Source organism: Caloenas nicobarica, chromosome 29 (genome assembly GCF_036013445.1).
Source record: "Caloenas nicobarica isolate bCalNic1 chromosome 29, bCalNic1.hap1, whole genome shotgun sequence".
Taxonomy (NCBI): Eukaryota; Metazoa; Chordata; class Aves; order Columbiformes; family Columbidae; genus Caloenas; species Caloenas nicobarica.
Window position 1 is genome coordinate 3,029,923 of NC_088273.1, and position 70,283 is coordinate 3,100,205.

A 70,283-nucleotide genomic window follows, 5' to 3' on the forward strand; every position below is an offset into this window, starting at 1 on the left:
GTTTGCAGCGTTGGTCCTTGGCCCAGCAGTCGCTCCGTGGTGGTTCCACGCAAAGGATGGTTTCTATTTTGGGCAGCTGCAGCGGCTAAAGCAGCGCACCGAGACTGCCATGCATCTTTCCATAGCAAAAGCTCGGTAGGCCTTAATACAGACTGCGCTAATTGCAGCAGATCCCAAGGCAATAAGTGTTGGGCATGAATGGTGTCTAACAGAAGCTGCGAGTGGGAATGTTTGAGGCCATGTTCTTTAATAGCTTGTAGTAGCGCCTGCACTGGTTTAACCTCTAGAGGTGTCCATTGTGCAGGACCTCCTCCCTGTGATAATCGCACTGGCAGTACTTTGGGGGCTCTTTCAAAACGAATTCCTTCAAGGTCACAGCTATCTGCAATTAGCTTCCAGTCTGTTAGAGGTACTTGCTCTTGTTCGTATTTATCTGTGTCCTTTTGCTTATGCCAAATGCTTTCTAGGAGAGTTACAAGCTGGTTAACAGTGTCGCTTTGCTCTCCTGCTCCCTGTTGCTTTTTCTGTGCTGTCCCGCTATCCAGCGAACCCCACTTCCGCATTTCTTCTTCGTATCTATCTTCTTTGTCTCCGCCCTCAAAATTACGGCATTCACTTAGATCTACAACGTTGGCGTTTCCGCCCTGATCTCCTCCCCTCAGTCTTTTGCTCCCACCGTGCTTCCGCCTTGCCCCAGTTCTTACTGCAGCGGCTGCAGCGCTACTTTCTTCTTCACTTCCTTCATCAGAATCTACGCGCGGTATCGGCATACCTGGCAACCAGTCACGGTAGCCGTCTCGGAGCCACTCCGCTTTATCATTGTGCTGCGAGGCTTCTGCCTGATCTGACCGAGACACACACAGCGACCCTGCGGCGGTTAACTCTGCCCATGGGTACCCCGGGGGATCGCTCGGCGCGCCTGCCCGCTGGCTCGGGGGGGGCGGCGCCATGGGTTTGAGGGGATACAGCTTAGCGACTGTATCTTCCAGCACCTTTTCTGGCTGCGACAAGACCTCGAAGCTATCGGATAGCTCCGTATCCGAGCTGTCGTGGACTGCGTCGCCTTTTTGCCCGTCGGTTTGAGTGCCAACCTCATCCTGCCGCACAAGAGCGTCTTTGGCGGCTTTCCAGGTTTCTCTCTCTTCTCTAGCACGTTGCAACAAGCGCAACATGACCCCCCATGTCTTCAGCTCTTTAGCGGAGCCGGAAGACATAGCTCGCTCGGCGAGCCCTTTAGAACAGCGCTCCCAAGCCTCCGATTGCAAGCAATCAGCTGGCGATCGGATCGCGCCTTCTTTCATCAGGCGCTCTATACAGTGGGCAATATCTTTTGACTTCATAGAAGTTTCCCATTCCGCCCCCAAGGTTTTGAGTACCTTGATCAAGACTTGCATCGTTCCGGAACACAGTCACGGCTGCCTGCAGCCCGCCGCTATCACGTCGGGGTCACCACTTGTTGCCGTTCGCTGCGACGCAATCAGGTGTCTGCGCGATGCGGCCCGAAGCTACCTCGCTTCGGGGCCATAGAACACAGACACCAATATGAGGATGTTCGCAATGGCGTTTATTGAAGGTACAGCACATCTTTATATACTGGTAGTCGCTTATGCAATACTTCAATGCGGAAGCTTTTTCTGATTCGTTATTGCCTTAGTTTCTTCTGTATATGGTAAGCTTGGCAGTTCAACCGATACTCACACACCCCACCTTACTCTCACGTCACAATCCGATGTCTTCCGATCGCATGTCCCTATGCTTTGTTTGCCCAGGTTGTTTAAGTTTCGGCATAGCTGACTACACCAGGGATGGAAGATAAAATCCTGACCTGGCAGGACACCATTAAGTGCAGTTAGACATAAGATACTTGTCATGCCTGTGAGTTCAGACCTCATTGGCAGAACGTCTCAGAACCCCTCAGTGAGGAGGGCAGGGTGTTGGGGAGATGGGAGCACGTTTCAGTTTCCCAGATCCCAGGACAGAGCCTAAGCCATCCTTCCCTTCGACTCTGGCATCCAGTTTCTTGAGATGCAAATCTGCTGGGTCTTCTGTGGATAATCATGTTAAAAGGAATGAATAATCCTTCAAGTGTTTGTGTAATTTCTCTAAGAGTGTCAGTACCAAAAAAAATTAGAAGAAATATTAATCTGCCTCAATATAATTATCTCCCACATTTCACTCTGCATCAGTGGTAGCCCCACTGGCAGTGCAAATTAAATAGCTGTTTACAGTATAAAGCATGATACCCCATCTATAAGTACACATCTAAGTGGTTCAGATGAAGGGTGGTCTGGCAAAAGTCACCCTTTATGTCCCCAGGTGCACGGACACTGCTCATGTGCCTCTGCAGAGAGGGGCAGAAGCTGGATCCCCTTCTCGGGACAGACTCCTTCCAGGAGAGACACAGCAATGGGGGTAACTCATCAGGTCTTTACGGCATTTCACTCAGCATCAGTTTTGACGTATTGGGTGCTTTTCTGTGAGTACCCTTTCTGCACCAATGATCATTAGAAGACAACCGTTTACTACGCCATGGTCATAAAGGGGCTGTTAGGACAAGAAAGCTCACCATGAACTCTGGAGAGAGCGAGGAAGTTTATAATAAGCACCAGGAAGAACCAAAGAAGCTCAAGGTCTCTTCTGGAGAGCGGGAGCCCCTGAGCAGCAGAGATTGGCCACGTGTAGGTGTGGGAGAGGGTCAGGGCATGTCAGGGAGAAGCAAAGAGATGGCTGATGGTTTAGTGAACCCTTACAGCCATGTCTGAGCCCAGAAATGGAAAGCAGTTGATGTGTGCAGGTGGAGGAGGAATAGCAGGAAGATTTTCCTGGGAATATGGAAGGAAGAAAGGCTGCTCTTGGGCTAATCATATATGGCAGTGACATTGCCATCTTGTGGGAATGGCTGCTGCTGGGGTGGCTGTGCTCAGTCATGGCCCATGAGCTGACCCTGCTCTGCTCCTCTCTTACACTGCCCACACTTTCACGGACCTCAGGAAACATCCATGAACCTGGTGAATGCATGAACCTCCTGCAGTGATGGGATATGGATCCAAATAGAGGATCCAAGCAAGTTTGGGACTGGGACATTGAGGTGATTGGTGACCATTGCCAGGTGTATGAAAGAAGCTGGAGGAGTTGTGAGGAACTCCCAGGCATTTCCAACTCCACAGAAAACCAGAGCCTTGCAGTTAAAGCAACAGCACTTGACATAAAACCCAACCCCAAAAGACAAAACACCTACACTGACCACAGGCAAATCCCTGAAAAATATTTGAGAAATACTTACCAAGCCCCAGGGGTCAGGGCTCAGCCATTCTGGTGATAAACAAGCATCAAGGGCTGACATGGCGTCAGAGCCACCTCCACATTGCCCTCACCACCTGTAACCAGTGTCTCCAAGTCTTTCCTTCACCAGCCTCCAGGGACAGGGACCTCAACTGGTTGTTTCCTTCACCGCTGTGTCAGTGCTGGCCCTTCATGGGGTCCTAAACACCCTCAGAAACTTGAGTTCTACTTCTGCCTTTCACTTCATCAGAGGTTTGTTAATTCTTTCAGTAGCTGCAGTTCAGGATCATGGCAGCAGAGGGCTCATTAACATCCAAAATGCCCTTACAAGCCAAGGCTCTGTGCATCATTTTCCTAAAGGCTTCAAGCCTGGTGTTCATGATTGGGGAGATTTCAGGAATAGCCAAACAGAGAGCATTTCCATAATAAATAGCAATACATCAGTACTTCTTCTATTGCCTTCCCCTGTCTCCCTCCTCTCCATTTCCAGAAGAGGCGGTATCTTATTGATCTGGAGCATTTTCTGATGAAGACAAAACAATATGTGTAGGAAAGTGGGTGCCTGATGCACCACTTGAGTGAGGAGACAAGCCAGGGCAGCTCAAGAGGAATCACACTCCTCTGGAGCACAAGGCTGTCCTGTAAGGCTTCTCAGATTTCCTGAGCTCCTTCACCCATCAGACAGACTTCCATGTCACCACCTCTATCGGCTGCTGTCTCCTAGTATGTCAAAGTCTTCTTCTCTGGAGTCCACCAGCCTGTGCTCTGCTGCTGCCCTTCCTCCCTTCCCTCTGGTGCCTGGGACCCCACTGTTTCCTGGTCACCACAGCCAAGGTGGACACTGATGTTCGCAGCCCTCACCAGCTCTTCCTTGTTTCCCAGTGCCAGATCCGGGTGAGCATCACCCTTGTTGGCCCACCAGGTAGACATGTTAAGAAGTCAGCCCAAGATCCTTTGGACTGTTGGTATCCACAGGTTTGCCTGGCCAGTGAATGTCAGGGGGATTTCAGTTCCCCAGAGGAACCTGCTCATTGACTGGAGACTTCCTCGGGTTGCTGACAGAAGATCTTTTCCATTTCTTCTCCATGATCAAGTAGTTTGTAACACCCAACATGATGTCACCCTGTGCTGGATTTACATGGCGAAGTCTTGGAATTGGGGGTGAGGGTGGGTGTGCTACAGTTGTCACCTCTCTGAGAAGACAACAGCAGATTGACCCATGTCAGACAGAGCTGATTTCAGCTGGCTCCAAGATGGACCCACTCCTTGCCAAATCTGAGCCACTCAGTGATGTTGATAGAACCTCTGTGATATTGTATTTGAGAAAGGGTAAAAAATGCTACACAACAGCAGGTGGGAGAGAGAAGGGAGGAAATGTGAGAGGAAAAATGCTGTAGACACCAAGGTCATATCCCATAGGACCCAAGTAGGTCCCTCAGCAGGCCAAAGCCTGCTCTCCTGAAATCCTGCTCGTTGCCTTGTTATCATCTTCCAGGAGCCTCAGCTCTACTTTCTCATCCCTGACTGTTACATCCCTGACCAACTCTTCCTCGTTTGTAACTCTGAAGTCCCACAGGGCACCTCACCTCACTGACCCCTCAGTCAACTGTGTCAGGAAGATGTTGTCAATGAGCTCCATACCCCTTCTGGATGGCTGGTACCTTGCAGATATTGGGATATCTTAGGTCTGCCACAAGGACACTGCCCTGGAAACATGAGGGTTCTTCCATTTGTCTGAAGGAGGTCTCATCTAATTCCTCTTCCTGATCAGTGAGTCAGTAGTCCAGCCACCACAACACCGCCCCTGTTGTTCTGCCCTCTCATGCTGACTCCTCAACCTCCAGCTGACATTGTCTGTCCCCAGCTAGAATTCCAAGCATTCCTGCTGCTCTCCGACATGAAGGAAAACTTCCCCTCTGAGTTCAGACCTCTGGCATTATGAGTACCAGACCCCCGAGACTCCACAGTTTCTCCAGGAGGTGTTATTCATAGAGTCCTGTAACTCCTCATGCTCTTATGTTGGAAGAGACACCCTCACCATCTTAAAACATCTGCCTGCAAACAGTTGAGCAAATGGAGCTTCAGTCAAGGGAGAGTCCAGACTTTGAGAACATTTGAAATTCAGCCATCAGGAATCTCTTAAGTTTTACAAGAAGTGTCCACTTTTGTATCAGGGCAGGAGAAGAACACCATCCATCAGGACAGACCAGGACCTGACACGCTGAGCAGTGACCCTGAGGAGAAGGGCCTGGGCACTACAAGGGCCGCCACACAAGCCCGTGCTGCACGCTCACCGTGAACAAGGCAGCTGCACACGGGGCTGCATGAGGAGGAGCGTGGGGACCCAGACACCCGGAGTTCTCATCCCATTCGCTTCAACACTGGCGTGATCCCACACATATGGCTGTGTGCCAGTGTGCGGCTCCCAGTTTGGAGAAGCAGGGAGGAACTGGAGAGTGCAGGGCTCTGCCAAGGCAGGGTTCAGGACCTTGTGCACATGGTGTGGGATGCTGAGGGACCTCGGCTGCTTTCGCCCAGCAGCGCTGGGGAAGCTGCAGCAGTGTAGGAGGAGCCTGAGAGTGCTGGAAGGGTGGTTTCAGAGATGGTGGAGGTTTTCTTCATAGTGGGAAACAGAATAGGAAGGAAATAATGGCACAAAGTGCAGCTGGGGAGGTCCAGGCTGGACATGAGCAGAAAGGAATGTGAGTGGAAGGGCAGTGCTGTGGTGGAGCAGGTCACCCAGAGGGAGTCTGCATCAGCCCAAGGCTTTGTGCTTCAAGGAACAGCTGGGGAGGACGGAGAGATCTCAGCAAAGGAAGGAAGATGCTCAGACAAGAGCAAGGTGGGCAGCAGGGGGGATGTCTCCAGCCTGCAGGGCAAGAGGTGCAGGTGATGCCACAGCATAGGACAGGCTGTCGTGGAGATGACCAAGGGATATAAAAAGGCCGAAAGCCCCCAACAGACATGAGCTCCTTCTCCCCTTAGCGATGGCTGTTGTCTCCACCACTGATGCCTGTGAGGAGACACCTTGTCCTTATAGCACAGGGGCCTCATGGCCTCCTTGTCCCCAGCCAGGAACCTGGGAGGTGTGGGACCATAGTCCTGCCCTTGGCCTTGCACAGCCCCACATCACAGTGTCCCAGGAAGAGCCCTGGGCAACGTGGGAGGGATGGGATCTGATTTCCCAGGGCATGGGGGTCAGGGATTGGCCCTTTGGTTAATGAAACACATCCAGGTGTACTCAGCTTCAGAGCCACCTTTACTTTGCTTTTAGTGACTTGTCATCTCTGGCTCCAGTTTTCTGTCTTAACTGACCTTGGGGATGGTTTTTCAGTCATGTCCCTCAGTGGGACCCATTAACATTACAAGAAACTTTGGAGTTTGAATCTGACTTTGACTACTTGAGAAGTTTCTTCAATTCCTCTCAGGCTGTGAGGCTCATGGACTCAGCACAAAACCCACCAGAGGGGTCATTAAAGTGCCTGGGGCTGCTCCTGTGCTGCTGAGCTGGGCTGGGCTCCTGTGACAGAGGGAGCTCATGGCAAGCGGCAGCGCTGCAGAGAGACAGCTCTGCCCAGGAGCAGCTCCTCTGCAAAGCGCAGCAGGGCTGAGGGCTCTGCCTGGGGATCTCAGGGAGACGAGCAAGGCAGAGAGAGATTAAAGGTGGTCAGGATGGGGAGGATGACTGAGAGCTCACTGGGGGAGAAATCTTTGCAGCCCTTGACACGGTAAGTCTCTGGGTGCAGGGCAATGCAGCTGTAGCTCCTGGAGGCATCTCCTAAAACTAGAATAGCCACAGCTTTTCGTATCTGTAAGGAGGGGGCTCTTGTCAGGCAATGTTGGACAGACGTGAAGCTTGGGGAGCAGCCAGGGGTGCCCAGGGCTGTCCTGCAGAGCAGGGTCCCTGCACCCCAGGACTGTGCCGGGGCAGGGACTCTGCCGCCTGCCAGGGTCAGCGCTCAGCCTGCCCGGGGAGATCCCCACGGTGCTGTGGGGAGAAGCTGTGGGGGGAAGGAGCAACCTCTGGCTGGGCAGGGTCATGCTATAAAGTGGGTGCTGTGTGTCTCGGGGCTGCTTACAGCTCCAGATCACTTTATAACATGCTCAGGAGGCTTTTAAAGAAGCACAGCAAGAGAAGGGCTCTGTGAAAGGGAAGGATCCTATTCTATCATACTCTGGGTTATCTATGTGGCCAATGGCACATGGAAATTAACATCTCAGTTCAGGAGGAGGCACAGAAATTCCTAATCTGTTACTCTTAGCAGTGAATAAACCTGTGAGTATCAGAAATCAACACACCCTGGCATACAGACAGCATCAGGATGACTTTTCCATGCTCATTGTTGTTGGTCTGATGTTCCCACCAGAGCCGGCCCACACAGAGCTGCCCCTGGGCAGTGCCCGGCTGCTGGGAGGGGTCTGCAGGGCAGAGCTGAGCACACAGCGGCTGGGATGGGGTCTGTGACACTGACAGGAGGAGACCTGGGCACAGAGACACAGCTGCAGGCAGGGACAGCTCCAGGCAGCAGAGCAGGGGCTGTTCAGGAGCTCTTTTGCTCCTGCTCTGCAGGTGGCTGCTGGGGGTTGTCTGCTGGGCAATGATCGGACTGTCCCTTTAGCACATCCCATCTCCAGGAGCCCTGACTCTGCTCTGCCTGTCCTGCTGGGCTCACCAGCTGCCCCCAGAAAGGCCCAGCTCTGCTGTAGGATGCCAGGAGTGCTGAGCCTTTCCTTGGGGTCCGCACTCTCCTGCCAGAGTCCTTTGCTTCTCTGGGTGAGGGGTCGTGTCCTGCTCTCTCCAGCACATCTCCACCTCCGGGCTGAGGCAGAGAAGAGTTTGCAGATCTGCCCTTTCAAACAGGGCTCTCCTGCTGCTGTGTGAGTCCAGTTTTTTGTATTAATTAGATTAATTTTTGTCTGATGTCATTTTCAAGGTAGCACAAGCAAAAGCACAGGACAGATGAGTGAAAGACTGATGGACACTGCTGCTCTCCGGACTAAGCATTGAGCCACAGAAAACTGAGACATTTTGCCTGCCCTCTCTCAAGACTTTTCACATTTTCCCTCATAAAAATTAGGATTTCTCCCCCTTTCCAGATATGGTAGCGTAAAAATAAAGTATACAGATGAAATATTTATAAAGACATGCTATGTCTCTATTCTGCAGCCCACTCTCTACAGAATCATGAGTGCAGATATTGCACATTTCCATTAAAGCTGGACAGATGAGTAAAATCCTGATGGACACATCTGCTGTCTGACTGCACTGAGCCAGAGAAAGCTGAGCCTTTTTGCCTGTCCCGCCTCAAGACTCTTCACATTTTCAATCACAGAAATGAGGCTTTCTACCCCTAAAAAAACCCTACTCACCTGATGTGGTGGTGGAAAATTAAAAAACCCAGATCAAATATTTATAAAAACATGCTAATTGTCTCCTCTGCAGCCCAAGACTTTGAGAGTCATGAGCACAGATACTGAGGTTTTTCACTGAAGGTGGATTACATCTGCCATTCCTTGAGAACGTCAGAGGTGTCACAAACCAGCTCCCCCCATGTCCCCACTGCAGCAGAGCAAAGCTGGCTGCTTGGCAGTACACGGGCAAAGGTCCTGCTCCTCACCACATACTCAGCCGTAACACATCAGAGAAAGGAAATGCATTTAAATTGGGGTGATGCCTATGAAAAATCATGTGGCTTAGCTCAGAGGACTCTTTTCTAATTTTAAGTTGCTTTTTCTTGTTTTGAACAGAGCGCATATGCCTAATAGCAGCAAATGTCCAACAGCAGCTCCATCACCCAGTTCCTCCTCCTGCCCTTCACAGACACACGGGAGCTGCAGCTCTTGCACTTCTGGCTCTTCCTGGGCATCTACCTGGCTGCCCTCCTGGGCAACGGCCTCATCATCACCACCATAGCCTGTGACCAGCACCTCCACACCCCCATGTACTTCTTCCTCCTCAACCTCTCCCTCCTTGACGTGGGCTGCATCTCCACCACTCTCCCCAAATCCATGGCCAACTCTCTCTGGAACACCAGGGCCATCTCCTTTTTGGGATGTGCTGCACAGCTCTTTATGTTTCTCTTTTTCATTTCAGCAGAGTATTCTCTGCTCACCATCATGTCCTATGACCGCTTTGTTGCTATCTGCAAACCCCTGCACTACGGGACCCTCCTGGGCAGCAGAGCTTGTGTCCACATGGCAGCAGCTGCCTGGGCCACTGGATTTCTCTATGCTCTGCTGCACACGGCCAATACATTTTCACTGCCACTGTGCAAGGGCAATGCTGTGGGTCAGTTCTTCTGTGAAATTCCCCAGATCCTCAAGCTTTCCTGCTCAAACTCCTACCTCAGGGAACTTGGGTTTATGGTGGTCAGTGCCTGTTTAGCGGTTGGGTGTTCTATTTTCATTTTTTTCTCCTATGTGCAGATCTTGAGGGCTGTGCTGAGGATCCCCTCTGAGCAGGGACGGCACAAAGCCTTTTCCACCTGCCTCCCTCACCTGGCCGTGGTCTCCCTGTTTGTCAGCACTGCCATGTTTGCCTACCTGAAACCGCCCTCTATCTCTTCCCCATCCCTTGACCTGGTGGTGTCTGTTCTGTACTCAGTGGTGCCTCCAGCAGTGAACCCCCTCATCTACAGCATGAGGAACCAGGAGCTCAAGGATTCCCTGTGGAAACTCATATCTTAGTGTTTTCTGAAGCAGTAAACTGCCCATCTGCTTCTATATGAATTTTATCGTAGATAATCACACGTCCAGCCTGTGATCTGGATTTTCTGTTGTTATGAGTTGTTTTCTTATTGTGATAATGTCATCCCCTTTCTAATTCACTGTTGCCTTTTCTTTTATATGCATTGGCCGTGTAAATGAGGAGCAGTACTCTCCTCGTCTCTAAACAAAATAAAGGTTCCTGTAGTGTCTTGTTTTTCACTATATCCTTCCTGCAAGGCCTTTTTAGAGCTGCAGGGATGATTCCCGTGTGCATTGGTGGAGGGGAACAGAGTCCATCATGGCAGCACGGACAGGGAGCAGCAGCCCTTGGTCTTCCAGAGCTGTTCTCGTTCCACTCCCACACTCTCCTTCTCATCCCTTGTGTTGGTGCAAGGCCTGAGTGCTCTGGCAGCTTGGTCACCGCCCTGCTGTGTGTCAGTCCTGTGAGCGCAGGCAGGGACAGGCAATGGGCACTGCTGTGACAGAGTTGGCCTCCGTAACAGTGCTTCTATAAAGAAAAGTGATCTTCTGAAGGCAGTGCCTGGAGGCTTAGGTCTTCTTGCAAAGTTTACGTCAAGAAAATGTACAAGAAAGTGGCCCACAGATGAAACACCACTGTGCAGCTGCACAGTGTGTGTGTGCAGGGCTGGGCACACAGCAGTGTCCTCTCACAGCCAGGCCTCCTGCCAGAGACCTGCAGGACCAGCAGAGCAGGGGCTGGGCTGTGCCCGTGTGCACTGGACACCCCTTCGGAAGGAGCCTCAGGTCAATCATCATGCACTGGCCCCTCACAACCACCTTTTCCAGCACTGGCCTCTCACACACAGAGGTTGTTCTTCCCTCCATGGATGGACACTGAATGAGCAGTTCAGCAGTTCATGTTAGCTTTGTGCAGATGAATTGTGAGCACGCACATCATGTACTTGAGGTGACATGAAGCCGAGTGATCACAAACACCATCAACTATTCCTTAGGGTTCCATGAAGGCCTGTGGGACAGACAAGATCTTGAGGTCACTTTGTGTTGGAAGTAGCATCCCATTGTTAACTGCCTGAATGCAGCACTGGGATGTGCTTCCTTCAAGCGAGCTCCTTGTGTCCATTCTTCCTGCCATGGGACAAGTCAGATGAGTGCAGAGCAGGGTGACACACCACAGGGATGAGGTGTCTCCTGCCCTTTGGGAGTGGCAACAGGAGGTCAAGAGGGACTCTGTGACACCTGCCTCTTTGTGTAAAAGGGACAGACTCTGTCTCTGAGCATCCATGGGTACACAAGTAGTCCATGAGGCCAGCTCAGATGTTGACACCTGACAGAACCCTGACATTTCTGTGTTTCACTACAGGAACAAACCCCATTTGACCAGTGAGATTCATCTCAGCTGCCTTGGACAGGCTCATTGCACGTGTTCTTGTCTGCTACGTCACCCTTCCCATGATTCCGGATTGTGCTCTCAAAAGTGCCATAGAAACCAGAATGGTTCTGGGGTCCTTAGAAAACGCCGACCTCAAACCCACCTTCAAGAAGAGCAGGAATAGGAACTGGGAGAGTTACAGGCTGGACACCCTACCTCCCTCCCTGGGAAAGGGATGGGACATGTCCTCCTACACCCATTTCCTGGAATGTGAAGGCAAAGGAAGGGATTGCGGAACCCAAATGGACAGGGGAAAGAAAGGCATGTTGTGTACAGGGTGCTTGCAAGGCCTCAGCCATGGTGTCCTTCTGGCCAGAGTGGTGCTGATGGGGCTCGAGAAGTGGATGCTGGGTGGGAAGCTGGCTGAACCATCAACCCCAAATATCATCAGTGATACAAAGTCCTCCATGCAGCCAGTTACTAGTATCATCTCTCAGTGACCAGCACTTGGGCCAACACTGTTGAACATCTTTATTCTCCCCTTCTAGGATGTAACAGAGTGCACTTTCATTGCGTTTGAGGATGATGCAAACCTGGGTGGAGGCCTTGAGCAACCTCACCTGGTTGACCGTGCCCTGAGCTGGAGAGTGAGACAAGATGAGTGAGACAAGGGCTCTCTTCAAACCTGAGTTATTCTGTAATTTGAAAGAATTTTTGCCTTGGAGAGGTTTTTGGAGAGAGAACAGGTAGAAGAATAGTAAAAAAAAAGTCAAAAGAGGAGATATAGAAGGTGTTAACGGAAATACAGCAGTTCCAGAGAAGAGTGCTTTTCATGCACATTGTTGGTAGGAAATATATTTGATGAATTTGAACAAGGTGACGAAGCCAGATGGGTGTCTACAGCCGGCAGGGAAAGAGGGGCAGGTGTAGGACGGTGTAGAACATGCTTCAGTCTTGGTCAGGTCCTGGGGGCTAAGGAGGGGGATGGATGGGTGCTGGTATTATGAGGTCAGTTGTATCTCAGAATCTCATAATCCACTCAGAAGTGTGTGTCTGTGAAGGGGAATGTGGGGTCAGTTCTGTCTCTGGAGCTGACAGGCCAGCAGCAGGGACATGGCTGGGAAAGAATCTCTGCCAAGGTACCCACAGGTCTTATCCAGGAAGAAGCCTTGGAAATGCATTGTCATGTCCATCCCACCTGAGAACATGACGGGACAGCAGCAGGAACATGGTCGTGCCTGTCAGAGAAGCTGAAAGGCCAACAGCAGTCATGGGATTTAGAAGATCGTGGTGAAGTTACTTCTCTCTGGTCAGGTAAAAAACCACAAGAAGCCTAACAGGTTGGGTTCCCTGCATGAAGGGCAATTTCTTAGATGGTCGTGCTCTCCTTGGAAGTGGGAAGAAGCAGGGAAGAGTCAGAAAGTGCAACTTGGGAGGTGAGGACTGGATATCAGGAGGAAGAAATGTGACTGGAAGGGCAGGGCTGTGGTGCAAGAGGTCACGCAGAGGGAGCTGGATCAGCCCATGGCTTTGTGTTCCAAAGAACAGCCAGTGAGGGTGCAGACACGTCAGTGAAGGTCCAGAAATGCTGGGGTGAGAGCAGGTGGGGAAGCGAGATGGATGTCTACAGCCTGCAGGGAAAGAGGGGCAGGGATAAGACGGTGTAGAACAGCCTGTGATGGAGATGGCCAAGGGCGCTCGCAAGGCTGGAAGGGACCCACAGAACCCAGGTCTCTGTCCCCTTGGCCATGGCAGTTGTCTGTGCCACTGAGGCCTAGAAGAAGACATGTTGTCCTCATGGCACTGGGGCCTCGTTGCCTCCTTGCAGCCCCATGGGGAAGCTGCAACTTGTTGTACCAGTGTTGTCCTTCCCTCGGCCTTGCACATCCACATCCCACAGTCCCAGGAAGAGCCCTGAGCCGTGTGTGAGGGACAGGATCCCCCTTCCCATTGCCTGGAGGTCATGGCTTCTCCTTTCTGCTTCAGAAAGCAAACCAAGAGATTTCTCATCATCAGAGCTGAAGAGAAGACTAAAAAGAGACCTCATGGTGGCTACAGCTTCCTCACAAGGGGAGAAGGGTAGGTACTGATGTCTTCTCTTTAGTGACCAATGAGAGAACCCAAGGGAATGGAAGAGAGATGTGCCAGGGAAGGTTTAGGTTGGAGATGAGGAAAAGGTTCTTCATGTAGAGGGTGCTGGACACTGGAACAGGCTCCCCAGGGAGGTGTCACAGCCCCAAGCCTGACAGTGTTGAAGAAGAGACTGGACAACGTCCTCAGATACATGGTGTGAACTGTGGGGTTGTGCTGTGCAGGGACAGGAGTTGGATTCAATGATACTTGTGGGTCCCTTCCAACTCAGGACATTCTATGATTCTATGAAATACTGGGTCAAAATTCCATATTGTCATTGTACAGATGAGTTGTAAACATATATTTTATGTACATGTCCATTGTGTGCACGTGGTGAAATGAACCCAAGTGAGCACAAATGCTATCATCTTTTCCTTGGGGTGCCATATATATCATTGGGATAGAGATAGTGTTCAGGGGTCAATTCCAACCTGAGTTATTGTATGATTCCATGAATCTTGCCTTGGAGAGCTCTTTCAAGATGGAATAGACACAGGAAGACGGAAAAAAAAAGGCAGAAGCAGAGATATAAGTGTACCAGTGTAAACAGAGCACCTCCTCTGAGGAACATTTCTCCACTCAAACCCTTGATAGGAAATCTATTAGATAAATTTGATGAAAGCAGCTTAGTTTTATCTGCTCACACACTGGACCACAAGGAGGGTGATGGCTGGGTACGATGCCATGTGCTCAGCTGTGTCTCAGGAACTCATAGGCCAGTAGGAAGCCAATGGCTGTGGAGGGGACTGTGAGGTCACTTGTGCCTCTGCAGGGGATAGGCCAACAGCAGGAACATGGCTGGGAAAGGGACCGGGAGGTCACACATACGAGACAAGTAATTGGGCCCAATCAGCATGATTTATGAAAGGCAGGTCCTGCTTGACCAGCCTGATCTCCTTCTATGTCAAGGTGACCGGCTTAGCAGATGAGGGAAAGTCTGTTGTGGGGGAGTGAATCCGCCACACAGGCTGTGGATGTTGTGTACTTAGACTTGAGTAAAGCCTTTTACACCGTATCCCACAGCATCTCCTGGAGAAGCTGCAGCTCATGGCCTGGATGGTGTATCTGCGATGGATAAAGAACTGGCTGGAGGGCTGGGCCCAGAGAGTTGTGGTGAATGGAGCCAAATCCAGTTGCGATCGGTCATGAGTGGTGTTCCCCAGGGCTCAGTATTGGGGCCAGTTTAATCTCTTTATCAATGATCTGGATGAGGGCATCGAACGTACCCTCAGTATGTTTGCAAATGACACCAGGTTGGGTGGGAGTGTTGATCTGCTGGAGGGTAGGAAGGCTCTACAGACCGATATGGAGCTGCTGGTTCATTGGGCTGAGGTCAATTGTCTGAGGTGTAACAAGGCCAAGTGCCAGGGCCTGCCCTTGGGTCATAACAACCCCATGCAACACTACAGGCTTGAGGAAGTGTGGCTGGAAAGCTGCCTGGTGGAAAAAGACCTGGGGGTGTTGATCGACAGCGACTGAACACGACCCAGCATGTGCCCAGGTGGCCAAAAAGGCCAATAGCCTCCTGGAGTGCACCAAGAATAGAGTAATGGGCAGAACGGGGGCAGCGATCATCCCCTTGTACTCAGCGCTGGTGAGGCCAGAAGTTGAATCCTCGGTTCAGTTTTGGGCCCCTCACTTTAGGAAAGACCCTGAGGTGCTGGAGTGAGTGCAGAGGAGGGGACAAGGCTGTTGAGAGCCTGGAGCACAAGTCTTCTGAGGAGGAGCTGAGGGACCTGGGGGTGTTTAGCCTGGAGAACAGGAGGCTGAGGGGAGACCTTTCGCTCTCTACAACTATCTGAAAAGAGGTTGTAGCATGAAGAGTGTTGGTGTTCTTCTGAGTAGCAAGTGATAGCATGAGAGGAAATGGCCTCAGGTTGTGCCAGAGAAGGTTCAGAATTGGTATTAGGAAGCATTTTTTCATGGAAAAGGTTGTGAAGCAGTGGAACAGGCTGCCCAGGGAGTGATTGAGTCACCATTCTTTGTTCCATAGCAGAGCTTCTAGGAGGATCTGTTCCATGATCTTCCCAGGCACAGGTAAGAGGCTGACAGGTCAGTACTTTTCAGGGTCCTCCTTTCTACAGCAGAGAAGAGAAACACTGCCACCCTCAAAGGGTAGTGCTGTGGTACAAGAAATCATCCAGAAGGAGCATGAGATCAGTCCACCACCTTGTGTTTCAAGGAACAGAGCATGGGAGTGCAGACACATCAGTCAATGTACGGAAATACCTGGGTGAGAGCAAGGGGAGGAAGCGAGATGGGTGTCTACAGCCTGCAGGGAAAGAGAAGCAGCTGTGGGACAGTGTAGGACAACCTGTGGTGGAGATGGCAAAGGGCACTGGCAAGGCTGGATGTCACCAAGAGAACCCAAGTCTTTGTCCCCTTGGCTATGGCAATCATCTCTGCCACCAAGGCCTATGAGGAGACATGTTGTCCTCAGGCACTGGGGGCACCTCATGGCCTCCTTGCACACCCCCAGGAAGGCTGGGAACTGTCACACCATTGTCCTTCACTCAGCATCACACAGCCCACATCCCCCTGCCCCAGGAAGAGCCCTGAGCAATGGGTGAGGGACAGGATCTGCCTTCCCAGGGGCTGGGGGTCAGGCCTTGGCCTCTCTGCTTCATCCAACAAAACCAGGCTTTTCTCAGCACCTCAGCTGCCTGCACATGACCCTTTGTTTATCTGCCATCATGGCCTCCAATTCTCTGCTCTAACGAGTCCCTGGGGAGGCTTTGCTGGTACTTGCCCTCAGTGGAACTCATTAATACTTTAAGGTACTCAGTACTTTTTTCTTCTGACTTTGACTTCTGGCAAGGTTTGTGCAATCTCCTCTCAGCACCTCAGTGAGTTTCAAGGACTCAGCACCAAATGCACCATGGGGCTCATTACACTGAAGAAAGCTCTAAGAAACCATGTCTCTTCTTGTAATTGTCTTCTACTCTTGTACAGTGAATTAGAGAGTTTTCTTGGTGTAACTATGTAGAAAGATTTCAAAAAGCTTCTAATAAAAGCGTCTTTCTATTTTAAAGGGTGTGTTTCATTAATTTTTCCGTTTAAAGAAAATATTCTATCAGTATTATATCGATCCAGGGTCTCTCCTGTGGAGGTCTGGACTGGCTGGAGAAGGTCTGACACTTGAGGCCTGACACTGTGTGGACAACCTTGCTCCTCACCTCCCCAACCCCATCATTTCTCTCATTGGCCACCTAGGACTTGCATCCCTTTTCCTTACCCCAGACTTCTCCACTGCAGTCTGCAGCTGGATGTTCCACCTCCTTTGCACCAGCTCCCACCTGCTCTCCTTGGAGACCTGGCTGCACACGGGCAAAGAGGGACTTTTCTTTCCTTTTGAACAAACAAAATAAAACTGATAAGATTCATGATTAAAAGAAAACACACTCCTCAACTGTATGCCAAGGACAAACTGCCACCAATGAGATTCACCATTCACAAGGCATAACCATGAGAAAATATTTTAGGCAGAAATGAATGACAAAATAAACACAATAAAAGAGTTGGCTAAAGACAGAATTAGACAGACTACCAAAAGACAAGGAAGCTTTTACCTCCTTGAAGCTGAAAGCAGCAACTGGATTGTTGAGAGATGTCTGAGTGATCAAAGAGTAAGGGGAAGGGAAATCCAGAGAGCAATCGCAAGTGCTTGTGTGTAGATTAGTTGCTGGAAATGTGACTTCAGACATGGTCAGTTTAGTTAGGATGGGTGGAGATACATGAAAGATGAGGGAAATCAGATGCACAGCCTAACAGAGAGAGTGCTGGCAAGGCAAATCTAGTGGAAGATGAGAAGTTCTCCTCTTGCTCTTAATGCACATGCTGAAAAGCCTCATTTTGATCTCATGGGAAAACACTGATATTTTATTTAAGGTATTGAATTGTTTCAGCTGATGATTTCCCGCTCCTGCTTTAAAAGACGTGTGAAAATTTCTCGCATTTTCAGGGCGAGCTCCATTGCCTGACCACAAGTATCCAGGGCCACCTCCAGAGGAGCCTGTGTCTCTGCAGTCTATGTCTGGACTGGTCGTTGTCACAGAGGACCCGCTGGAGACCAGAGCCCCTCGGAAGCTGCAGCTGGAGCCTGGGCAGAGGGTCCCAGGGCACCTACACTGGCACCACCCACCCCTGTCCCTGTAACCGCATCCCAGCCCAACGTTATGATCACTTGCCTTTGCAAACAAAGGCAGAACATAAAATCCCCCAGAGATCAGTATAGTAAAACAAGGCAAAACAAAGGAAGGAGGTTAACAACACCAGATATATTTGAAGCCTAAATCTGCAATAAGACGTGTCTTTCACTCTACATCTTTCATTCTATTTTTTATTGCTTAAAACAAAAAAAATGTTCTCAACATTTCCATCATATGGAAACCTACAGCATTCGAAACACTTTATTTTTGTCTTACACAGACCAGGGCCCCAAAAGCTCCCTGCCAATAACTGTCCATGCCACTTCTTACTCTTGGCACAGAGTGAATCCCACTCTGAGGTTTTGGCGACACTTGCCTGATGGAGAAAAGCAGGGTAAAAAGCTTCAGTGTAATGTGCCCATTTGGGATGGCCAAATTTGCACTGATCTTATCAGATATCTGTCATCTGTCTTTTTATATGAGAAAATCTGTATTTGTGTGTAGGTACAAGCACAGAAGAATCATAAAATAATAGAATAATGGAATCATAGAATCATGTAGGTCAGAAAAGACCTTTAAGATGATAGAGTCCAGGCATAAACCCAACACTGCCAAGTCCACCACTAAAGCATGTCCCTAAGCCCCATTTCTACATGTCTTTTAAAACCCTCCAGAGATGGTGACTCAACTACTTCCCTGAGCAGCCAGTTCAAATGCCCAAAAATCCTTTTCATGAAGAAATTTTTTCTATTACCCAGTCATTCCCTGGCACAACTTGAGGCCATTTCCTCTTGTTCTATCACTTGTTACCTGGATAAAAGAGACTGACCCACACCTCACTACAACCTCCTTTCAGGTAGTTGCAGAGACCAATAAGGTCTCCCCTCAGCCTCCTTTTCTCCAGGCTAAACAGCTTCAGCTTCCTCAGCCACTCCCCATCTGACTTGTGCTCCAGACCCTTCATCAACTTTGTTGTCCTTCTCTTAACTGACTCCAACACCTCAAAGTCTTTCTTGCTGTGAGGTGCCCAAAACTGACCCCAGGATTTGAGCTGCAGCCTCACCAGTGGCCAGGACAGGGGAACAATCTCTTCTCTAGTCCTGCTGGTCACACTAGTGCTGATACCAGCCAGGATACCATTGGCCTTTTTTGGCCACCTGAGCACACTGCTGGCTCAGGTTCAGCCACTGTTGACCAACAGCTCCAGGTCCTTTTCCACCAGGCAGCTTTCCAGCTGCTCCTCTCCGAGCCTGTAGTGTTACCCGGTGGTGTTATGACTTTAGTGCAGGACCTGGCACTTGGCTTTGTTGAACCTCAGGCAACTGGCCTCAGCCCATCATTTCATCCAGTCCATATCCCTCTGTAGAGCCTTCCCAGCCTCCAGCAGATCAACACTCCCACCCAACTTGGTGTCATCTGCAAACTTACTAAGGGTGCACTTGATCCCATTGTCCAGATCATTGATAAAGAGATTAAACAGAACTGGCCCCAATACTGAGCCCTGAGGAACACCACTCATGACCAGCCACCAACTGGATCTGACTCTGTTCACAACTCTTCGGGCCCAGCCCTCCAGCCAGTTCTTTACCCAGCAAGGAGTGCAGCTGTCCAAGACATGAGCAGCCTGTATTTTTATTTTTTTATTCTATTTTATTTTGGTTTATTTTATTTTTGAAAAAATATGGTATTTAAAATGTATATATGCCTCTATACATGTGTATAAGAGTATACACATTATATATAGATATATACGTATGTATAAAACCAGAGAAATTAAATATACATAGCCATTATAACGTACATATAAAATGGATAATGCCTTCTTTAATAAGATCTAATGGAATGAAGAAGTAGATTTGAAATGAGAGTAGAAAGAAAAGTATAAGGATGGGTCGACATCTCCCACTTTACCTGATGCAGAAGCCGCCCACAGATGTCTGGGGAGGAACTTCAATCAGGTGGGGAGGACACAGACAAGCTGGATCATGCCCAAGGGCTATGTCCTCCCCCAGGAGGCCACCGAGGGGCTCTCAGCACAAATCCTTTAACATACAAAGAAAAGCCCAGTCCTGTGGGCTGGACTGGATGGCCCCCACATCCCAGCCCAGCCCAGCAGGACGTGCCGTGCGGGAATACTGGGTCAGACTCTGAGCTCTTCTGGGTGCTGTGAGACACAGGCAAACTGTCTGTGAACATGGAAACCCAGGACAAAATGCCAGCTTCAGAAGAACATATGCATGGGGACAATATGGAAAAGACCTGAAGAGGACCTCGAAATAGACAACGTGAAGCAGAAGAACTCACCAATGAACCCGTGAACCACAAATTGGATGTTGAGGTGCCAAACAGAGGCACCTCCCTGGTTGTGGGGGTCTCCCAGCTGCCTGTAAGGCCACTGTGGGGTGCAGGCTGGTGATAAATAGGTTTCCTTGTCCTTAGGTTCATAACATGATTGAATGTTCCAAACTGCTCTGAGTGAGGGGAGAAGTCAGGAGTGTGATGGGACTTGCCCAGGTCCACCTGAGCCGCACCAGCCAAACCCAGTGTGCTGCGTGTGTCATGTCAAGGGGTGGGGAAGGGGGTGGTGGTGGATGTCAATGTCTTGAACACTGTAGGACCTGAGCAGGGTGCATGTGGTGTGGAATAAGGGGTGGAAATTGTACTCCCTGGGATGGAGCTAATTTTCTTGTTCACAGTCCCTGCTGATGGCGCCCAGAACAGCTTTGACAACACTCATGTTGCAGCAGTTGCTGAGCAGCACTGGCACAGCCTCAAGGCCTTTGCTGTTTCTCCCTCTGCCCTAACAGTGTGGAGGCTGCAGGTGGCAAGAGGCTGGAGGGGACGAAGCCAGGAGAGCTGACCCCAACTGACCAGAGGGATATTCCACACCATATGACCTCATGGTCAGCAATAGAACTGAGGAGGCAGGTGTGTTCTTCAAAACATCCTTTGCTCAGAGACAGGCTGAGCATATATATCTCCTGCTCTGAGTGATTACTTTTCCACTTAAGTTGTCTTTATCTTGACCCATGAGATATTCTTTCTTGGTTTTGCCCTTCCAGTTCCCTCCCCCATCCCGCTGCTGGGGATTGAGCAAGTGATTGGGTGGGCGCTGCCAGATGGGGTCACCCCCAACATGTGCACAGAGCAAATAGGTTGTGCGGGTGAGGTCCCTGGTGTCTCAGTAGATCACAGGCCAGGAGCTGACTCAGCGATTGTGTAAGTGGTTGCAGGTCACTGACACCCGAGCAGCTGACAGGCCCAGCGCAGGCACACAGTTTGTGTCACAGCTTGTGAGGTCACTTGTGCCTTTGTGTCTCGCAGGCGAGCAGACAGCAAGTGGGTGGATGTGACGTGGTCAGGTCACTGGTGCCTGAGGAGCTGAAGGCAAGAGGGAGAAACGTGGCTTGGGATGTACTTGTGATGTCAGTCCTGGCTGAATGGCTGATGGGCCAGGACCAGGTGCACGTCCTTACAGGTGCTGGGGAGGTCACCAGGTGTCTGAGCCAGTCACCCCTGAGTAGCTCACAGGCCTGGAGTAGGCCCATGGCATGTGTAGGTGCTTGTAATGTCACTGCTGCCTGAGCAGTGATAGGCCAGGAGCAGGCCCACAGTTTGTGTAGGTGGTTTTGCAGTCATTAGTGTCTGAAGAGCCAATAGGCCAAGAGCAGGCCTATATCGGACATAGGTATTACGACATCACCAGTGGCTGAGTAGTAGATGGGCCAGGAACAGACACATGGCTCGTCTGGGTGCTCCTGATGTCACAAAACCATATTTATACCCCACCCAAATTCAGCTTTTTGGAGCCATTGTCAGCAGAAGTCCATAGATTGCACACACACGTGTGACAGTGTAACCAATGAGCACACAGTGGTGGCGGTAGAGGTGTGAGGTCACTGTCAGTGTAACCAATGAGCACACAGCGGTGGCAGTGGAGGTGTGAGGTCACTGTCAGTGTAACCAATGAGCACACAGCGGTGGCAGTAGGAGCTGTGAGGTCACTGTCAGTGTAACCAATGAGCACACAGCGGTGGCAGTACAGGTGTGAGGTCAGTGTCAGTATAACCAATGAGCCCACAGCGGTGGCAGTTGGAACTTTGTGGTCACCATCGGTATAGCCAATGAGCACACAGCGGTGGCAGTAGGACGTATGAGGTCACTGTCAGTGTAACCAATGAGCACACAGCGGTGGCAGCAGGAGCTGTGAGGTCACTGTCAGTGTAACCAATGAGCACACAGCGGTGGCAGTAGGAGGTGTGAGGTCACTGTCAGTGTAACCAATGAGCACACAGCGGTGGCAGTAGGAGCTGTGAGGTCACTGTCAGTATAACCAATGAGCACACAGCGGTGGCGGTAGAGGTGTGAGGTCACTGTCAGTATAACCAATGAGCACACAGCGGTGGCAGTAGGAGCTGTGAGGTCACTGTCAGTATAACCAATGAGCACACAGCGGTGGCAGCAGGAGCTGTGAGGTCACTGTCAGTATAACCCATGCACACCCAGCACTGGCAGTAGGAGGGTGCAGTGCTCACGTCACCGGTGACACCCCATGGCCATGGAGCTCGGTGCAGACTGTCCATGTGCTGTCACAGGGTCCCCACGAGGTACCGGAGCTGCCCGGCCCCGTGTCTGCGAGGCCGAAGGAGCAGCCCCTGCAGCCCTGGCTGCAGCCGTCGGGGTAGGGGTGGCTCGGGGGCACCGCAGGGATGTGCCCGGGCACGGCGCCCGGAGGAAACCACAGACTTCCTGCCCGGGCGCCGTGGGGGGAGCGCGGGGGCTGTGGTTTGTGCACCTGCAGGCTGCAGCTCTGATCCACCCGTGGGGAATAACGGCCCCTCGGTGACACACTGACAGGCAGGGACGCGTCTGAGCCCCTGGGCTGCACGTCTGCTGCCAGGACAGGGACGTGTCCCAGCTCCAGCTCCTGCGAGGGACCTTCCGTGGGCTCTCCAGGGAGCGGTGGGTGAGCCAGCGCTCCTGGGATGGGGCTCTGCCCTGGGCTAAGGCCCTTTCCCAGCTGCTGCTCCCAGCACAGTGGGGACTGTCACAGGGGCTGTTTCCTTCCCTTCCTGACACAGCCCCGGTGCAGTGGCAGCCCCATGGGTCTTATAGCACAGGAGTGTTTGGACGCTCTCTACCTCGAGCTCTTGGATAGTCTGTCACAGGACATGCTCGGTGCTCCTCGTCCCCACCACAGGGCTCAAGGAGTAAAAAATTGTTTGCCCCACTACAACCAGCCCTGTCCTGTGACGTTCCACCAGCACAGTGATGTGACACCTGCAGCGGAGCCGTCCCTCATATATGGTCATGAATGGCGCTGGAGAAGTTCATTGGAGGACTGGGCTGTGTCGGAGGGGAGATAGCTCCCGATAATGTCTAAAAAGGTGCTGCTGCTTCGATTGGCTCCTCCTGTAGCTGGGGGACATCTGCAGAGATATATTGCCCTCCCGTCATCATTATTCCCACGAGTCCCTGGAGCTGTGGCAGGGAGTGCGGCACAGAGGGATGCGCCATCAGGGCAGGAGGCTCAGGATGGGCACTGAGGGACTCCTGTCCCCTCAGACGCTGTGGCTGCTCCTCTGGGTCCAGCTGTGCAGGGGTAAGTGCTGACTCCCTTGTCCCACCGCCCAGGGCCAGCGGGTACCAGTGTGGTCATGGGGATCTGTCTGGGAATGGGGTTTCTTTGCAGGTGCTGCTGAGACAAGGGGCAGAAGGTGCTCAGATCCATGGAGCCTGTGCCCTTCCCTGTGCCTGTCTTGGTGGGAGAATCTCCTTTTCCATGGCTCCAGTGTTCAGGGCAGCCTGTGCCTGGCTGGATTCACAGATACCCTGTCCTGGGGTACCATTTTGGGCCCCCTTGTTCCCAGCACTCTGCCTCTGGAGCCAGTGGTGGCCTCACTGGTGATGGCAGCACCCAGAGATCCCCAGGCCACTGCCAACCTCTGGGGTGCCCCAGAGGGTTTGTGTGCTGCTCAGCACCCCTTGTTCCAGGGTAGCCCTGACCCCACGGGGGCAGTTTGTGCCCTGCAGAGAGAAGAGGATGGGGACATCTGCAGTAGGGAGACATCCTTCCTGGGGGGCCTGGCCCAGTGCAGGGGCTGGGCTGACACCAGGAGAGGAGGGGATGTGTGGTCCTGTGGATGGTCTCAGTGGGAACAGGGAAGGCCCTGGGGCTGGGCCGGGTTTGGATGGTGCTGGGGCAGGTGGTTTGCAGGGGAAGCTGCAGCCCTGGGTATACAGGGCTGTTCAGGGGGTGCTGGTCTGGGGACAGCTGCTGCCCAGTGCAGGGCTGGGCAGTGTGTGGGTGGGCATGGGTGGGGGGCAGGTGGCCTTTGGGGTGGGAAGAGGTGCCTTGTGTGGTGGGATGGAGCATGACCCAGCAGTGCTGGACGTGGGTACCCCCAGCCTTGTGCAGCTGAGGGGACAGAAGGGACCCTCACACTGCTCTGGGGACAGCCTGGAGGGGAGGGGGCTCCCACCCTGGTTCCTCTGACACAGCTCAGACAGGAGGTTCCCCCAGACCTGCAGCACTGGGGCTCGGTGCTCTCCTGACTCATCCCGTGTTGGTGTTTGAAGGTGCTGTGGAGGTGAGGCTGGCGGATGGCGGCAGGCGCTGTGCTGGGAGAGTGGAGGTGAAACACCAGGGACAGTGGGGAACTGTGTGTGATGACTACTGGAGCATGAACGATGCAGCAGTGGTTTGTAAGCAGCTGGGCTGTGGGTCTGCTGTTGGAGCTCCTCAGTACGGACACTTTGGGGCAGGATCTGGCCCCATTTGGATGGATAATGTCGGCTGTAACGGCACTGAATCTACCCTAGCTGATTGCAAACATGCAGGATGGGGTGAAGATAACTGTGATCATTCTGAGGATGCTGGAGTGATGTGTTCAGGTAAGGGGTCAGCGTGTTCCCACCTTTGGGGCTGGGATGCAGGAAGGGACCTGGCTGTGCCATAAGGAGCAACAAACATGCTGGACCTCGGCCGAGTGTGGCCAATCATGCTGTTGAACGGGGACTGTCATTGCTAGTGTAACTGGTCCCTGGGGAAAGCTGTGACAGACCTGTGGGGACAGGACCCCATGCAGGCAGCGCTGACAAGCTGCCCAACCCCTCCTGCCTGCCCACAGCTCCCCACACTGACCCATGAAACAGGGTCTTTGCCAGCACTTACTGACTCTCGTCTGTGCTGCTGTCATCCTCTGAAGCAGCGTGAGGCCAGGGGGACATGTGGGTCTCCTGTCCCCTGCCTGGCCATTGGCCTGGGACCTGTGCACCCCTGGGCAGAGCACGGTGTCCCTGGATGAGAACATCCCCCTGGAGCAGGCAGGGGAGGGCTCTGGACAGGCACCAGCCATGACAGCAGTTGCTCCATATCTGTGCTCTCGGACATTTCCCACCTAAAAGGAACCTCCCAACACTCAGGAACACCCCTGGGAGCAGAGTGTGATTCTGGTTGCATCCAGGTGATGATGGTCCTGCCTGGCCCAAGCTCTGCAGGGGCTGAGCAGCTGCAGCTTCATCATCATCTGGGCCAGTTCTCCTGGACCCCAACTGCTCACACGGCTGCGGTGCTGGGGGTACTGTGCTCGCAGCACAGAGAACCTTGTGTGGGAGCCCTTTGTGTGAGCAGCACCTGTGGCTGTGAGTGTGTGGCAGACACACACCTCGGGTGCTCTGGTGGTGTAGACAAGGGGAGGAGGAGTCTTGCATGTGTTTCTGGCACCAGCCCTTCCCCAACAGCTTCCTCTGGGATGTGCAATAGGCAGTTTGGCCACGGCTTGCTCAGAGGTGATATGGGACATGGGCATGTAACTGCCAGAGGGCTCTGGGAACTCCCATGTTGTTACTGGTTTTTTTCCAGGATTTTTCCGTCTGGTGGGAGGGAAGAGCCGCTGCTCAGGACGTGTGGAGATCTGTGATGGGGACCAGTGGAAAACTGTTTGTGATTCCCACTTTGGCCCCAAAGCTGCTGAGGTGGTCTGCAGGGAGCTGCAGTGCGGCGTGGCCCTGCCTGTGTCTGGAGGAGGTCACTTTGGAGAAGGGGTTGGTCCCATGTGGGATGGAGAGCTGCAGTGTGTGGGGAATGAGTCCTTCCTGTCCTCCTGCCCCACGGGGCCCTCTTGGGACCAGGCCTGCACCCAGATGAACAGTGCTGCTGTCAGCTGCACACGTAAGGACTTGGGGTGGGGTGTTGAACACTGGGGTGAGCTCCAGCCTGAGGAGGGGACAGTTGGTGCTTGTGGAGACAAGGGAACTGGGGCATCTGTTCCCACAGGCTGGCAGAGATGTGACGTTCCTGGGATCATAGAGAAGGGCAGGGCTGGGCTGACGCCCAAGGACAAAGAGGGGCCATGGGCTGGGAGGGCTCCCTGGGATCAACGTGTTGCTCCACAGCGGATACACAAAGGCCTGAGATGATGATGTGGGAGGTGCCCAGGGCGGACTGTGGTCCATTGGAGCTGGGGGCCCTGGGAGAAGCAGCAGCCTGTGCTTGGGGATCCTTGGAGACAGGTCTCTTGTCAGGGTGCTGGCTGGGGTGGAGTGGGTGCTCTTGGTGGGTGTGAGCCAGGGGCAGGTTGAAGGGTCTGTTAGGGTAGAAGGAAGTGCTGAAATCTCTGGGGTCACAAATGACCCAGCAGAGCTCTTCACTCCAGCCTTGCACAACCCATGGGGCTACAAGGGACGTCTGCACCATATTGGGGACAGTCTGGAGGGGAGGGGACTCCCACCCTGACACCCACAGTGCTGCGGCTTGACGCTGATCTGACTGGTCCTGTGTCAGTGTTTGAAGGTGCTGTGGAGGTGAGGCTGGCAGATGGCGGCAGGCGCTGTGCTGGGAGAGTGGAGGTGAAACCCCATGAACAGTGGGGGACTGTGTGTGGTCACTACTGGAGCATGAATGATGCAGCAGTGGTTTGTAAGCAGCTGGGCTGTGGGTCTGCTGTTGGAGCTCCTCAGTACGGACACTTTGGGGCAGGATCTGGCCCCATTTGGATGAGTTATGTTGGCTGTAATGGAACCGAATCTGCCCTGTCTGACTGCAAACATGCAGAATGGGGTGAACATGACTGTGATCACGATCTCGATTCTGGAGTGACGTGTTCAGGTAAGAAGTCAATCTGTTCCCACCTTTGGGGCTGGGATGGGGGAAGGGACCTGGCTGTGTCCTCAGGGAACAAAAAGCATAAGCCAGAGAACGTGCCAGTGATGCTGGTCCAACTGCTGAACTGGGACTGTCATTTCTCATGTTCCCAGTCCCTGGGAAAGCCCAGAAGGAACCTACCCCACGGTGAACTAACCCTGCCACAGTGCCTCTGCCCGACCTCAGTTGGTGTCTTGGGCTGCACATGAATCCTCCATCCTGCCCTGGGGTGTCTGCTGGTGTCTGTCGGTTCCCACTCATTCTGCCAGATCCCAGCCAACAAGGCTGAGGATCCCTGAGCTGGAAACACCAAGAGGGAACATGCTGGCACCCCACACCTTGGAGGAAGAGCATGAGATGGCTGGTCACGCTGGGATGTTCTCCCTCAGGGACATGCGAATCTTGATGAGGGCACACTTTTCAGGAATTTTCTTGATGGAGAGCACGAGCGCTGGGCCCTGGGCAGAGGAGCAGGCGGCACACGGCCCCTCGCTGCCCAACCCCAGGGCTCGGCTGTGTGGTCCCGATATGTGAGGCTTTAGGACCTTGAGAGCTGCTTGACTCTGGCTGCTTCTTCTGCATCACTGCATGCACGGGCTGGTCCTGAGACATTGCACAGGGCTGTAACAGCCCTGTGGGGACAGGATCCCATGCAGGCAGCACTGACCAGCTGCCCAACCCCTCCTGCCTGCCCACAGCTCCCCACACTGACCCATGAAACAGGGTCTCTGCCAGCACTTACTGACTATCGTCCGTGCTGCTGTCACCCTCTGAGGCAGCGTGAGGCCAGGGGGACATGCGGGTCTCCTGTCCCCTGCCTGGCCATTGGCCTGGGACCTGTGCACCCCTGGGCAGAGCACGGTGTCCCTGGATGAGAACATCCCCCTGGAGCAGGCAGGGGAGGGCTCTGGAGAGCGCCAGCCATGATAAGAGCTGCTCCATTTCTGTGCTCTGGGATATCTCCCACCTAAAAGGAACCTCCCAACACTCAGGAACACCCCTGGGAACAGAGTGCGTTTCTGGTTGCACCCAGATGATGATGGTCCTGCCTGGCCCAAGCTCTGCAGGGGCTGAGCAGCTGCAGCTTCATCATCATCTGGGCCAGTTCTCCTGGACCCCAACTGCTCACACGGCTGTGGTGCTGGGGGGACCGTGCCAGGCAGCACAGAGGAGCTTGTGTGGGAGCCCTTTGTGTGAGCAGCACCTGTGGCTGTGAGTGTGTGGCAGACACACACCTCAAGTGCTCTGGTGGTGTAGACAAGGGGAGGAGGAGTCTTGCATGTGTTTCTGGCACCAGCCCTTCCCCAACAGCTTCCTCTGGGATGTGCAATAGGCAGTTTGGCCATGGCTTGCCCGGAGGCGATATGGGACATGGGCATTTAACTGCCAGAGGGCTCTGGGAACTCCCAGGTGTTTTGGTGGTTTTTTTTCCAGGATTTGTCCGTCTGGTGGAAGGGAAGAGCCGCTGCTCAGGACGTGTGGAGATCCATGATGGGGACCAGTGGAAAACTGTTTGTGATTCCCACTTTGGCCCCAAAGCTGCTGAGGTGGTCTGCAGGGAGCTGCAGTGCGGCGTGGCCCTGCCTGTGTCTGGAGGAGGACACTTTGGAGAAGGGGTTGGTCCCATGTGGGATGGAGAGCTGCAGTGTGTGGGGAATGAGTCCCTCCTGTCCTCCTGCCCCATGGGGTCCTCCCGGGACCAGGCCTGCACCCAGATGAACAGCGCTGCTGTCAGCTGCACACGTAAGGACTCAGGGTGGGGTGGTGAACACCGGGGTGAGCTCCAGCCTGAGGAGGGGACAGTTTGTGATTGTGGAGACAAGGGAACTGGGGCATCTGTTCCCACAGGCTGGCAGAGATGTGACCTTCCTGGGATCATAGAGAAGGGCAGGGCTGGGCTGACGCCCAAGGACAAAGAGGAGCCATGGGCTGGGAGGGCTCCCTGGGATCAACATGTTGCTCCACAGCGGATACACAAAGGCCTGAGATGATGATGTTGGAGGTGCCCAGGGCGGACTATGGTCCATTGGAGCTGGGGGCCCTGGGAGAAGCAGCAGCCGGTGCTTGTGGATCCCTGGGGACAGATCTCTTCCCAGGGTGCTGGCTGGGGTGGAGTGGGTGCTCTCGGTGGGTGTGAGCCAGGGTCAGGTTGAAGGGTCTGTTAGGGTAGAAGGAAGTGCTGAAAAGTTTGGGGCCATAAATGACCCAACAGGACTGGAGGTGGGCACCCCAGTCTTGCCCAGCCCATGGGGCTACAAGGGACCTCTGCACCATATTGGGGACAGTCTGGAGGGGAGGGGGCTCCCACCCTGACACCCACAGTGCTGGGGCTTGATGCTGTTCTGACTGGTCCTGTGTCAGTGTTTGAAGGTTCTGCAGAGGTGAGGCTGGCGGACGGCGTCAGGCGCTGTGCTGGGAGAGTGGAGGTGAAACAGCATGAACAGTGGGGGACTGTGTGTGGTGACTACTGGGACATGAACGATGCAGCAGTGGTTTGTAAGCAGCTGGGCTGTGGGTCTGCTGTTGGAGCTCCTCAGTACGGACACTTTGGGGCAGGATCTGGCCCCATTTGGATGGATGATGTCGGCTGTAATGGAACCGAATCTGCCCTGTCTGACTGCAAACATGCAGGATGGGGTGAACATAACTGTGAGCACAGTCTCGATGCTGGAGTGACATGTTCAGGTAAGAGGTCAGCCCGTTCCCACCTTGGGGCTGGGATGGGGGAGGGGACCCGGCTGTGCCACAGGGTGCAACAAACATGTTGGATCTGGGCCCAATGTCGCCAATCATGCTCCTGAGCTGGGGCTGTCATTGCTGGTGTAACTGGTCCCTGGGGAAAGCTGTGACAGACCTGTGGGGACAGGACCCCACGCAGGAAGTGCTGACCAGCTGCCCAACCCCTCCTGCCTGCCCACAGCTCCCCACACTGACCCATGAAACAGGGTCTTTGCCAGCACTTACTGACTCTCGTCCGTGCTGCTGTCACCCTCTGAGGCAGCGTGAGGCCAGGGGGACATGCGGGTCTCCTGTCCCCTGCCTGGCCATTGGCCTGGGACCTGTGCACCCCTGGGCAGAGCACGGTGTCCCTGGATGAGAACATCCCCCTCGAGCAGGCAGGGGAGGGCTCTGGAGAGCGCCAGCCATGATAACAGCTGCTCCATTTCTGTGCTCTGGGACATCTCCCACCTAAAAGGAACCTCCCAACACCCCAGGAACACCCCTGGGATCAGAGTGAGCTTCTGTTTGTACCCAGGTGATGATGGTCCTGCCTGGCCCAAGCTCTGCAGGAGCTGAGCAGCTGTAGCTTATCATCATCTGGGCCAGTTCTCCTGGACCCCAACTGCTCACACGGCTGCGGTGCTGGGGAGACCATGCTGGGCAGCGCAGAGGACCTTGTGTGGGATCCCTTTGTGTGAGCAGCACCTGTGGCTGTGAGTGTGTGGCAGATACACACCTCAAGTGCTGTGGTGGTGTAGACAAGGGGAGGAAGAGTTTTGGATGGTTTTGTGTCACCAAGACTCCCCAAAAAGCTTCCTCTGGGATGTGGAATGGGCACTTTGGCCATGGCTTGCTTGGAGGTGATGTGGGACGTGGGCATGTAACTGCCAGAGGGCTCTGGGAACTCCCAGGTTGTTTGGTTGGTTTTTTTCCAGGATTTGTCCGTCTGGTAGGATGGAAGAGCCGCTGCTCAGGACGTGTGGAGATCCGTGATGGGGACCAGTGGAAAACTGTTTGGGATTCCCACTTTGGCCCCAAAGCTGCTGAGGTGGTCTGCAGGGAGCTGCAGTGCGGCGTGGCCCTGCCTGTGTCTGGAGGAGGTCACTTTGGAGAAGGGGTTGGTCCCATGTGGGATGGAGAGCTGCAGTGTGTGGGGAATGAGTCCTTCCTGTCCTCCTGCCCCACGGGGCCCTCTTGGGACCAGGCCTGCACTCAGATGAACAGCGCTGCTGTCAGCTGCACACGTAAGGACAAAGGGTGGGGTGTTGAACACTGGGGCTGTGCCAGGGCTTGCGAACAGAGCAAGAACCAGGCTGGGTGGGTGTAGGACAGGAGGGATCATTGCACCGTCACCAACACAAAAACCGTGCACAAGGAGAAGAAAGGCATCTGTCCCTTTGGACTCTCCGCTGACTACCAAGCCTACAAAAGCACCAACCCACCCTCTCTCCTCCTCTGTCCCCAGAGTACACAGCGTTCAGGCTGGTGAACGGCAGCACAGCGTGTGCAGGGAGGGTGGAGGTCCAGGTGCTGGGGACCTGGGGGACCCTCTGTGCCTCCCGCTGGGATCTCTCAGATGCCCATGTTCTCTGTCGTCAACTCAACTGTGGGTTTGCTGAGTCCATTCCTGGAGGAGAGTATTTTGGGAGAGAAACTGGCCCTGTCTGGAGAGACTCATTCCACTGTGACGGGACTGAAGCCCACCTGGGACAGTGCCCAGTGACCACCCTGGGGGCCTCCCCATGCTCCCACGGGAACAATGCTGCTGTCATTTGCTCAGGTGAGTGCTGGGAAAATGGTGCATTAGCTCCATTTCCTTTGTGGGAGACATGGCCACCCAAAGCTGGGTCCCATGGCAGCGCCAGGCTGAATTTCTCCCTGGAGGATCCCTGGGGGGCTTTCCCTGGTCAGACTGACCGCTCTGCTCTGGGAGAGCTGAGGTCTGAACAGAGGCAGACACCTGTCCCCAGGGCAGCGCCTCAGGCCCCAGCACCACTGCCAGGCCTGTGTTCCATAGGATGAGCCCAGGACAGGTCCGTGGGGCTCTGCTCCATCCCTGTGGCTGCAGACAGCCATATCCCATCCCCACAGAGAGCCCTGCAGAGCCTCATCCCACCACCCAGCAGCAGCAGACCTGGGTGTGAGCTGCAGACAGGGCCTGGGCTTTGCCCTGGCTTCTCGTCAGCACAGGGCTCAATCTTGTCCTGTCTGGTCAGACAATCCCCCCTTGCCCTCCTCCCTGGAGGCTGCCGTGCTGCCCGGTGCCGCTGATGGTTGTGGCTCCTCTGCTGTCCCCAGGCCCAGCTGACTCTGCGTCCCTGCAGCTGGTGGGCGGAGGGAGCCGGTGCGACGGGCGAGTGGAGATCTTCCAGCGCGGGACGTGGGGCAGAGTCCTGGACGACCAGTGGGACGTGCAGGAGGCCAGCGTGGTGTGCCGGCAGCTGCGGTGTGGAGAGGCAGAAAAAGCCTACAACCCCCCAAAGCCTGAGCGAGGGACGGGCCCCGTGGGGCTGCGAGGGGTCCGGTGCGCAGGGCACGAGGCCAGCCTGACCCTCTGCAACACCTCCCTGCCCGGGAGTTTGCTGTTGGGAGGGGTTGTGGAGGACGTGGGAGTCATTTGCTGGGGTGAGCGGTGCTGTACGAGCCCCCAGATGATGGAGTGGGGGGGCAGCCACCCCCTGACAGCACCTGGGGTTTCTCCCCACTGCAGGGAGCCGGCGGGTCCGGCTGGTGAATGGGTCCGGGCGCTGCGCAGGGAGAGTGGAGATCTACTACCAGGGCAGCTGGGGGACCGTCTGTGACGATGGCTGGGACCTGTCTGATGCCGCCGTCGTTTGCCACCAGCTGGGCTGTGGAGGGCCGGTGGAGGCGGCCGGCTCCGCTCGGTTCGGGGAAGGCTCTGGGAAGATCTGGCTGGATGGTGTGAACTGCTCTGGGTCCGAAGCTGCTCTCTGGGACTGCGCTGCCGGGCCCTGGGGGCAGCACGACTGCGGGCACAAAGAGGACGGGGGCGTCATCTGCTCAGGTCTGTGCTGAGAGATGTGCTGGGATCCTGGCTCTTGGAGAGGCTGGGATGCAGGGAAAGCCGGGCATGGCCAAGGCTGTCCCTGGCTGAGCCCCTGCCTGAGCCCGGCCTATGGACACCCATGCACGGGTGCCCTCAGTCCCACTGGGGTCCCTGGGGAGCTCAGCTGTCCCCCAGGGTGAGTGGGGAGAGCAGGGCTGTGTGTCCATCAGGGACTTCTCTCTGCCCTGGCTGCAAGGGGGACTTGCTGGCCCTGCCCTGCCTGCCTGGGGGCCTGGGGAGCGCAGAGGCGTCCTGGCTCCCACAGCCCCAGACCAGCCTGTTCCTCTTGCTGCCTTTCCTCCCAGAGTTCGTGGCCCTGAGGCTGGAGAACAGTGACGGCTGCTCCGGGCGCCTGCAGGTTTTCTACAACGGGACGTGGGGGAGTGTTTGCTCCAACTCGATGACTCCTGACACGGTGTCACTGGCATGCAAGGAGCTGGGCTGTGGGGATGGAGGATCCCTGGAAACAGGACTGCCCTATGGCAGGGTGTCTGGCCCTGCCTGGCTGGATTACGTGCAGTGTGGGGAGAAAAACAACTCTTTTTGGCAGTGTCCCTCTGCTCCCTGGGACCCACAGTCATGCGATGACCTGCGAGATGAGACCTACATCACCTGCAATGGTAATTCTGAGCCACTCGGGTCCGGTGTCACCCCAGCTTCTGCTCCCCTCTGGGCACAGCCAAATGAAGAGAAAGAGCTTGGAGGGGTTTTCATTTCCATGTCAGACTCTTCTGCTGCTGGTGGCACAAACGTGACCACAGCTCTCAGAGCCCCACACGTCCAGCAGCAGTTGCCACCCAGCAGTGCCTGGGGGAGGCAGTGACATCTGCAAGTGAGGTCTCAGCAGAGACCAGATGGGGTTCAGAGGAGCCTCCCCTCCATGGACACCCCCTGCTGCTCTGTGACCAAGATGGCACACACAGGCACGAGCAGAGCTCAGCCCCGCTCTCTTCTGCACAATCCCCGAGCCAGCCCCTTCACCACAGTGTTTCCTTCTTCAGGGAGACGCCCAGAAATGCCCCCAGAGCCATTGGCCCCGTGCCCCAACTCCACCAGCTGCACAGGTAGGGAGCTGCTCCTCTGTGTGCTCCGCTTGCCTGGCAGGGCTCTGCTGTCTGAGTGCCATGGGAGCTCTTTGCCTTCTCCAGACAGGGAGAAGATCCGTGCCGTGGGAGGCGAGGACGGTTGCTCGGGCAGAGTGGAGCTCTGGCATCACGGCTCCTGGGGGACAGTGTGCGATGACTCCTGGGACATGCGGGATGCCCAGGTGGCGTGCAGGCAGCTGGGCTGTGGCCCCGCGGTGTCTGCCCTGCGTGAGGCTGCTTTTGGGGTGGGGCAAGGCCCCATCTGGCTGGAGCGGGTGGAGTGCCGGGGGACGGAGTCGTCTCTGCAGGACTGCTGGGCCCGGCCTGGGGACGGACGTGCTTGCCGGCATAAGGAAGATGCTGCCGTGCGCTGCTCGGGTGAGCTGGGGCTGGGACCCCTTGCTCGGGTATTGGCAGGGAGCTGGGGAAGGCCTTTCACCCGCTTGGTCCTGGCACAGCCCCTGAGCTCCCGAGAGCAGGAATGTTCCTGTGGGGTGCAGCAGCCTGGTGCCACGCAGGGAGCAGCCTCGGTGGAACTGGATGTCCTTGGGCCACTGCCCATGGGGCCCTGCAGCTCCAGGGCCATCCCCTGGGCTGCCTGTGCCACCCTGCCTGCCACCCAGAGCAGAGGCCACGGGCCCTGTCCTGGGTCCCTTTCTAGCATTACAGGAGGGGCAATTTGGCTGGGATGTGTCAAGGACACCAACAGACACACATGGGTGTGTTGGAGGGGAGGCTCCCTGGTACGTGCACTCCCACCCTCTCAGCCCGGATCTCCTTTTCCTCCTCTGCAGCTGCACCCAGGACAGCAGCATCCCCACCCCAAGCAGGTAACTTGTCCTCCCACCAGGGCTGGGTATCCAGGGCCAGACTCTGACCTACAGTTGGGTGGAAGGGGCTCCTTGCTGGAGTGTGAAACTCCCAGCAGGAGGCGCTGGGGTGTTTGTGTGGGGGTTGAGGAGGGCTGTAATTCACTCAGCAGGGTGGAAGCTTCTCCATCACTCCCCTCCCAGTGCCCTCCACTCCCTGCTGCCTTGTGTGATGGGGGTCAGGACTGGTGCTGCCTCCACCTCTCCCAAGGCTGGTGCTGTTCTTCCATGTTCTTGCCCATGCAGATCCCACCCGGGGCCGTCCGACTCTCAATGGGAGGATCTCAGTGCCCGTCATCATCTGCATCATCCTGGGGGCCCTTCTCTGCCTGCTCCTGGCCCTGCTGGCCGGGCAAGTGCTCAGAGCCAGGGCTGGGCGCAGAGGTGGGTCCCTCCACAGAGGTCCCAGTGATGCCTCCTGGAAGGGCTGTGGGTGCTGCGGGGGGTCAGTAAGGGGCACAAGCAGAGCTGAGGGGATGAGACTGTGTGCTGCCACCTGTTCCACGCACCTCATTGACTGTCTGGCCATCGGGCACCAGCAGCAAGGGGTGGAGAGAGCCCAGAGGTGGTGGGAGCAAGAGATGGGGCAAGGAGAGAAATGGCAGAGCAGGACCAGGGAAGATGTTATCCTGGGGGAAATGTTATCCTTGGGGAGATGTGATCCTGTGGGAGATGTTGTCCTGGGGAGATGTTATCCTGGAGGAGATGTTATCCTGGTGGAGATGGCCAAGGCTGGCAGTGCTCTTGGTAGTGCTGGAGGGTGCCCTGGGGCAAACAACAAGACAGGAGGAACACAGAGCAGCAGGGCCCATCTCCACGGTGTCAGGCCCCAGGCTGACCCCCTGCTCAGCCCTGCCTGCCCTTGGTAAGGCTGGGGCCCTACTATGGACTCATGGGGCAGACAGGGGTCAGCTCCAGGTGGAGAGGAAACATGTGAGCTGCTCTGGGGTCAGACAAGGGGGGATGACCCAGGGGCCAGAGGGGCTTGGGCACTGTCTCCAAGAGTGTGATGCTGCCCCAGATCATCTCCATAGTGATGTGGCCCTCACTGGGGATGTGGCAGCTGTTCCTGGACAGCACAGTGGGGCTGTGCTGTTGGAGCAGTCCTGGGCTGGGCCAAGGAACAGGTCTGGGGGAGCACAGTGGCGTCCCATCGCCTCTCTGCCTGTCCCTGTGCCAGCCCTGCCTCTGTCCCCAGGCTCCAGGACAGCCCAGGAGCTCTTCCCCGAGGCCGTGTATGAGGAGATCGGTTACAGCCCAGTGCAGGAGAAGCAGGCGAGGTTTGGTCGCTCAGGTGGGTGTGGGCACATCTGCAGGACCCTTTCCCCTGGCCCCACCCCAGGGCTGATCCTCTGAAGCCCCCAGCCCATGGTGCCTGCAGTGCTGGGGCTGTGTGGTCTGTGGGGAGAGCACCCAGGTCCTGGGCCCAGGAGAGGAGCTGCCTCCCAACCAGCTTTGCTGATCGCAGCTGGACAGCCCCTCTCTTCCTGCCCCTGCACCCCACTTGACCAGTGAGGGATGAGCTGTCCTGGGGCAGCTCTGGGAGCACCTTTGAGACAGAGCTTGTCCCAGGGGAGCAGGGTGAATTCCCAGCCCTTCTCCCCATGCAGCCCCAGCTCTGTGGGTCCCCCTTCCCCAGCAGTGCTGGCCATGAGCCACGTCAGTGGGCTCGCTCCATAACACCCGCTGCGCATTTCTCCAGGCTCCTCTTCAGAGCAGTCCCTGACCCAGCTGCAGCCCTACCCTGGGTACCGTGAGGAGGAGGATGGTCTGGGATCAGCACCAGGTAATGAAGCAGGAAGGGGCTGATCTGCCTGCAGACAAGTGATGGACAGAGGTGTCACTGAGTGTCACTGTCAGATGGGGAGGACATGAGGGTCTCCTGTGCTGCTGCCAACACCAGTGCCTCCCATCCTCTGCTCTGCAGGATGTATCTTCTCACTGTCACCAGCTCCCCTCTCTTTTCAGATGTTCTTGTTCTGCATGGGGATGACCCAGCAGAGGGCTATGATGATGCCAGGGAGGTTTCTCACCCTGAGGAGGACGATGGCCCTGGACAGGGAGCCTGGGAAACGCCCAGGGTGCCAGAGGAGGGAGCAGGACCTAGGGATGCACCCAGAGGTGAGAGGGAAATTCAGCGCTGCTGGTTCCTGGGGTGCCATCCCTGCTCACACCCTAGTTGCTGCTGTACTGAGACCTAAACCTCTTGGGAAGGGGAATCCTGCCCCATGAGTTTCCCATGGAGGGACTGAAGGGTGGAAGAAGGAGCTGAATGTGGTGAGGAGCAGGGAGGAAGGTGGTGCACAGACCCCATGGGGTGAACTGCAATGTCCTGCATTGCTGCTTGCAGGGGGCAGCCTGTGCTCCCAGAGAAGTGCCGGGGTCCCTGGAGCTGAAGGAGACACCTCGTCCCTGTCCCCGGGGAGCATGGGCTATGATGATGCTGAAGAGATCTCTCTGGCACATCCTTGTGAGGACACAAAGGCTGTGACAGAGCTGGGTGCACAGCAATCCCTGAGCCCCCGGCCAGGAGAGCCCATCCCTGCTGTGCAGGTGGGTGCAGCCGGGAGGGAGGAGAGGTCTGTGCAGCTGGGAGAGCCGTGAGCACTGGGGAACTGTCTCCCTTTGCCCATGGGCAGCAGAAACAGCCCAGAGTTTCCTCCATTTTTCCCCGTTTTTACACTGTGCATCCTATTTGTTGTTATTAAAAGTCTCAGTGGACTTTGACCGGGAGCTGGTTTGTGTCTGCCCAGGCATCAGGAAATCTTCCTGAGTTTGTTCAGGGGCAGCAGAGAACAAAGACATGGCGGTGGGGAAGGGGTTTGTCTCAGGGACAGCAGGTTTGGGGTCAGGTTGTGGGGCTGCTAGAGCCCGTGGTCCCTGTGGAATAATCCTGCTGACAGAGACGTTCCCATCCCGCTTTGCCACAGGCAGTTTCTAGTCAAAATGTCTCTCTAATAGGTGCCATGATGCACCCCAGTGCCCATTTCTTCACCCCAAGATCTCCCAGCTGCTCTTTCCCCCAGGCCCTGCCTGGGCCAGGCTGGTCCCACAGCGCAGAGGCCATGACAGAGCTGCCAATCAGGGTAAGTCCTGGGCTGTGACCCCGCAGAAGTGAACCCTAAGGTGGTCAAGGTGCCCTTTAAACTCCAGATGGCCCCAGAGGTGATGATGGCCCACAGATCTCCTCCCGCAATGGTCAGGAGGCACATGGGTCCCCGAAGCCCGTCTTCATCAATGACTCTCCTGTTCTTGCTCAGCAAGAACCTAGAAGGACTCTTTTGGAGCAGTAACAGTCATGCAGGCACTACCTCTGCAGCCAAACATTTTCAAGCTCATTCTCAAAGCTGAAAAGACAGTAACTTTGCTTGGACATAAAGTCTGTCCCTCTCCTCTCAGTTGTTCTCAGTCACAACAAAACCCAACTTCCCTGGAATATTTGGGTATGGAAATGGGGGACAGTTGAGACACTTGTGCTGTGAGCCCTGGCTCTGGGCTGAGAGGATGGAGAGCACAGCAGCTTGTGCAATGCTCAGGAAATGCAAGTAAAAGTAAAAATGACATTCAGTGGTTGAGCTGGGGCTGTTTGGGAGTCCCAGTGTGACAGCTGGTGACTTCCAAGCTAGACCCCAGGGGAGCCACTGCTGGTATTTCTGTCCTGACCTGTGCCCTGGCAGCAGGGAGGAACTGATGCAGAGGGATGTTCATGTGGGGCCTCAGACAGATTCCCCTGTGCTTGTATCTCTCTGCTGATGCCCAGAGAGGATGTCTGTGATTCATCAAACATTGCAGCAGGAGGGCAAAGTGGGGAGGCACAAAACTCTGCTCAGGACAGCGTGTGACTGAACAACACCGGTGCCCACGCTCCCCAGGGGACGAAGCTCAGCACGGCTTTGCCAGCTGTCCTTGGCACATCAGAGGCCCAGCTGTGACAAACCTCCAGACAGAGGATGCTGCCACTCACACCTCAGCTCCAGAGAGTGCCCAGCCCTGGGACTGGGTGGGACGGTGTTCAGGATGCTCCAGTTTGGGAACTGAGGTCCAGGCAAGGAGGTGTATGAGGGGAGCAGTCTGTGCACCATCGAGAATGACAAAGAGGAGAGAGACAGGGTCTTTGCAGAGGCCTCACAAAACAGAGATCCTGATTGCTGATTAGAAGGAGGGACAGCTGGAGATCACCCCAAAAAAGCACTGAATAGAGATTCCTGCCCAGGGAGAAGCGGGAACTTGTGGTGCAAGAAGAAGGCTCCTTCTGACCCACAGATCTGCAGGTACAGGGCATGGGCAGTGCTGTGGCAAGAGCTGGAGGTGCAAGGAGGGCCAGGGTAGGATGGAAGAAGGCAGATGGGCTCCGCAAATGTCAGAGGGAGAAATTCATTGCAAAGCCCAGGGATGAACCAGGGGCCTTTAGATCTTCAGTCTGATGCTCTCCCAGCTGAGCTACTTCAGCTCTGCCCCGAACATCCAGCTGCAGACTGCAGTGGAGAAGTCTGGTGTAAGGAAAAGGGATGCAAGTCCCAGGTGGCCAATGAGAGAAATGATGGCGTTGGGGAGGTGAGGAGCAAGGTTGTCCACACAGTGTCAGACCTCAAGGGACAGCTTCTCCAACCAGTCCAGACCTCCTTAGGAGAGACCCTGGATCAATATCAGATAATGCTGCAATCACCTCTTCTCCACACTGAAAAAAAAGAAGCTATACCCTTTGACAAAAAAAAAAAAGTAATTTTTATTAGAAGGTTTTTGAAATCACTCTCCGAAACTACAATAGGCAACCCCTCCAATTAACTGTACAATACTAGAAGACAATTACAATAAGAGACATGGTTTCTTAGAGCTTTCTTCAATGTAATGAACCCCATGGTGCATTTGGTGCTGAGTCCTTGAACCTCAGGTGCTGAGAAAAGATTGCAGAAACCTTTCCAGAAGTCAAAGTCAGAAGAAATAAGTACTAAGTACCTTGAAGTATTAATGAGTTCCACCGAGGACAAGTACCAGCAAAGCCTCCCCAGGGACTCGTTAGAGCAGAGAATTGGAGGCCATGATGGCAGATAAACAAAGGGTCATGTGCAGGCAGCTGAGGTGCTGAGAAAAGCCTGGTTTTGTTGGATGAAGCAGAGAGGCCAAGGCCTGACCCCCAGCCCCTGGGAAGGCAGATCCTGTCCCTCACCCATTGCTCAGGGCTCTTCCTGGGGCAGGGGGATGTGGGCTGTGTGATGCTGAGTGAAGGACAATGGTGTGACAGTTCCCAGCCTTCCTGGGGGTGTGCAAGGAGGCCATGAGGTGCCCCCAGTGCCTGAGGACAACATGGCTCCTCATAGGCCTTGGTGGCAGAGATGATTGCCATAGCCAAGGGGACAAAGACTTGGGTTCTCTTGGTGACATCCAGCCTTGCCAGTGCCCTTTGCCATCTCCACCACAGGTTGTCCTACACTGTCCCACAGCTGCTTCTCTTTCCCTGCAGGCTGTAGACACCCATCTCGCTTCCTCCCCTTGCTCTCACCCTGGTATTTCCATACATTGATGTGTCTGCACTCCCATGCTCTGTTCCTCGAAACACAAGGTGGTGGACTGATCTCATGCTCCTTCTGGATGATTTCTTGTACCACAGCACTACCCTTTGAGGGTGGCAGTGTTTCTCTCCTCTGCTGTAGAAAGGAGGACCCTGAAAACTACTGACCTGTCAGCCTCTTACCTGTGCCTGGGAAGATCATGGAACAGATCCTCCTAGAAGCTCTGCTATGGAACAGAGAATGGTGACTCAACCACTGCCCTGGGCAGCCTGTTCCACTGCTTCACAACCTTTTCCATGAAAAAATGCTTCCTAATACCAATTCTGAACCTTCTCTGGCACAACCTGAGGCCATTTCCTCTCATCCTATCACTTGCTACTCAGAAGAACACCAACACTCTTCATGCTACAACCTCTTTTCAGATAGTTGTAGAGAGGGAAAGGTCTCCCCTCAGCCTCCTGTTCTCCAGGCTAAACACCCCCAGGTCCCTCAGCTCCTCCTCAGAAGACTTGTGCTCCAGGCTCTCAACAGCCTTGTCCCCTCCTCTGCACTCACTCCAGCACCTCAGGGTCTTTCCTAAAGTGAGGGGCCCAAAACTGAACCGAGGATTCGACTTCTGGCCTCACCAGCGCTGAGTACAAGGGGATGATCGCTGCCCCCGTTCTGCCCATTACTCTATTCTTGGTGCACTCCAGGAGGCTATTGGCCTTTTTGGCCACCTGGGCACATGCTGGGTCGTGTTCAGTCGCTGTCGATCAACACCCCCAGGTGTTTTTCCACCAGGCAGCTTTCCAGCCACACTTCCTCAAGCCTGTAGTGTTGCATGGGGTTGTTATGACCCAAGGGCAGGCCCTGGCACTTGGCCTTGTTACACCTCAGACAATTGACCTCAGCCCAATGAACCAGCAGCTCCATATCGGTCTGTAGAGCCTTCCTACCCTCCAGCAGATCAACACTCCCACCCAACCTGGTGTCATCTGCAAACATACTGAGGGTGCGCTCGATGCCCTCATCCAGATCATTGATAAAGAGATTAAACTGGCCCCAATACTGAGCCCTGGGGAACACCACTCATGACCGGCCACAACTGGATTTGGCTCCGTTCACCACAACTCTGTGGGCCCAGCCCTCCAGCCAGTTCTTTATCCATCGCAGATACACCATCCAGGCCATGAGCTGCAGCTTCTCCAGGAGATGCTATGGGATACAGTGTAAAAGGCTTTACTCAAGTCTAAGTACATAACATCCACAGCCTGTGTGGCGGATTCACTCCTCCACGACAGACTTTCCCTCATCTGCTAAGCCGGTCACCTTGACATAGAAGGAGATCAGGCTGGTCAAGTGGGACTTGCCTTTCATAAATCATGCTGATTGGGCCCGATTGCTCGTCTCACATGTGTAACCTCACAGTCCCTTTCCCAGCCATGTTCCTGCTGTTGGCCTATCCCCTGCAGAGGCACAAGTGACCTCACAGTCCCCTCCACAGCCATTGGCTTCCTAGTGGACTATGAGTTCCTGAGACACAGCTGAGCACATGACATCGTACCCGGCCATCACCCTCCTTGTGCTCCAGTGTGTGAGCAGATAAAACTAAGCTGCTTTCATCAAATTCATCTAATAGATTTCCTATCAAGGGTTTGAGTGGAGAAACGTTCCTCAGAGGAGCTGCTGTATTTACACTGTTGCATTTTATATCTCTGCTTCTGCCTCTTTTTTTTTTTCTTCTTCTTTCTCTGTCTATTCTGTCTTGAAAGAGCTCTCCAAGGAAAAGATTCATGGAATCCTACAATAATGCAGGTTGGAAGAGACACCTTGAACACTATCCCAAGGAAAAGATGATAGCATTTGTGCTCACTTGGGTTCATCTCACCACATGCACACAGTGGACATGGACATGATGTGTATGTTTACAACTCATCTGTACAATGAAAACATGGACTTTTGACCTAGTGTTTCATAGAATCCTAGAATGTCCGGAGTTGGAACAGACCCACCAGGATCATTGAGTCCAGTTCCTGTCCCTGCACAGCACAACCCCACAGTTCACACCATGTGTCTGAGGACGTTGTCCAGTCTCTTCTTGAACACTGTCAGGCTTGGGGCCATGACACCTCCCTGGGGAGCCTGTTCCAGTTCTCCAGAACACCCTGGGTGAAGAACCTTTTCCTCATGTCGAATCGAAATCTCCCCTGGCACATCTATCTTCCATTCCCTTGGGTTCTCTCATTGGTCACCAGATGCAACAGACCAGTACCTACCCGTCCTTCTCCCCTTGTGAGGAAGCTGTAGCCACCATGAGGTCTCCTTTTAGTCTTTTCTTCAGCTCTGATGCTGAGAAACCCCTTGGCTTGCTTTCTGAAGCAGAAAGGAGAAGCCATGACCTCCAGGCAATGGGAAGGGGGACCCTATCCCTCACACACGGCTCAGGGCTCTTCCTGGGACCGTGGGATGTGGGTGTGCAAGGTCGAGGGAAGGACAGCACTGGTACAACAACTTCCAGCTTCCCCATGGGGCTGCAAGGAGGGAACGAGGCCCCAGTGCCATGAGGACAACATGTCTTCTCCTAGGCCTCAGTGGCACAGACAACTGCCATGGCCAAGGGGACAGAGACCCGGGTTCTGTTGGTCCCTTCCAGCCTTGCCAGCTCCCTTTGCCATTTCCATCACAGGCTGTTCTACACCGTCCTATCCCTGCCCCTCTTTCCCTGCAGCCTGTAGACATCCATCTCGCTTCCCCACCTGCTCTCACCCCAGCATTTCTGTCCCTTCACTGACGTGTCTGCACCCTCACTGGCTGTTCTTTGGAACACAAAGCCATGGGCTGATCCAGCTCCCTCTGGGTGACTTCTTGCACCACAGCCCTGCCCTTCCAGTCACATTTCTTCCTCCTGATATCCAGTCCTCACCTCCCAAGTTGCACTTTCTGACTCTTCCCTGCTTCTTCCCACTTCCAAGGAGAGCACGACCATCTAAGAAACTGCCCTTCATGCAGGGAACCCAACCTGTTAGGCTTCTTGTGGTTTTTTACCTGACCAGAGAGAAGTAACTTCACCACGATCTTCTAAATCCCATGACTGCTGTTGGCCTTTCAGCTTCTCTGACAGGCACGACCATGTTCCTGCTGCTGTCCCGTCATGTTCTCAGGTGGGATGGACATGACAATGCATCTCCAAGGCTTCTTCCTGGATAAGACCTGTGGGTACCTTGGCAGAGATTCTTTCCCAGCCATGTCCCTGCTGCTGGCCTGTCACCTCCAGAGACAGAACTGACCCCACATTCCCCTTCACAGCCACACGCTTCTGAGTGGATTATGAGTTTCTGAGATACAACTGACCTCATAATACCAGCACCCATCCATCCCCCTCCTTAGCCAGGACCTGACCAAGACTGAAGCATGTTCTACGCAGTCCTACACCTGCCCCTCTTACCCTGCAGGCTGTAGACACCCATCTGGCTTCCTCACCTTGTTCAAATCCATCAAATAGATTTCCTACTAACAATGTGCATGAAAAGCACTCTTCTCTGGAACAGCTGTATTTCTGTTAACACCTTCTATATCTCCTCTTTTGACTTTTTTTTTACTATTCTTCTACCTATTGTCTCTCCAGAAACCTCTCCAAGGCAAAAATTCTTTCAAATTACAGAATAACTCAGGTTTGAAGAGAGCCCTTGTCTCACTCATCTTGTCTCACTCTCCTGCTCAGGGCAGGGTCAACCAGGTGAGGTTGCTCAAGGCCTCCATCCAGGTTTGCGTCATCCTCAAAGGCGCTGAAAGTGCACTCTGTTACATCTTAGAGGGGGAGAATAAAGACGTTCAACAGCGTTGCCCCAAGTGCTGGTCACTGAGAGATGACACTAGCAACTGGTTGCACGGAGGAATTTTTATCACTCATGATATTTGGGCTTAATGGTTCAGTCAACTTCCCTCCCAGCATGCACTTCTCGAGCCCCATCAGCACCACTCTGCCCAGAAGGACACCATGGCTGAGGCCTTGCAAGCACCCTGTACACAACATGCCTTTCTTTCCCCTGTCCATTTGGGTTCCGCAATCCCTTCTTTCGCCTTCACATTCCAGGAAATGGGTGTAGGAGGACATGTCCCATCCCTTTCCCAGGGAGGGAGGTAGGGTGTCCAGCCTGTAACTCTCCCAGTTCCTATTCCTGCTCTTCTTGAAGATGAGTTTGAGGTCGGCGTTTTCTAAGGACCCCAGAACCATTCTGGTTTCTATGGCACTTTTGAGAGCACAATCCGGAATCATGGGAAGGGTGACGTAGCAGACAAGAACACGTGCAATGAGCCTGTCCAAGGCAGCTGAGATGAATCTCACTGGTCAAATGGGGTTTGTTCTTGTAGTCAAACACAGAAATGTCCGGGTTCTGTCAGGTGTCAACATCTGAGCTGGCCTCATGGACTACTTGTGTACCCATGGATCCTCAGAGACAGAGTCTGTCCCTTTTACACAAAGAGGCAGGTGTCACAGAGTCCCTCTCGACCTCCTGTTGCCACTCCCAAAGGGCAGGAGACACCTGAGCCCTGTGGTGTGTCACCCTGCTCTGCACTCATCTGACTTGTGCCATGGCAGGAAGAATGGACACAAGGAGCTCGCTTGAAGGAAGCACATCCCAGTGCTGCATTCAGGCAGTTAACAATGGGATGCTACTTCCAACACCAAGTGACCTCAAGATCTTGTCTGTCCCACAGGCCTTCATGGAACCCTAAGGAATAGTTGATGGTGTTTGTGATCACTCGGCTTCATGTCACCTCAAGTACATGATGTGCGTGCTCACAATTCATCTGTACAAAGCTAACACGAACTGCTGAACTACTCATTCAGTGTCCCTCCATGGAGTGAAGAACATCCTCTGTGTGTGAGAGGCCAGTGCTGGAAAAGGTGGTTGTGAGGGGCCAGTGCATGATGATTGACCTGAGGCTCCTTCCGAAGGGGTGTCCAGTGCACAGGGGCACAGCCCAGCCCCTGCTCTGCTGGTCCTGCAGGTCTCTGGCAGGAGGCCTGGCTGTGAGAGGACACTGCTGTGTGCCCAGCCCTGCACACACACACTGTGCAGCTGCACAATGGTGTTTCATCTGTGGGCCACTTTCGTAGGCATATGCTTGAGAGAAACTTTGCAAGAAGATATAAACCATCATGCACTGCCCTGAGGAGATGACCGTTCTTTCTGGAAAGGCTGTTCTGAGGCCAGCTCTGTCACAGCAGTGCCCATTGCCTGTCCCTGCCTGCGCTCACAGGACTGACACACAGCAGGACGGTGACCCAGCTGCCAGAGCACTCAGGTCTTGCACCAACACAAGGGATGAGAAGGAGAGTGTGGGAGTGGAACGAGAACAGCTCTGGAAGACCAAGGGCTGCTGCTCCCTGGCAGCACTGCCAGGCTGGGACTCTGCTCCCCTCCACTACTGCAGACGGAAACTGTCCCTGCAGCTCCAAAAGGCCTTAAAAGAAGGTCTGAGGGGAAAAATAAAACAAAACAAAACACTGCAGGGCCTTTTATTCTTTTTTTTAAAAAAAAATAGAGAAAAGGGCTCCTCATTTCCATAGACACTTGGTCAGAAAAAAAAGCAGACAGTGAATTAGGAAAGGAATGACAACATTATGACAAAACACAACCAGAACAAAAACAAGAAACCCTGAGAATGTAATGAGTTACACTATAACTGCTATGCAGAGGGTGAGAGTTTGTTGCTGTTTCTTATTGTAAAAGTGCAGTTATCAATTTCCACACTGAATCCTGGAGCTCCTCGTTCCTCATGCTGTAGATGAGGGGGTTCACTGCTGGAGGCACCACCGAGTACATAACAGACACCACCAGGTCCAGGGAAGGGGATGAGATGGAGGGGTGTTTCAGGTAGGCAAAGGAACCAGTGCTGATGAACAGGGAGACCACAGCCAGGTGAGGGAGGCACGTGGAAAAGGCTTTGTGCCGTCCCTGCTCAGAGGGGATCCTCAGCACAGCCCTGAAGATCTGCACATAGGACAGCACAATGAAAATAAAACACATAAATCTAAACAGGCACTCTGCCCGTAACAGGACCTCTGCCCATGTGCTGCCAAGCAGCCAGCTTTGCTCTGCTGCAGTGGGGACATGGGACCTGGTTTGTGACAGCTCTGACGTTCACAAGGAATGGCAGATGTAATCCACCTGCAATGAAAAAGTTTAATATCTGTCCTCATGGCTGTCAAGGGCTTGGGCTGCAAAGGAGACAATTTCCATATTTTTATAAATATTTTATCTGGGTTTTTTTATTTTCCATCACCACATCAGGTGAGTGCTGTTTTTTCAGGGGTAGAAATAGTAATTTCTAAGATTGAAAATGTGATGAATCGAGAGACAGGAGAGGCAAAAAGGCTCAGCTTTCTCTGGTGCTTTATTGAATCAGACAGCAGAAGTCTCCATCAGGATTTTACTCATCTGTCTGTGCTTCAGTTTGTGCTGCCATTAAAATGACTTCAGACACAAATTAATCGAATTAATCCAAACAACTGGACTCACACAGCAGCAGGAGAGCCCTGTTTGAAAGGGCAGATCTGCAAACTCTTCCCTGCCCCAGCCCAGAGGTGGAGATGTGCTGGAGAGAGCAGGACACGACCCCTCACCCAGAGAAGCAAAGGACTCTGGCAGGAGAGTGCGGACCCCAAGGAAAGGCTCAGCACTCCTGGCATCCTACAGCAGAGCTGGACCTTTCTGGGGGCAGCTGGTGAGCCCAGCGGGACAGGCAGAGCAGAGTCAGGGCTCCTGGAGATGGGATGTGCTACAGGGACAGTCCAATCATTGCCCAGCAGACAACCCCCAGCAGCCACCTGCAGAGCAGGAGCAAAAGAGCTCCTGAACAGCCCCTGCTCTGCTGCCTGGAGCTGTCCCTGCCTGCAGCTGTGTCTCTGTGCCCAGGTCTCCTCCTGTCAGTGTCACAGACCCCATCCCAGCCGCTGTGTGCTCAGCTCTGCCCTGCAGACCCCTCCCAGCAGCCGGGCACTGCCCAGGGGCAGCTCTGTGTGGGCCGGCTCTGATGGGAACATCAGACCAGCCCTGATGAGGCTGGAAATGTCATCCTGATGCTGTCTGTAAGCCACAGCCTGTTGATTTCTGGTAGAAACAGGTTTATTCACTGCTGAGAGTAACAGATATGGAATTTCAGTGCATCCTCCTGAACTGAGAAAATAATTTCTGTGTCCTATTGCCCACCCAGACAACTCAGAGTAGGTGATTTTTTGATGGTACAAGATCCTTCTCTTTCAGGTAACCCTTGCCTTGCTGTGCTTCTTAAAAAGTAGCCTGGTAGATGTCCTTTCGCGATGTGGAGCTGTTAGCAGTCCTGACCTACACAGCGCTCTCTCAAGAACAGAAGGACCCTGCACTGACCTGTCAGAGATTGTTCCTTCCATGCAGAACTTCTCCCCACACAATCACGGGGATCTCCATGGGCAGGCTTAGTGCTGACCCTGACCAGCAGTGGAGTCTATGAGCCGACACACAGCCCACAGGGTGCAGGGAGCCTGCTCTGAAACACAGCTCTGAGCACCCGAATTTGAAATTTCTGAACAAGAGCCCGCTCTTTCAGATACCACAGGCTGCGTTTGTGCCAGATTTAGAGGATGCCTCCAGGAGCTACAGCTGCATTGCCCTGCACCCAGAGACTTACCATGTCAAGGGCTGCAAAGATTTCTCCTCCACTGAGCTCTCAGTCATCCTCCCCATCCTGACCACCTTTAATCTCTCTCTGCCTTGCTCATCTCCCTGATATCCCCAGGCAGAGCCCTCAGCCCTGCTGCGCTTTGCAGAGGAGCTGCTCCTGGGCAGAGCTGTCTCTCTGCAGCGCTGCCGCTTGCCATGAGCTCCCTCTGTCCCAGGAGCCCAGCCCAGCTCAGCAGCACAGGAGCAGCCCCAGGCACTTTAATGACCCCTCTGGTGGCTTTGGTGCTGAGTCCATGAACATCAGACCCTGAGAGGAAGTTGAAGATACCTCTCAAGAAGTCAAACTCAGATGCAAAGTCTAAATTTTCTTGCATTGTTAATGGGTCTCAATGAGGGACACAACTGAGAAACCATCCCCAGGGACAGTTAGAGCAGAAAACTGGAGTCAATGATGAAAGGTCAGGAAAAGCAGAGTAAAGGTCTCTCTGATGCTGAGTAAACTGGATGTGTTTCATTAACCAAAGGGCCAAGCCCTGACCCCCAGACCCTGGGAAATCAGATCCTGTCCCTCCCACGTTGCCCAGGGCTCTTCCTGGGACAGTGTGCTGTGGGGCTGTGCAAGGCCAAGGGCAGGACTATGGTCCCACACCTCCCAGCTTCCTGTCTGGGGACAAGCAGGCCATGAGACCCCTGTGCTGTAAGGACCAGGTGTCTCCTCACAGGCATCAGTGGTGGAGACAACAGCCATAGCTAAGGGGAGAAAGAGCTCATGTCTGTTGGGGGCTTTCAGCCTTTTTACATGCCTTGGTCATCTCCACGACAGCCTGTCCCGTGCTGTGGCATCACCTGCACCTCTTTCCCTGCAGGCTGGAGACATCCCCCCTGCTGCCCACCTTGCTCTTGTCTGAGCATCTTCCTTCCTTTGCTGATCTCTCTCCATCCTCCCCAGCTGTTCCTTGAAGCACAAAGCCTTGGGCTGATGCAGACTCCCTCTGGGTGACCTGCTCCACCACAGCACTGCCCTTCCACTCACATTCCTTTCTCCTCATGTCCAGCCTGGACCTCCCCAGCTGCACTTTGTGCCTTGATTTCATTCCTATTCTGTTTCCCACTATGAAGAAAACCTCCACCATCTCTGAAACCACCCTTCCAGCACAGATCTAAGATATCCCAAAATCTGCAAGGTACCAGCCATCCAGGAGGGTTTTGCAGCTCATTGACAACGTCTTCCTGACACGGGTGACTGAGGAGTCAGTGACGTGATGTGCCCCGTGGGACTTCACACTTACAAAGCAGAAAGAGTTGGTCAGGGATGTAACAGTCAGGGATGAGAAAGTGGAGCTGAGGCTCCTGGAAGATGATAACAAGGCAAAGAGCAGGATTTCAGGAGAGCAAGCTTTGGCCTGCTGAGGGACCTACTTGGGTCCTATGGGATATGACCTTGGTGTCTACAGCATTTTTCCTCTCACATTTCCTCCCTTCTCTCTCCCACCTGCTGTTGTGTAGCATTTTTTACCCTTTCTCAAATACAATATCACAGAGGTTCTATCAACATCACTGAGTGGCTCAGGTTTGTCAAGGAGTGGGTCCATCTTGGAACCAGCTGAAATCAGCTCTGTCTGACGTCGGTCAAACTCCTATTGTCTTCTCAGAGAGGTGACAACTGTAGCACACCCACCCTCACCCCCAGTTCCAAGACTTTGCCATGTAAACCAAATACGGGGTGACAATGTGTTGGGTGTTACAAACTACTTGATCATGGAGAAGAAATGGAAAAGATCTTCTGTCAGCAACGCGAGGAACTCATCAGTCAATGATCAGGTTCCTATGGGGAACTGTAATTGCTCTGATATTCACTGGCCGGGCAAAGCTGCAAGTGCCAATAGTCCAGAGGATCTTGGGACAACTGCTGAACACGGCTGCCTGATGGGCCAACAAGGGTGATGCTCGCATGGATCTGGTACCAACGAACAAGGAAGAGCTGGTGCGGGATGTGAACGTGAGTGTCCACCTTGGCTGTGGTGACCAGGAAACAGTGGGGTCCCCGACACCAGAGGGGAGGGAGGAAGGGCAGCAGCAGAGCACAGGCTGGTGGGCTCCAGAGAAGACTTTGACATACTGGAGGATGGCGGGCGAGGTGGTGACATGGAAGTAGGTCTGAAGGGTGAAGGAGCTCAGGAAATCTGAGAAGCCTTACAGGACAGCCTGCTCCAAGCACAAGAATGATCTCTCCAAGTATCCATGAAAAGAAGCATTTATCTTGTGAGGCTGCCTGTCTGAACTGATGGAGCTCCAGGGCAAAAAAGCAGCACACAGGAGGTGGAAGCAGGCGAAGCTGCAAAGGAGGAATTTAGAAGCCTTGCCCATGGATGTACAGATGATGCCAAAGCTGCCCTGGACGTGATACCTGCAGAGGAGGCTGAGGGCAGCAAGATGAGCTGACACAGCTTCCTTACAGGAAAAGAACAGACAGGGTGAATGTGGGCCTGCTGTTGAACTTCATAAGAGTAGAATCAGACAGGACTGAGGTACTTCATGGCTTCTTTGCCTCCATCTTCACCAGCAAGGTCTCCCGGGACTTTGTTCCCGAACGCAGGAGTCTGGAGAACACCCAGGAGTGGATGGGGCACAAGTCAGGGGTGACTTGCTCTGGCAGGGGGATTGGACTAGATGATCTTTCGAGGTCCCTTCCAATCCCTAACATTCTGTGATTCTGTGATTCTGTGACTTGAGGAAACTCAGACACCATTACAGAAAAGGAGATGGGTCATTTGACCAGCTCCCCGAACACAAGTGTGGCTGTGCTGTGGCACCTGACATTCCCAGGAACACCCACCCTTTGGTCCAGAGGAGTGCGACTCCTCTTGAGTTGTCCTGGACTATCTCCTCACTCACGTGGTGATTTAGGCACCCACTTTTCTGACATATTCAGTCTTTATCAGGAGACGCTCCACATCCATATGCACTGGAGGCTGCTGATACCACCTGTTCTGGAAAGGGAGGGAAGGGTGAGCAGGGAAGGAAATAGAAGAAATTTGGCTTTATTCCTATTTATTATGGAAATGCTCTCTGTTTGGCTGTTCCTGAAATCTCCCTAATCATCCACACCAGGCTTGAAGTCTTTAAGAAAATGCTGCACAAAGCCTTCGCTTGAAAGAGCATTTTAAATGGTAATGAGCCCTCTGCTGCCATGAGCCTGAACTGCAGATGCTGAAAGAATGAACAAACCTCTGATGAAGTGAAAGGCAGAAGCAAAACCCAAGTTTCTGAGGGTGTTTGCGACCTCATGAAGGGCCATCACTGACACGGCTGTGAAGGAAACAACCAGTTGAGGTCCATGTTCCTGGAGGTTGGTGAAGGAAAGACTTGGAGACACCGGTTACAGGTGGTGAAGGTGATGCGGAGGTGGCTCTGGTGCCATGCCAGCCCTTGATGTTTGTTTTTTTATCATCAGAATGGCTGAGCCCTGACCCCTGGGGCTTGGTAAATTTTTCTCAAATGTTTTTCAAGGCTTTTCCTTTGGACAGTGTGACTGCTTTGTGTTTTGGGGGTGGGTTTTATGTCAAGTGCTGTTGCTTTAACTGCAAGGCTCTGGTTTTCTGTGGAGTTGGAAATGCCTGGGAGTTCCTCACAACTCCTCCAGCTTCTTTCATACACCTGGCAATGGTCACCAGTCACCTCAATGTCCCAGTCCCAAACCTGCTTGGATCCTCTATTTGGATCCATATGCCATCACTCCAGGAAGTTCATGCATCCACCAGGTTCATGGATATTTCCTGAGGTCCGTGCAAGTGTGGGCAGTGTAAGAGAGGAGCAGAGCAGGGTCAGTTCATGGGCCATGACTGAGCACAGCCACCCCAGCAGCAGCCATTCCCCATCTCCCAGGCACAGCCATGCCCACAAGATGGCAATGTCACTACCATATACAATTAGCCCAAGAGAGGCCTTTCTTCCTTCCATATTCCCAGGAAAATCTTCCTCCTATTTCTCCTCCACCCACAGACATCAACTGCTTTCCGTTTCTGGGCTCAGACATGGCTGTAAGGGTTCACTAAACCATCAGCCATCTCATTGCTTCTCCCTGACGTCTCCTGACCCTCTCCCACACCTACACATGGCCAATCTCTGCCGCTCAGGGCCTCCCGCTCTCCAGAAGAGACCTTGAGCTTCTTGGTTCTTCCTGCTGCTTATTAGAATCTTCCTCGCTCTCTCCAGAGTTCATGGTGAGCTTTCTTGTCCATAACAGCCCCTTTATGACCATGGCTTAGTAAACGGTTGTCTTTTTATGATCATTGGTGCAGAAAGGGTACTCACAGAAAAGCACCCAATACGTCAAAACTGATGCTGAGTGAAATGCCGTAAAGACCTGATGAGTTACCCCTGTGGCTGTGTCTCTCCTGGAAGGAGTCTGTCCCGAGAAGGGGATCCAGCTTCTGCCCCTCTCTGCAGAGGCACATGAGCAGTGTCCGTGCACCTGGGGACATAAAGGGTGACTTTTGCCAGACCACCCTTCATCTGAACCACTTAGATGTGTACTTATAGATGGGGTATCATGCTTTATACTGCAAACAGTTATTTATTTTGCACTGCCAGTGGGGCTACCACTGATGCAGAGTGAAATGTGGGAGATAATTATATTGAGGCAGATTAATATTTCTTCTAATTTTTTTTGGTACTGACACTCTTAGAGAAATTACACAAACACTTGAAGGATTATTCATTCCTTTTAACATGATTATCCACAGAAGACCCAGCAGATTTGCATCTCAAGAAACTGGATGCCAGAGTCGAAGGGAAGGATGGCTTAGGCTCTGTCCTGGGATCTGGGAAACTGAAACGTGCTCCCATCTCCCCAACACCCTGCCCTCCTCACTGAGGGGTTCTGAGACATTCTGCCAATGAGATCTGAACTCACAGGCATGACAAGTATCTTATGTCTAACTGCACTTAATGGTGTCCTGCCAGGTCAGGATTTTATCTTCCATCCCTGGTGTAGTCAGCTATGCACAGAAAAAGCAACAGGGAGCAGGAAAGCAAAGCGACACTGTTAACCAGCTTGTAACTCTCCTAGAAAGCATTTGGCATAAGCAAAAGGACACAGATAAATACGAACAAGAGCAAGTACCTCTAACAGACTGGAAGCTAATTGCAGATAGGTGTGACCTTGAAGGAATTCGTTTTGAACGAGCCCCCAAAGTACTGCCAGTGCGATTATCACAGGGAGGAGGTCCTGCACAATGGACACCTCTAGAGGTTAAACCAGTGCAGGCGCTACTACAAGCTATTAAAGAACATGGCCTCAAACATTCCCACTCGCAGCTTCTGTTAGACACCATTCACGCCCAACACTTATTGCCTTGGGATCTGCTGCAATTAGCGCAGTCTGTATTAAGGCCTACCGAGCTTTTGCTATGGAAAGATGCATGGCAGTCTCGGTGCGCTGCTTTAGCCGCTGCAGCTGCCCAAAATAGAAACCATCCTTTGCGTGGAACCACCACGGAGCGACTGCTGGGCCAAGGACCAACGCTGCAAACTCCACAACAACAGGCAGCCCTGCTCCGAGCTAGAGAAATAACTGCCTCAACAGAGGCTTCTCGCCAGGCCTACGAAGAGCTGGCAAGAGTTATAAAAACTGAGCCACCATGGACAAAAATTACGCAAACCTTGTCGGAGTCTTTTACAGCTTTTTGTGATAGGTTACAGGCAGCTATCAAAGAATCTGAACTTCCAGAAGAAGCCAAGACGCCTGTCCTGTTAGATTGCATTAGACAACAGAGCAATGACGTAGTTAAGGATCTTTTAAAGGACGTCCCAAAAACTGCGCCACTGTCAATTGTCATTAAGCATGTGCTTGAAAGACAGAACGACGTTACGGCCCGAGCAGTCCAAGTAGCTCTACAAGTTGCAGCTGCATTCCCACAGGGTCGGCAAGCAGAAGGGCAAAGAGGGTGCCGTGATTGTGGAGGGAAGGGGCATATGAACATGCACTGCCCAACAAAGAGACCTAATTTTACAATATCTGGGCTGTGCTGGGCCTGCGGCCAAAGGGGTCACAGAGCTCGTGACTGCCGAAAAAGGCAAAACAAAACTCCCAACCAGAATTGGCAGGGAAACGGGGCACGGGGGGGCGCCAAAGGAGGGTGCTCCCCCCGCAAATGCATGCCCAGCGCCCAGTGTATGCGCTGGAACCTCCTTACAATCTGCCGCAACCATTCCCAGCGGCGGGGCTGCCCTTGTCAAGTACACCCGTAGCACCAGCGACTTACGATCAAGCCAGCGACGATGTCCAAGCTGGCCCCGCATCGCCTTGGCACTAGATTTTAATCAACGCCCGATGGTGCAAGTGTATGTAAGTATGAAGCACCATCCAGAGGCCGGGTATATCCATATACCCATGTTATTGGATTCAGGGGCAGATGTCACTTGTATCGCATATCGCCACTGGCCGCCTACATGGCCACTTACGGAAGCAGGATTTTTATCTGGAGTCGGGGGAACTGCTAGTGCCTATCAAAGCCAAACAACACTTGTACTGACTATCAAGGAGTTAGATGGAACAGTTTTAACATCAGACTGCTTGCCATATGTCACAGACATGTCAGACTCATTACTAGGAAGAGATTCTTTGGCTGCATTTGGATTAAAATTAACAAACACGGCAAATTTATCGTAGGGGCCACTGCCCCTGCAACCCCTGAGCAAGCCCCAATTAAGTTAAAGTGGGATCGCTCAGAGCCTGTATGGGTGGAGCAGTGGCCCTTAACTGAAGAAAAACTAGCCGCAGCTACTGATATCGTTAAAGCAGAACTAGAAAAAGGGCACTTAGAAGAATCTTTAAGCCCGTGGAATACGCCCATATTCGTAATAAGAAAAAAGTCATCAGGAAAATTTCGGTTGTTACATGACTTGCGAGCCGTTAATGCACAAATGCAAGATATGGGAGCCTTGCAACCTGGCTTACCACTCGCCTCTGCAATTCCAGAGAATTGGCAAATTGTAGTTATTGATATCACAGACTGTTTCTTCTCTGTTCCCTTACACCCAGAAGATAAAGAACGTTTTGCTTTTACCCTTCCTTCAATTAACCTAAATGCACCCTCAAAAAGATACCAATGGAAAGTTTTACCCCAAGGTATGAAGAACTCTCCAACTATTTGCCAGATGGTAGTAGCACGCGTGCTTGAGCCTGTTCGAAAAAATTTTCCTGAAACAATGATTATTCATTATATGGATGATATATTATTAGCAGCGCCTGAATTGTCCCTGATTACCGCATTAGAACAGCAAGTACGAAGTGCGCTTTGTAAATCTGGCCTGCATGTTGCTGAAGCTAAGACTCAAAGAGGCAACAACATAGAATACTTAGGCACATGTATCGCAGGAAATCGAATTGTCCCCTTACCAATTGATTTACAGCCAGAAATTAAAACTCTGCATGATATACAGAAACTAGTAGGTGCCTTGCAATGGCTCCGACCCCTCCTGGGTATCTCACCAGACTTAATGTCGCCTCTATATGAACTTCTGAAAGGATCTAATCCTTGGGAACCTAGATCATTATCACCCCAAGCAGAGCAAAGTCTAAAAACAATTGCCAAGCTCATGGCGCAAGCGGGGCTAGATCGATGGGACCCTCAATCACCTATTGTTGCAGTCGTTGCAATCACAAAAGGGGGAATGATAGGAGCACTCACTCAAAAAGGCGACAAAAAGCTACGTATTTTGTTATGGATGTTCTCAAATCAAATTAATACCGCCTTCTTGCCCATAACTTTAGCCGTAGCAAAAATGATCAAAAAGGTACGATCTACGTGCCTTCGACATTTTGGCTGTGAACCACACGCTATTGAGCTTCCCTTTTCTAAACAAACATGGCAAAGTTATTTTGTTGCAGATGGTGAACTTGTGTTAGCTACTCACTCTTATTATGGAGAGATCATACCTGGAAGTTCTTCTACCCTTCTGCAACATATCCAAGTCTGCAATCCGCATATTTGTCTCAGGGTCTTAGATTCCCCACAGAGTGGGACGACTTACTTCACAGACGCATCTTCGAAAACACATCGTGCAGCAGTTGTCTGGATGTCTCAAGGACAATGGGAAAAAATTACTTGGGAACAACATGACAGAAATGTTCAATGGCTAGAAGCAAAAGCAGTTAGCATTGCAATCCAGCGAGAACCAAATGATCACATCAACATCGTCACTGACTCTCTGTTTGTCTATAAGCTAGTGCGCAAAATGAAAATCCAAGGGTGGGCAGGTTCTGATATTTCTTTGCTTTTAGAAGACGCATTACAGCGTCGAACAGCTACTTGTACGATCATGCACGTCAATAGCCACACACCCTATTCTGGATATTTTGCAGAGGGAAATGAACAAGCAGATAAAGCAGCATTGGGTCTTTGGACTGTAACGAAAGCCCGAGAGCTTCACAACTTTCTTCACATCGGAGCTAAAGCGCTTGCAAAACACTGCTCCATCCCCTTAGCTCAAGCGAAAGAAATCGTTGCTGCTTGTCCTTACTGTCAAAAATCCCGTCTATGGGACCTAGGTGTCAACCCCAGAGGGCTCAAAAGGAATAGCATTTGGCAAACTGATTTTACTCTCTTTCCGCTGTTTAAACCTCAACCCTGGTTAGCTGTCACGGTAGACACTTATAGTTCAGTTATTATAGCAACACAACATCGTCGTCAAACTGCTAAAGCCATTCAACAACATTGGACGACCGCCATCGCATGGTTGGGAGCTCCTCAACAAATAAAAACAGATAATGGACCTTGCTTTATTGCTCGGTCTACTCTTGATTGGGCAAGTCGATGGGAAATTACACTTGTACGTGGTATCCCCTATAACTCTACTGGTCAAGCTATCGTTGAGCGAGCAAACCAAACCCTTAAGCAAAAAATTATCATCTTGGGGGAGGGGGAAGGTTTCCAAGGGAGTATTCCAGTGAACATGCAAAGTGTGCTATTGCATCGTGCCTTGTATGCCTTGAATCATTACCCAAGAGGTGATGCCAATACCGCCCCTATTGAAAAACAATGGTGTCATACGCCACCAGAGACAGGGCCACCAGTAAAAGTACGGTTCCCTGGAGAAAGTGTATGGGAAGAGGGGTGGTTGTTAATTGTACATGGCAGAGGATATGCAGCAGTGAAAAAGGGAGATCAAATCAAATGGGTCCCGATGAAGTGTATTAAGCCAGAGCTAAAAAGCAAAACCTAGGTGAAACATAATAATAATAACTTCTGATTGAGTGTCTTTTCAGAAATGGCTGTTGGGAAAACCAAGAACGTCTCCAAAAGCGTCTCCACGAAAGCAAACGAACGGAGATGGTACACTAACGCAACCAACCACGAAGAAAGACGAAGAAATACAGCCTTTATTGTTATCTTTAATGTTGTCAATTGTAATCATGTTATCTTATTTTCCTTTACCGGGAGCTGCAGAATCATATTGGCGTGCGTGGGCTAGAGCGCACAACGAGACCCAATATTGCCTTCCAATAGATGTCGACAACCCTGGTCAATCTTGTTATGCTTTTATAGCGCTTTTAGCTGAAGAATGTCCTATTTCACAGTTTTTTAAAGGTAAAAGTATGTCTAACTTTACTTTGCAAAGCAGTTTATGCAGTAATGTAACCTGTGAACTATGGTATTATAATGGTACTACGATGAAAGAAGAGACACGCAACCTATCAAGACGATTAGAAGCAGATGACTCATTACCATGGTATAGATGTAAGAGCAAAACTGGTCAGTGGGACTTTGACTATAATCAGTATAGCCTTGGATTTTTTCAAAAGAATGATAACTGGACAGACATTGATGCAAATTATGGTAATATAGAAGTCCCTCCTAGTATAGATCTACTTATTCGAGCGTTTTTGCCATCAGATAAAATTTCTCCTGAATCGTGGCAATATTATAATCCCATTACTCCTTTAGCCTCTTTTATTAATAATCAAACGTTGCCTAATATCTCTGACACAACTTTGCTTAACATAATGATTAACCCGTCGAGTTCAATTTTGTCAGAAGCATCTGACACAGCTAAACAACAAAATTGCACCCAGCCGAAATCGGAAAAATGCCGCCAGGGTATTCAAATCAATAATACTGATTCTAACAGCGCTGTTATCCCCTGGATATATCTTCGAACAAAAGAAGCACGATTCTGCTTAAAGCATCCCATTGTGGTAAATTGTAATGGAACGGTTTACAAATGTTTCTACCCCTGGGTAAATTATGGCCTATGTGTTTTTGGATATTTAGAACCATTATCTCTCTTTTTGAAGCACAAGTCGCGAACGCGCAGAGACGTATCTGGTGCTTTAGTTGAAGATGGCACAAACGATATCGTAACAGCTGAAAACTGTTATGACACAGGTTATTTGTCTATACCAGCTTACTCAGGTATAACAGGTGCATTGTTACTCGGAATTGTTCCAGGCATTGGCGTACAACGAAACGCAGAAGCTCTTGAAAAGGTTATTTGCCAGTTGCTGAAAACAAATAAAGCTGTTCAGACAATTGCTGACGCAGTAACTGACAACTTTGAACAAATACACAAAATTTTAAAAGTTCATCGAGAAGCAATTAATATCCTTTTTGATGTTGTAGTTCAAGGTGGTTGTTCTAGTAAAACTTATGCAAATCTAACCTTTTGCTGTCTCTCTGCAGAAGACTATGATAAAATAGTTGACAAAAATGCTATTATTAAGAAAGCTGCTGATGATCTTGCTACGCTTGCAAAAGTAGACCCCGTAAATTGGGGATGGCTTGCAGATATTGGCAAAAGTATTTGGGCTTGGCTTATAAGTTTTATTAATTGGGATGTACTTGCAGCTATTGGAATTATCTGTATCTTTGTTCTTATAGCTGTGTGTTGTGGCATGCCTATTTTAACCTGTTGCATTGCTCAAATACGCAAAAATCTTTTTGTTAGACATAATAAACAAGCTTATGAATTATTAATTAAAGAATAATGCTTTGCAAGGGGAGGGGGAAATGTAGTCAGCTATGCCGAAACTTAAACACCCTGGGCAAACAAAGCATAGGGACATGCGATCGGAAGATGTCGGATTGTGACGCGAGAGTAAGGTGGGGTGTTTGAGTATCGGTTGAACTGCTAAGCTTACCATATATAGAAGAAACTAAGGCAATAACGAATCAGGAAAAGCTTTCACATTGAAGTATTGCGTAAGCGACTACCAGTATATAAAGATGTGCTGTACCTTCAATAAACGCCATTGCGAACATCCTCATATTGGTGTCTGTGTTCTATGGCCCCGAAGCGAGGTAGCTTCGGGCCGCATCGCGCGGACACCTGATTGCGTCGCAGCGAACGGCAACACCCTGGCAGTATTTAAAAGATGTGGAGATGTGTTGCTTAGGGATATGGCTTAGTGGTGGCCTTGGCAGTGTTTGATTTACGGTTGCGCTCCATGTTCTTAAGGGTCTTTTCCAGCCTAAATGATTCTATGATCCTATGATTCTATGATTCTATGATTTGGGTTGAAACCATTTCAATTCCCATCATGTGCATCTTCCCTCAGAGGCTGCTGTTGTGTGGCACAACTGTCCTGGCTCTCCAGGCAGGTTGGGCACTGGTTCGGTGCCTGCATTGGAAGTTTTCCCCTTCCTGGGGTAAAAGACTCTTGATGGTGACTTTGATGTCTGGCTGATGTGCAGATGCCGTACATGGATGCTGACACCTCTTGAGCAACCTGCTCTAAAAGGATTAACGAGTTGGGCATGAGGAGAGCAAAGAAAAGGAGACCCTGGGTTGGGGCAAATGAAAAGGGATGCAAAAGTTGTGGTCCGGCATGCTTCGGGTATTTGTAAAGCAGCCCTGCACCTCAGGTGAATTATTTCTGTGGTCAGGGAGAACTTGAGAGCTCTCCCTAAATGGAAAATACAAAGGGGAAGGAAGGACAGCATCAGCCAGGCTCAAAGGGAGCTTGGGAGGTGTCTTGACCAACCTCCTGCGCAAAGGAGGGTCAGACCAGATTACTCAGGGCTTTATCCAAACACATCTTGGACACTTTCTGGGACAGAGTGAGTGCACATGCCTGGGAAACAGCTTCCAGTGCTTGACTGTCCTCATGACTGCAAAGTTTCTCCCTTTCTACAGCACCTTTCCAAGTCCAACCATCCAGATTGCTTTTTACTCATATACTTACACACTGACACAGACCATAATATCCTAACTTGGACACTCTAATATTGCAGGGGATGATGATGAATGTCTTCCCGACTTCCAGGTAACAGACCATCAATGTTCTCCCTGCAACCAACAATCCTGTCCTTTCCTCACAGAAAGCAAAGAGGACGGACAGGCACAATGGACCCTGGGTAAACCCCATCACCTTCTCTTTCAGACACCCAGAAATGGGGTCCCAGTGGACATGCTCTGGGGCACAGCCATTAGTTCCCTGCTCACTCATTGGCCATTTTTGAAAAGTGCACACACTGCGTGAGAGGTGCCAGTGGTCAGGGAGTCCCCCCAGTTTCCATGAGCTTTCAGAGATGGTGGAGAGTGGCCTCCCTGTGACATCGTCCTGCTGTCTCAGCTCCTGGGATGCTGCCCCTCCTGTCCCATAGACTGGTCAGGATTGTGTTAGTTCCAGTGAGCCCTGACTTGACCCCCACCCACTGCTGGTTGTTTTCCTCCAGATTCCTACCTTGAGGCTGAGTGGCCTGGGAGAACATGCTGGTGAAGATGGAGGACAAGAGGACACAGAGACTCTCACCTCTTTCTCTTATTAAATTCATCAGTGGCCACACGGTGTCTTTGTTTCTCCTTTAACTGTTCCTGAAGTAGGAACAGCTCATTATGTGGCTCTTGAATATCCTTACAGGTCTAGACTGAGATTTGATCTGGACTGTTGCTGTGCTTGGAGGCTGCTGTCCTTGAAGACCAGACGAACTAACTTCTGCCACCCTGCCTTGGCAGTTTATTCCATCCGTGTCACAGCTCTGTCTGCAACACTGACAGCTCCAGCTCCCCCAGTCAGGTCCCTGGCTGAGGCCATTGCCTCACATCTGGGCTGAACCACCCCAGCTGTGGCACCAGGAAACCTCTGACCGCCACAAGGAAACCTGGTACCAAGTGTTGAAGACGTCATGTGTGCAAAGGCTTTGCCTCAGAGCAGAGACATGACATGGTCAAAAGATTGCTGAATGTCTCTCTAGACAAAGGAATATAAAACCAAAATAAAATGCATAAATTCATTCATCTGAAGATATTCCTCTCCTAGCCTGCAGAAATTAGATACATGGCTGTAATATTACTGATGCCCTGTCTAATGATGGGACAAGAAAAGATGATTGTCATACCGATTATTTTTTAATATGAAGAATACAATGCCGGAAAGAAGTGTCTGTGCAGAGGAGAGAGAATCAACATCACTGATTACTTCAGGTTGTTTCAAAGTTGAGCCCTTGGAGCCCCAGAGACACCTGGAGGAGCCCACAGGGAACAGAGAAAGGGACATCATGGGCTGCTCCTGTGCTGCTGAGCTGGGCTGGGCTCCTGGGACAGAGGGAGCTCACGGCAAGCAGCAGCGCTGCAGAGAAACAGCTCTGTCCAGGAGCAGCTCCTCTGCAAAGCGCAGCAGGGCTGAGGGCTCTGCCTGGGGATGCTGACGGGAGAGCAGCCAGGCAGAGAGAGATTAAATGCAATGTGGAGTGGTTGGTTGCTGAGGATTTGATGAGAGACAAATCTTCACAGTCCTGACATGGTAAGTCTTTGTCTGTAGGACAACGCAGCTGCATTTCCTGGCGGGATCTCCTAAAGGTGGTACATCTCACAGTTTACAGGATCTGTCAGGTCTTTCTCACAGTGTATCAGTTGTAGAGAAGAACATGCTCCAGAGCAGTGCTTCCCTGCTGCACTGTCAGAGGGATGGGGCATGACGGCACCTTCTGTTGAGGGTGAGTGCAGGGGGGAGCACCCAGGGGTGCCCAGGGCTGTCCTGCAGAGCAGGGTCCCTGCACCCCAGGGCTGTGCCGAGGCAGCGACTCCGCCACCTGCCAGGGTCAGCGCTCAGCCTGCCCGGGGAGATCCCCATGGTGCTGTGGGGAGAAGGTGTGGGCAGAAGAAGCGACCGGTATCAGGGCAGGAAAGGTGCTTCTGCTGTGGAGAGTCCTCTGTGGGTCAGGGCTACTCACAGCTCCAGATCACCCCCAGTGTTTTTCCAAGGGGATGCCCTAAGGACAAGATCAATGCGAGGACTACCAGAAAGATAATGAGCTTTCCTGACCCTTTCTTTTCAGTTTCCTATCCCAAGGGGTGGGGGGGTGCAGGAAACGATAAAATGAAAATGAGCCCTCATGCTTATAAAAGTCACTGAGACTCCTGAACTGCAACTTTGAGTGATCAGTACGTCTCCCAGAAGGCTCATAACATCCCTTCACCACCCCTCTGCCTGTGGACAGCACCTGCATCACCTTTGCTGGACCCATCAGCCTTAATCTGACCTGTCCTGTTTTCCAACCTGCAAACAGGAAGATGCCCCCAGGCAGCGCCCTGCAAACAGGCAGGTTTCTGTAGGGCCAGGGTGAGGGCACAGAGGGTGGAATGGGGTCTGTGGACATTGAAAGGGAAAAGACATGGACAGGGAAACACTTCTCAGTGGGAGAATCTCCAGACGGCAGGGAAATGACCAAAAATGAGGGGAAACTAAACCCAGAATTGTTATGGGAGGGAGAACAGAGAAAACTCAGTATGATCCCCTGCAGTGCAGATCCCTCCTGTGAGCAGCCCCCTCGCCTCCTCTCCCACCCAGCAAAGCCTCTGCCCTCAGGGCCGGGGGCTCCAAGGCATGAAGCAGCTCCTGTGCAGCCAGAGCTCCAGTTCCCTCTGCAGAGCACAGGGGCTGAGAGCAGCTGCCCGGCAATGCTGGTGTGTGGGAGGTGGCTGCACAGCTGGGGAAGGGTGACGCTGTCTGAGTGCCCAGCTGCCTCTGCCCTGGCCTCTCTCACACCCACCCTCACCGCAGTTTCCTTCTTGCTCCACTTCTCTGGGTCACGGTTGTTGTGATCTGGTTCTTGCTGTCAGGCTCTCTGGGGATGGGAGTTTCAGCTGCAGAGTCACAGCCTGATCTTGTGGGTCCTTTCCTGCAGCTGTGTCCACGGGAACACGTGTCCCAGCTTTCCTCTGACCTGTGGGGTGTGGGCAATGCAGTCTGTGGGGCTGGGGAATGAGCTGAGTCTCCCTTAATCAAATGCCATTATTAGGACATTTGCTATCTCCTTGAGGTTTCCATCCAAGCTGTGAGCTCCCCACCAGGATGCAAACCTGTGCTATAACACCTTAGTGTTATCTTAAGCCCCATGGAGAAACACAGAGATGCTACAACAGAGAAAATGCCGTTGGCTTTGTGAAATGAGCCATGTGTGTCCTGGGCTAAACGTGGGGTGCTGAGACCTTAGGAAAGGGTGAGACATGTCGTGGTCTGATGTGGATCCCTCTGCTCTCAGCAGTGCCTGGTGGCTTTTCAGGGTAACGTGGCAGTGTGATCAGCCTCCATCTAAGAAAGGTGCCAGCCCAGGGCAGCTGGAGCAAGACAGAGGAACAGACCAGGTCCCCTTAATCTGCACTGACCCACAGACATGGAGCAGAAATGCTGAGGGTTTCTGAGATAGAAGAACATTCTCCAGGGCAATTGCAGGAAGCTGTAAAAACCCCAAAATCTCAAACTGCCTTGTGTAATCCTTGTTCCTTATCACGGGGAGAGCAGACGCTGACAGGTCCTTCTGCAGCAGGAACGGTTCCATCTGACACAGCTGAACCCCAGGTCTGGCCCCTGCCCCCGTTCCCATGACCCCCTGCTGCAGAGCAGGGCTGACTCCTGGGCAGCCAGCGGGCACAGGTCCTGCTCCTCACGGCACCTCCAGCCAGCACCACCCAGGGCTCAGCCACGGAGCTGAAGGAAGGTCTGGAAAAGGACAAGGGGGTGTTGAGCAGGGGGAGGGTGCATAAGCAATGGCTTTGATTTTGCTCAGAGAAGTCTCCCCTAACTTGTCACTGTCTTTTGCTCCTGTGACAGTGCCCCATGCTTATCAACAACAAATGTCCAACAGCAGCTCCATCACCCAGTTCCTCCTCCTGCCATTCGCAGACACACGAGAGCTGCAGCTCTTGCACTTCTGGCTCTTCCTGGGCATCTACCTGGCTGCCCTCCTGGGCAACGGCCTCATCATCACCACCATAGCCTGTGACCAGCATCTCCACACCCCCATGTACCTCTTCCTGCTCAACCTCTCCCTCCTCGACCTGGGCTCCATCTCCACCACTCTCCCCAAATCCATGGCCAACTCCCTCTGGAACACCAAGGCCATCTCCTTTTTGGGATGTGCTGCACAAGTCTTCGTGTTTCTCTTTTTCATTTCAGCAGAGTATTATCTCCTCACCATCATGTCCTATGACCGCTTTGTTGCCATCTGCAAACCCCTGCACTACGGGACCCTCCTGGGCAGCAGAGCTTGTGTCCACATGGCAGCAGCTGCCTGGGCCACTGGGTTTCTCTATGCTCTGCTGCACACGGCCAATACATTTTCACTGCCACTGTGCAAGGGCAATGCTGTGGACCAGTTCTTCTGTGAAATCCCCCAGATCCTCAAGCTCTCCTGCTCACACTCCTACCTCACAGAAATCAGGCTTCTTGTGGTCAGCGCCTGTTTAGGTTTTATGTGTTTTGTTTTCATTGTGGTGTCCTATGTGCAGATCTTCAGGGCTGTGCTGAGGATCCCCTCTGAGCAGGGACGGCACAAAGCCTTTTCCACGTGCCTCCCTCACCTGGCTGTGGTCTCTCTGTTCATCAGCACTGCCATGTTTACCTACCTGAAGCCCCTCTCCATCTCCTCCTCATCCCTGGACCTTGTGGTGTGTGTTCTGTACTCAGTGGTGCCTCCAGCAGTGAACCCCCTCATCTACAGCATGAGGAACCAGGAGCTCAAGGGTGCCCTGTGGAAACTCATATCTTAGTGTTTTCTGGAGCAATAAACTGCCCATCTGCTTCTATATGAGTTTTAATGTAGCTAATCACAGGTCCAGCATGTCGTCTGGATTTTATGTTGTTATTAGTTGTTTTCTTATTGTGATAATTTTGTCATCTCCTTTCTAATTCTCTGTCAGCTTTTCTTTTATATGCATTGGTTGTGTAAATGCGGAGCAGTACTCCCCTTGTCTCTAAACAAAATAAAGGTTCCTGTAGTGACTTGTTTTTCACTATATCCTTCCTCCAAGGCCTTTTTTGAGCTGCAGGGATGATTCCCGTGTGCATTGTTGGAGGGGAACAGAGTCCCTCATGGCAACACTGAGAGGGAGCACCAGGCCTTGGTCTTCCAGAGCTGTTCTCGTTGCACTGCCATGTGCTCCTTCTCATCCCTTGTGTTGGTGCAAACCTTAGCACTGTGGCAGCTTGGTCACCGTCCTGCTGTGTGTCAGCCCTGTGACCACAGGCAGGGACAGGCAATGGGCACTTCTGTGACAGAGCTGGCCTCCGTAACAGTGCTTCTATAAAGAAAAGTGATCTTCTGAAGGCAGTGCCTGAAAGCTTTTGTCTTCTTCAAGTTTCTCTCAGCAACATGCACAAGAATGCAGCCTGAAGGTTGAAACACCAGTGTAGAGATAAACAGTGTGTGTGTGCAGGGCTGGGCACACAGCAGTGTCCTCTCACAGCCAGGCCTCCTGCCAGAGACCTGCAGGACCAGCAGAGCAGGGTCTGGGCTGTGCCCGTGTGCACTGGACACCCAGCGGAAGGGGCCTCATGACAATCGTCATGCACTGGCCCCTCAGAACCACGATTTCCAGCACTGGCCTCTCACCCCAGCCCACAGAAGTTGTTCATCCCTCCATGGATGGACACTGAATGAGTAGTTCAGCAGTCCGTGTTTGTATTGTACAGATGAGATGTGAACATGTACATCATCTACATGAGGTCACATGAAACAGAGTGATCACAAACACCATCAGTTATTCCAGGGAGTTACATGAAGGCCCATGGGACAGACAGTGTCTCAAGGTCACTTCATGTTGGGAGTAACATCCCATGGATAAACACGTGAATGCAGCACTGGGATGTGCTTCCTTGAACTGAGATCCCTGTGCCCATTCCATATGACAGGGGACACTTCATATGAAGACAGAGCAAGAGGACACACCTTAGGGCTGAGGTACCTCCCATCCCTTGGGAGTGGCAACAGGAGGTTTTCATTGAACAGATGAGCCGTTAGCATGCACATCATGTATGTGAGGTGACAGGAACCCGAGGTGAGATGAGCCCAAGTGAAAAATTACCAGACATTCCTTGAGCTTCCATGAAGGCCTGTGGGGCAGACAGTGTCTAGAGGTCACTTCATGTTGGATGTTACATACCAGAGGAATCTACCTGGATGCAGCACTGGGATGTTTATGTGCTCAAATCGTTAGTAGGATATACATTTGATAACTTCCATAATACAAGCATACATTCATCTGGTCAGGTCCTGGGCCATAGGAGGTTGATGGATGGGTATGGTGTGTTATGACATCAGCTGTGTGTCAGTGTCTCATAATCCAGTCAGAAGCATGTGGCTGTGAAGGGGACTGTGAGGTCAGTTCTGTCTCTGGAGGTGACAGGCCAGCAGCAGGGACACGGCTGGGAAAGAACCTCTGCCTAAGTACCTACAGGTCCCACCCAGGAAGAGGCCTTGGAGACGGATTGTCATGTTCATCTCATCTGAGTACATGATGGGACAGCAGCAGGGACATGGTCGTGTCTATCAGAGAAACTGAAAGGCCAGCAGCAGTCATGAGATTTAGAAGGTCACGGTGAGGTTACTTCTCTGCAGTCAGGTAAAAGACCAGAAGAAGACTGACGGTTTGGGTTACCTGCATGAAGAGAAGTTTCTGAGATGGGTGAGCTTTCCTTGATAGTGGGAAGAAGCAGGAAAGAGAAAAAAAATATCACAAAGTGCAACTTGGAAGGTGAGGGCTGGATATCAGGAGGAAGAAATGTGACTGGAAGGGCAGGGCTGTGGTGCAAGAGGTCACGCAGAGGGAGCTGGATCAGCCCATGGCTTTGTGTTCCAAAGAACAGCCACTGAGGGTGCAGACACATCAGTGAAGGGACAGAAATGCTGGGGTGAGAGCACGTTGGGAAGCGAGATGGGTGTCTACAGCCTGCAGGGAAAGAGGGGCAGGTGTAGGACCGTGTAGAACAGCCTGTGATGGAGATGGCAAAGGGCGCTGGCAAGACTGGAAGGGACCAACAGAACCCAGGTCTCTGTCCCCTTGGCCATGACAGTTGTCTCTGCCACTGAGGCCTAGTAGAAGACAAGTTGTCCTCATGGCACTGGGGCCTCGTTGCCTCCTTGGAGGCCCAATGAGGAAGCTGGAAGTTGTTGTACCAGTGTTGTCCTTCCCTTGGCCTTGCATACCCACATCCCACGGTCCCAGGTAGACCCCTGAGCCGTGTGTGAAGGACAGGATCCCCCTTCCCATTGCCTGGAGGTCATGGCTTCTCCTTTCTGCTTCAGAAAGCAAAGCAAGGGGTTTCTCAGCATCAGAGCTTAAGAAAGGACTAAAACGAGACCTCATGTTAGCTAGAGCTTCTTCACAAGAGGAGAAGGACGGGCAGGGTAGACCTCTTCTCTTTAGTGACTAATGACAGAACCCCAGGAATGGCGGAAGATGTGCCAGGGGAGGGTCAGGTTGGACATGAGGAAAAGGTTCTTCACCCAGAGGTTGCTGGAGCACTGGAACAGGCTCCTCAGGGAGGTGTCATGGCCCCAAACCTGACAATGTTCAAGAAGAGACTGGACAACGTCCTCAGATACATGGTATGAACTGTGGAGTTGTCCTGTGCAGGGACAGGAGTTGGATTCAATGTTCCTTGCGGGTTCCTTCCAACTTAGGACATTCTACGATTCTATGAAATACTAGGTCAAAAGTCCACATATTCATTGTACAGATGAGTTGTAAACATACATATCTTGTGCATGTCCATTGCTTTCATCAAATTTATCTAATAGATTTCCTATCAAGGGTTTGAGTGGAGAAACTTTCCTCAGAGGAGGTGCTCTGTTTACACTGGTACACTTATATCTCTGCTTCTGCCTTTTTTTTTTTCTTCTTTCTCTGTCTATTCTGTCTTGAAAGAGCTCTCCAAGGTGAAGATTCATGGAATCATACAATAACTCAGGTTGGAATTGACCCCCGAACACTATCTCTATCCCACTGACCTTTATGGCACCCCAAGGAATAGCTGATAGCATTTGTGCTGTCTTTGGTTCATCTCACCACATGCACACACTGGACATGTACATGATGTGTATGTTTACAACTCAGCTGTACAATGAAAATATGGAATTTTGAACCAGTATTTCGTAGAATCATAGAATGTCCTGAGTTGGAAGGGACCCACAAGTATCATTGTATCAAACTCCTGTCCCTGCACAGGACAACCCCAAAGTTCACACCATGTATCTGAGGACGTTGTCCAGTCTCTTCTTCAACACTGTCAGGCTTGGGGCCGTGACACCTCCCTGGGGAGCCTGCTCCAGTGTCCAGCACCCTCTATGTGAAGAACCTTTTCCTCATCTCCAGTCTAAACTTTCCCTGGCACATCTATCTTCCATTCCCTTGGGTTCTCTCATTGGTCACTAAAGAGAAGACATCAGTACCTTCCCTTCTCCCCTTGTGAGGAAGCTGTAGCCAACATGAGGTCTCCTTTTTAGTCTTTTCTTCAGCTCTGATGCTGAGAAACCCTTTGGCTTGCTTTCTGAAGCAGAAAGGAAAACCCATGACCTCCAGGCAATGGGAAGGGGGATCCTGTCCCTCACACACGGCTCAGGGCTCTTCCTGGGACCGTGGGATGTGGCTGTGCAAGGCCGAGGGAAGGACAACACTGGTACAGCAACTTCCAGCTTCCCCATGGGGCTGCAAAGAGGGAACGAGGCCCCAGTGCCATGAGGACAACATGTCTTCTCCTAGGCCTCAGTGGCAGAGACAACTGCCATGGCCAAAGGGACAGAGACCTGGATTCTGTGTGTGCCTTCCAGCCTTGCCAGCGCCCTTTGCCATCTCCATCACAGGCTGTTCTACACGGTCCTATACCTGCCCCTCTTTCCCTGCAGGCTGTAGACACCCATCTGGCTTCCTCACCTTGTTCAAATTCATCAAATATATTTCCTACTAACACCGTGCATGAAAAGCACTCTTCTCTGGAACTGCTGTATTTCCGTTAACACCTTCTATATCTCCTCTTTTGACTTTCTTTTTTTTCTACTATTCTTCTACCTATTCTCTCTCCAGAAACCTCTTCAACGCAAAAAATCTTTCAAATCAGAGAATAACTCAGGTTTGAAGAGAGCCCTTGTCTCACTCATCTTGTCTCACTCTCCTGCTCAGGGCAGGGTGAAACAGGTGAGGTTGCTCAAGGCCTCCACCCAGGTTTGCACCATCCTCAAAGGCAATGAAAGTGCACTCTGTTACATCTTAGAGGGGGAGAATAAAGATGTTCAACAGTGTTGGCCCAAGTGCCAGTCACTGAGAGATGACACTAGTAACTGGTTGCATGGAGGACTTTCTACCATGCATGATATTTGGGCTTAATGGTTCAGCATCCCACCCAGCATCCACTTCTCGAGCCCCATCAGCACCACTCTGGCCAGAAGGACACCATGGCTGAGGCCTTGCAAGCACCCTGTACACAACATGCCTTTCTTTCCCCTGTCCATTTGAGTTCTGCAATCCCTTCCTTTGCCTTCACATTCCAGGAAATGGGTGTAGGAGGACATGTCCCATCCCTTTCCCAGGGAGGGCGGTATGGTGTCCAGCCTGTAACTCTCCCAGTTCCTATTCCTGCTCTTCTTGAGGATGGGTTTGAGGTCTGCGTTTTCTAAGGACCCCAGAACCATTCTGGTTTCTATGGCACTTTTGAGAGCACAATCCGGAATCATGGGAAGGGTGACGTAGCAGACAAGAACACGTGCAATGAGCCTGTCCAAGGCAGCTGAGATGAATCTCACTGGTCAAATGGGGTTTGTTCCTGTAGTCAAACACAGAAATGTCCGGGTTCTGTCAGGTGTCAACATCTGAGCTGGCCTCATGGACTACTTGTGTACCCATGGATGCTCAGAGACAGAGTCTGTCCCTTTTACACAAAGAGGCAGGTGTCACAGAGTCCCTCTCGACCTCCTGTTGCCACTCCCAAAGGGCAGGAGACACCTGAGCCCTGTGGTGTGTCACCCTGCTCTGCACTCATCTGACTTGTGCCGTGGCAGGAAGAATGGACACAAGGAGCTCGCTTGAAGGAAGCACATCCCAGTGCTGCATTCAGGCAGTTAACAATGGGATGTTACTTCCAACACGAAGTGACCTCAAGATCTTGTCTGTCCCACAGGCCTTCATGGAACCCTAAGGAATAGTTGATGGTGTTTGTGATCACTCGGTTTCATGTCACCTCAAGTACATGATGTGCGTGCTCACAATTCATCTGTACAAAGCAACACGAACTGCTGAACTACTCATTCAGTGTCCATCCATGGAGGGAAGAACAACCTCTGTGTGTGAGAGGCCAGTGCAGGAAATGGTGGTTGTGAGGGGCCAGTGCATGATGATT

General features: G+C 52.4%; 2 protein-coding genes across 2 annotated transcripts; both read left to right on the plus strand.

Annotated features, from left to right (window-relative positions):
- Positions 1-1,557: 1,557 nt before the first annotated feature.
- Positions 1,558-12,006, plus strand: LOC135999723 (olfactory receptor 14J1-like). Its single transcript, XM_065653278.1, has 3 exons — positions 1,558-1,573; positions 9,377-9,900; positions 11,890-12,006. The coding sequence occupies exons 1-3, from the start codon at positions 1,558-1,560 to the stop codon at positions 12,004-12,006; spliced, it is 657 nt and encodes a 218-aa protein (XP_065509350.1).
- Positions 12,007-23,157: 11,151 nt separating this feature from the next.
- LOC135999568 (scavenger receptor cysteine-rich type 1 protein M130-like) lies at positions 23,158-37,113 on the plus strand. The gene is made up of 14 exons (XM_065653133.1): positions 23,158-23,224; positions 24,202-24,516; positions 28,202-28,510; positions 30,954-31,268; positions 31,787-32,113; positions 32,199-32,513; positions 32,861-33,175; positions 33,569-33,619; positions 33,704-34,018; positions 34,435-34,470; positions 34,756-34,893; positions 35,708-35,803; positions 36,478-36,630; positions 36,860-37,113. Exons 1-14 carry the CDS (start codon positions 23,158-23,160, stop codon positions 37,111-37,113), a joined length of 3,006 nt encoding a protein of 1,001 aa, XP_065509205.1.
- The last annotated feature ends 33,170 nt before the right edge of the window (positions 37,114-70,283 follow it).

Coding starts and splice junctions, on each gene's coding strand:
- LOC135999723 (XM_065653278.1), top strand. Junction 9,901..11,889: donor ACTCAGTGGTGCCTCCAGCA/GTGAACCCCCTC, acceptor CTCCCCTTCTAG/GATGTAACAGAGTGCACTTT.
- LOC135999568 (XM_065653133.1), top strand. CDS start 23,158: ATGGGCACTGAGGGACTCCTGTCCCCTCAGACGCTGTGGCTGCTCCTC. Junction 32,114..32,198: donor CGTGGGAGTCATTTGCTGGG/GTGAGCGGTGCT, acceptor TCCCCACTGCAG/GGAGCCGGCGGGTCCGGCTG. Junction 36,631..36,859: donor ACCTAGGGATGCACCCAGAG/GTGAGAGGGAAA, acceptor TGCTGCTTGCAG/GGGGCAGCCTGTGCTCCCAG.